Source organism: Ziziphus jujuba, chromosome 10 (assembly GCF_031755915.1).
Source record: "Ziziphus jujuba cultivar Dongzao chromosome 10, ASM3175591v1".
In the NCBI taxonomy this organism is placed as follows: Eukaryota; Viridiplantae; Streptophyta; class Magnoliopsida; order Rosales; family Rhamnaceae; genus Ziziphus; species Ziziphus jujuba.
Window position 1 is genome coordinate 2,880,352 of NC_083388.1, and position 71,493 is coordinate 2,951,844.

General features: G+C 35.1%; 8 protein-coding genes and 2 long non-coding RNA genes across 12 annotated transcripts in view; 6 read left to right on the forward strand and 4 right to left on the reverse strand.

Moving 5' to 3' along the window:
* Positions 1-2,415, reverse strand: part of LOC132799758 (uncharacterized) — a 7,372-nt gene extending 4,957 nt beyond the window's left edge. Inside the window, exons 1-3 of one of the 3 annotated variants that reach the window (XM_060812288.1) lie at positions 1,982-2,062; positions 1,717-1,750; positions 1,017-1,088 (exon numbers count right to left, since the gene is read on the reverse strand). The gene's annotated coding sequence lies outside the window, so the exon portion shown is untranslated. Of the gene's footprint in view, positions 1-1,016; positions 1,089-1,716; positions 1,751-1,981; positions 2,063-2,336 lie in introns of those variants that run through there. The other 2 variants (XM_060812289.1, XM_060812287.1) reach the window with 2 other exon arrangements.
* LOC132799774 (uncharacterized) lies at positions 44-951 on the reverse strand. Its single transcript, XR_009634658.1, has 3 exons — positions 629-951; positions 323-531; positions 44-262 (listed from the first exon to the last, which is right to left on the reverse strand). It is a non-coding gene; the product is annotated as an uncharacterized LOC132799774 (long non-coding RNA).
* Positions 2,416-5,248: 2,833 nt separating the features above from the next.
* Positions 5,249-6,576, forward strand: LOC125420886 (probable leucine-rich repeat receptor-like protein kinase At1g35710). Its single transcript, XM_048468224.2, has 3 exons — positions 5,249-5,341; positions 5,518-5,978; positions 6,024-6,576. The coding sequence occupies exons 1-3, from the start codon at positions 5,249-5,251 to the stop codon at positions 6,574-6,576; spliced, it is 1,107 nt and encodes a 368-aa protein (XP_048324181.2).
* On the forward strand, positions 6,407-7,393 carry LOC112490545 (MDIS1-interacting receptor like kinase 2-like). Its single transcript, XM_060812477.1, has 2 exons — positions 6,407-6,979; positions 7,083-7,393. The coding sequence occupies exons 1-2, from the start codon at positions 6,805-6,807 to the stop codon at positions 7,352-7,354; spliced, it is 447 nt and encodes a 148-aa protein (XP_060668460.1). The 5' UTR covers positions 6,407-6,804; the 3' UTR covers positions 7,355-7,393.
* A 1,854-nt stretch (positions 7,394-9,247) lies between these two features.
* LOC107410394 (probable leucine-rich repeat receptor-like protein kinase At1g35710) lies at positions 9,248-9,943 on the forward strand. The gene has a single exon (XM_016017821.2). It carries the CDS (start codon positions 9,248-9,250, stop codon positions 9,941-9,943), a length of 696 nt encoding a protein of 231 aa, XP_015873307.2.
* A 17,770-nt stretch (positions 9,944-27,713) lies between these two features.
* On the reverse strand, positions 27,714-29,004 carry LOC132799777 (uncharacterized). Its single transcript, XR_009634660.1, has 2 exons — positions 28,743-29,004; positions 27,714-28,172 (listed from the first exon to the last, which is right to left on the reverse strand). It is a non-coding gene; the product is annotated as an uncharacterized LOC132799777 (long non-coding RNA).
* Positions 29,005-32,306: 3,302 nt separating this feature from the next.
* LOC132799790 (uncharacterized) lies at positions 32,307-33,604 on the forward strand. Its single transcript, XM_060812455.1, has 2 exons — positions 32,307-33,175; positions 33,274-33,604. Exons 1-2 carry the CDS (start codon positions 32,311-32,313, stop codon positions 33,306-33,308), a joined length of 900 nt encoding a protein of 299 aa, XP_060668438.1. The 5' UTR covers positions 32,307-32,310; the 3' UTR covers positions 33,309-33,604.
* A 6,532-nt stretch (positions 33,605-40,136) lies between these two features.
* LOC107410396 (PRA1 family protein F3) lies at positions 40,137-40,643 on the reverse strand. The gene has a single exon (XM_016017824.1). The coding sequence runs from the start codon at positions 40,641-40,643 to the stop codon at positions 40,137-40,139; it is 507 nt and encodes a 168-aa protein (XP_015873310.1).
* A 13,522-nt stretch (positions 40,644-54,165) lies between these two features.
* Positions 54,166-55,242, forward strand: LOC107410475 (MDIS1-interacting receptor like kinase 2-like). The gene is made up of 2 exons (XM_060811912.1): positions 54,166-54,766; positions 54,854-55,242. The coding sequence occupies exons 1-2, from the start codon at positions 54,166-54,168 to the stop codon at positions 55,240-55,242; spliced, it is 990 nt and encodes a 329-aa protein (XP_060667895.1).
* Positions 55,243-65,323: 10,081 nt separating this feature from the next.
* The window catches only part of LOC112490535 (probable leucine-rich repeat receptor-like protein kinase At1g35710), a 9,277-nt gene continuing 3,107 nt past the window's right edge, over positions 65,324-71,493 (forward strand). Inside the window, exon 1 of the mRNA XM_060811913.1 lies at positions 65,324-65,570. Within this exon, the coding sequence (XP_060667896.1) occupies positions 65,324-65,570 (247 nt within the window). The remainder of the gene's footprint in view (positions 65,571-71,493) is intronic.

Here is a 71,493-nt window from a genome sequence, read left to right on the forward strand (position 1 = left end):
GTGGGAGGACTTTCTTTCTGTGGGGAGGATGCATGATGGCAAGTAGCTGCTACCTAGTTATCAAATGCTGCATTTTCTGCAGTAAATTGAAGTTTTTTTTAGTAGCTACCTAGTTATCAAATGCTACCTAGTTATCATATACTTAGTAGCTAGAATACCAACACCAGTTTATGCATATTTTCATATAGATATGTTACCACTGCTAACTAGTTATCAAATGCTGCATTTTCTGCAGTAAATTGAAGTTTTTTTTAGTAGCTACCTAGTTATCAAATGCTGCTGCATTTTCTGCAGTAAATTGAAGTTTTTTTTTAGTAGCTACCTAGTTATCAAATGCTGCATTTTCTGTAGTAAATTGAAGTTTTTTTTAGTACCTACCTAGTTATCAAATGCTACCTAGTTATCATATACTTAGTAGCTAGAACACCAACACCAGTTTATGCATATTTTCATACAGATATGTTACCACTGCTACCTAGTTATCAAATGCTGCATTTTCTGCAGTAAATTGAAGTTTTTTTTAGTAGCTACCTAGTTATCAAACGCTACCTAGTTATCATATACTTAGTAGCTAGAACACCAACACCAGTTTATATATATTTTCATACAGATATGTTACCACTGCTACCTAGTTATCAAATGCTGCATTTTCTGCAGTAAATTGAAGTTTTTTTTAGTAGCTAACTAGTTGTCAAATGCTACCTAGTTATCATATACTTAGTAACTAGAACACCAACACCAGTTTATGCATATTTTCATATAGATATGTTACCACTGCTACTAGCAATACATATTTTCAAAGTATTATCACAAACAGATTGCAGATCTAATTCTTTGCACAACGACATTAACCAAGTTAGATATAATTCTCAAACCAACATCACAAACAGAATTAGATATGCTAATTCTCAAAGTATCATCTGAAACTGACACAAGCAAGTAAAAAATGGTTTATATTAATATGGCCAACACATCATAAGCAACACATCAACAATAGGCAAAAACAAAACACTTACCTTCCAAATCGGATGCTTTAGCTCTAGTTTAAGCCTCCAAAATTAAGCCTTCTTCCTCGTGAATATCAAGCCCTAATTTTGCAGATCAACAAATGGCATGAAAACACAATATAAGCCCTAATTTTGCAGATAAAAAAATGACATGAAAACAAAATATAAGCCCTAATTTTGCAGGTAAAAAAATGACTTGAATATAGGATATCCAATCATATGGACATAAATATTCATGTATGCCTGTATCTATTCAAACTTACAATTATTATATGTTAATAGAATATGTTTTTGTTAGAAAGCTTTTTTGAATATTGTGTGTAGTGCAATTTCCTTCTTAGTACTTGATTCTAAAGAACCTCTGGAAAGTGATCATTATTACTTAAAAACTTAACAGTTACATTTGATTTAAATTTTATTTCTCGGGATTTTCTGGTGGGAATATTTAGCATAGAATAAACTTGTTAATTCAAGAATATTGAACTGTCTCTTTGGTTAGAAACCATGGACTTTCTGATAATAGTGCCATCAAATGTAAGAGCTGTTGTCCAAGGGAAAATGAAAATCTAAGAGCTATACATTTTTTTTTTCATGATATAACATGGCCTCAAATTCAGTTGATGGAGAAACCATGGAATTGTCAATTGTCCCAACTCATAGGTTTGATTATGTGCAAATGTTTAATTATTGACAGGACAAAAGAGCCAACCTGGAATGAGGACTTCACTTTCAATATCAAGCAGCTGCCAAACAAAAATCTTTAGGTCTCTATGCAACCTTGTTGAATCTATGATAGAATTTTTCTTTCACAAAGATCTAGTCTTGTCTCTCTCTACCCTATCTTTTAGCTTCTTGAAATTACAAGCTTGTGGTTTTCTTTTAGTTAAAACTTTGCTGCTTTATTATTATACATTTATTGAATGCCTCTTTTGGGAAGTGATTCTCAGTTGCTTAGGCAAAAACAGAACACTTACCTTCCAAATCGGATGCTTTAGATCTAGTTTAAGCCTCCAAAATTAAGCCTTCTTCCTCGTGAATATCAAGCCCAAATTTTGCAGATTAATAAATGACATGAAAACAAAATATAAGCCCTAATTTTGCAGATCAACAAATGACATGAAAACATAATATAAGCCCTAATTTTGCAGGTAAGAAGTAGAAGAAGAAGAAGAAGAAGAAGAAAGCAGAAGATGGAAGATCAAAGAAAAACGCAGAAGAAGGGGATGGAAGATCGAAGAAGAATAGATCGAAGACTAAGATTGAAGACTGAGAAGAAGAAGAAGAAGAAGAAGTAAAACGAATGGAATGCAGAAGAAGAATTGTACTCACCGACAGTTTCCACTCCTACGAGAGACGCGAACAGTCCGGCAAAAATGATATAGCCAGAGACACTAGCGGGAGGGAGACCCCAGCGAAAGAGACCTTCGATAAGCTTGGGACAAATATGACCCTGGGGGGGGGGGGGGACGAGTCAATTGAGTCCCCGTCATTTGGTATTAAAACACTGTTTGGGTTAATTTGTCCCAAACTTAAAATTACAAACCAAACACCACACTTGGGACACAATCCCATTAACCAAACACACCCTTATGGTTGTTATGTTTCTTATGGTTGTTGCAAATTCTCATAGCTGATGTGGCACTTCCTCGTTGGCCAAACACCAAAATAAAAATAGGAAGCATTTTGTTTTGTTTCTGCTGCTAAACATTATCCAGTTTGCATGTGAAAGCCCACGAGGCCACGGAGACTTGCGATTGGAACAGCTCAACTTGTTGGATTAATATATTATATCACAGCTCATGTCATGACCTCAATATTTGTGAAACAAAACCATTATTGATCATGAATTTTATAATGGGAAAGAAGTTTCACATGGATGCACAACCACTTAGGGATGGTTTCGGTGCAGATTGATTCGGTTTTATGGATTTTTTTAAAACCGAACCGAACCGCATGTGCAATCCTAAAACCGATTGAACCGACCATCCTTGGTCAGTTTGGGTTGGGTTTGCGGTTTGGGCCTTGTGTTGGGTCTCGGCCCAAATTGTATGTATATTTCGAATTATGTATCTTTTTGGACCAAAATTATATAAAGTTTTTTTTTAGGCTTTTTTAATCATCTATATTTTGAATTAGATATCTTTTTCAAGTTATTTTCTAAATTAAATAATTTTAACATACATCCACCTAAACAAAAGTACCAAATAAGTTAACTATTAAGCGTCAAACATATTAAATAATACAACATAAAATCATACAACTACAATACATATCTACAACTACCAACTTTTGGGCTCATAAAATGTTAATAAAAATAACTTTTAATAATTTTATTTTATAATTATATAATATATTTATATATAAAAGTAAAATAAAATATTAGTTTAATTGATGATCAGTTTGGTTTGGGTTGGGTTGGGTAAAATTTCATCTAACCCGCAACCCGAACAGACCATTTCGGTTTTTTTATATATTTAACCGAACGAAATCGATTAATAAGTTAAAACCAACCCAAACCAAACCAAATATGCTGGTTTGGTCGGTCTAATTCGGTTTTTTCCCACCCCTACAACCACTCCATCAACAACTAGGCTACTAGCTATTTACCAAAAAACAACTAGGCTATAGCTGAGTCGAATTACCCAAAAAAGGGGGAAAAAAAGTAGCTTAGTATTAAAATGTTTTAGTCCAGATTACCCAAAAAATGCTTTAGTCAAATTAATATATATATATATATATACACACGTGGACATAGTTAGACGCCTTCAAAGTCTTAGAAGTCTGATTTTCACGTTAGAAGAGAAGCACACCTTAATGGACTTTTTATGAACCACAATAATTCAGATCCATATATATACATATATATACATTTTTTTTCTTACTTCTTATGTAATATCCTATTCTAGCTTGCTCAGTAATATTATACATGCAGAAGCAATAGCATTACTTAGTAATACCTGCAGCCTTAGCTCATTATAATCAACATGGTTTCCTTTTATGCAAATTCAATGTTGTCCATTAACAAACAAGTTTTATTCTTGTCAATTCAATCTTATATATGGTTTTACTATAATACCTTTCTGGTTCAGCTTTCTTCCAAACTACATATTTTGTTGTTACAGCAGCTAGCAATGAGGAAGCAGCAGCTCTAATAAACTGGAAGCTCAGCCTTGAAAACCAAAGCCAACACCTTTTGTCTGCATGGGTAAGAGGCAGCGGCCATTGCAATTGGGTTGGAGTTGCTTGCGACGTGTCGAGAAGCATCATCATCCATTTGAACCTTTCAAGCTTTGGTTTAAACGGTACACTTCGAAATCTCACAAGCCTCACTATCATTGATTTTCAAAAAAACAACTTTATGGAGAAATTCCAAGTAGCTTCTACCATCTAACCAAACTCGCTCATCTTGACTTGGAAAACAATCATCTCTCTGGTTTTCTTTCCCCTGCTGCCGGAAATCTTTCTCATCTGTTGTATATTCGTCTATCTGGGAACCAGTTCACTGGAACGATTCCAAAAGAGATTGGCTTATTGACAAATCTTCAAACCCTTAGGTTTGGCTCTAATGGTTTTAATGGCTCTATCCCTAAAGAAATAGGAAACATGAAATCTTTAAGAAACCTTTATATAGATACTAACGACCTCACAGGTCCAATTCCTGCATCGTTAGGAAACTTGACCAATTTATTAGATTTGTACCTTTTTAAAACTAACATTTTTGGACATATTCCAAGAGAAATTGGACAACTGAGAATGTTAAACGACCTTAATCTTTTTGGCAACCAACTCTCTGGAAGTATTCCTGTAGATATTGGAAATATGAGCAACCTAGGAATGCTTGACGTTAGTGACAATAATCTCTCTGGTGAACTTCCTGCTTCCATAGGAAACTTGAGGAATATATATCATATTTTTCTTTATGGAAATAGCATTTCTGGACATATTCCGGGAGAAATTGGAAACTAGAGAAAGTTATGGAAACTTCAGCTTTTTGCAAATCAATTTTTGGGAATATTCCTACAGAAATTGGAAACTTAAGATAGCCAAAGAGTCTTATGCTTCCTAACAATAAACTTGCTGGTATTATTCCTATAGATATCGAAAAGTTGAGTAACTTAGAAGTTCTTGACTTTAATATTAATAATCTCTCTGGCCCGCTTCTTGCTTCCATAGGAAACTTGACAAATCTCATTGAACTAGCGTTACTCCAAAACAAACTCAATGCCTCTCTTCCTTCAAAAATGGATAACTTGACTAGCTTAACGAGTTTGCAATTGGATTTTAATAACTTCACTGGTCAATTGCCGCAGCAAATATGTGGTGGTGGATTACTTGTGCGTTTTTCCGCCAGTGAAAACCATTTTATAAGCCCAATCCAATAAGCTGGAAAAATTGCAACAGCTTTATTAGACTGAGGCTGCAACGCAACCAACTAACTGGAAATCTTACGGAAGCTTTTGGCATATACCCAGATTTGGATCATATTGATTTAAGTGGTAATAAATTGTAGGGTGAGGTTTCATCAAAGTGGGGGAAGTGCCAGAATTTAACAAGTCTCAACATCTCCAACAACAATCTTTCAGGCTCCATACCACCTGCACTTGGTAAGGCAACTCAGCTACAGGTTCTTGACCTGTCCTTAAATCATCTAGCAGGAAGTATTCCAGATGAACTTGGAAGTTTGAAGCTATTATTCAAACTTATGCTAAGTGGCAATAAACTATCTGGAGAGATTCCTCATGGAATCGGAATGCTAGCTGATCTATGGAATCTAGATCTAGCAGAAAACAATCTAAGTGTCTTAATCCCAAAAGAACTTGGAGGGTGCTTCAGGCTGTTACAGTTGAATTTGGAAAACAATAAATTTGAAGGCAGTGTTCCTTGGGAAATAGCTAATATGAACTCTCTTCAAAATCTTGACCTCAGTTCAACTTTGTTGGCGGGGAAGATACCACCACAGCTTGCAGAAATGTAATGTCTAGAAACTCTGAATCTCTCCCACAATAATTTTTCTAGTTCCATTCCTTCTGGTTTTGGTGAAATGAAGAGCCTGACAATGGTTGATATGTCCTTCAACCAATTGGAAGGTCCCATTTCTAATTCCAAAGCCTTCCGCAACGCTCCATATGAAGCATTCAGAAACAACAAAGGCTTATGTGGTAATGTCACTAGTTTGCAGCTTTACCCAACAAGGACTCAGGATCCTCATGGAAAAGAGAGCAAAAATGTGAGAATATTAATCATACTGATCCCTATTTTCTGCAGCCTATTTCTTCTATCCATTTTTGTAATTCTATACATTCATCATAGAAGAAGAAGAAGAGGGACAAAAACAAACACTCCAGATGACATTGAAACTCAAAATCAAGATTTGTTTGCAATATGGAGCTACAATGGGAAGATAGTGTATGAAAACATAATTGAAGCAACAGAGGAATTCAACTCCAAATATTGCATCGGAGAGGGAGGAACAGGGAGTGTTTACAAAGCAGAGTTAAGCACTGGTCAAGTTGTTGCTGTGAAGAAGCTTCATGCTAACGCAGATGGTGATGATCACGAGATGTCTTAATATCGCAAAGCTTTTACAAGTGAGATTCAAACATTAACACAAATATGACATCTTAACATAATTAAGTTATATGGGTTCTGTTCACATCCAAGACACTCTCTTTTGGTTTATGAGTTCATAGAAGGTGGAAGCTTGCGAAATGTATTGAAAAATGAAGAAGAAGCAACAGCATTTGGCTGGAGCAAAAGGATAATCGTTGTAAAAGGTGTGGCAGATGCATTATCTTATATGCACCATGACTGTTCGCCATCAATAATCCATCGAGACATATCAACCCAAAATATTCTGCTAAATGCAGAACGTGATCAAACTTATGTTTCTGATTTTAGGATCGCCAGAATTCTCAATCCGGACTCATCCAACTGGACTTCGTTTGCTGGAACTTTTAGATATGGTGCTCCAGGTCAATAATACTTTATCTTATGGAATGTTAAGTACATAATTCTAATTATTTGTTTCTTTTCAATAGTGTTACTAATTCAAATATTGCTTATCCAAATTGACAGAACTTGCTTATAGGAGGGAAGTGAATGAGAAATGCGATGTGTATAGCTTTGGAGCTGTGACGTTGGAAGTACTTGGGGGTAGGCATCTAGGAGATCTCATTTCATCTCTTTCCTCTTCGTTATCCTCATCATCATCTAAAACACCAGCTTACCATCAAGTAGCAGTAATGGATTTTTTGGACAAGCAATTATCCCCTCCATCGGATCAAGAGGCTAGGAAAGTGCTCTATCTTGCTAAGGTTGCATTTACATGCTTGAATGGCACTCCATAGTCTCGTCCAACAATGAAACATATTGCTCAGAAGCTTTCAACTCAGACTTATCATTTGTTAAAACCTTTTGCTTTACATAGTATTATCAATATTTACATTTTGAAGAAAATATTTCCTCTTGATACATGCATGTATACAGGGAAGATTTTCTCCTCATGTACTTTAGTGTCTAGAAGAAATAGATTTATCTCTTTTATCTTAAGCTGATCATCCAATCTTAATCTATGACAAACTTTCTGCCAAAACTTCCATTTACAACTTGAAAAATAAAAGAACTAGTCATGTTCAAACAAATAAATATCCAAAATTAATTTTTGTAGTTGAATCAAACCGTGGGATGGTCCAAGTTTACAATCAGTTTCTTTTTCCCTTTTCTGGAGAATCCAATATTCATGAAGAATGCCAAAAGTATATATAAGCATTAATGACCTAGCCTTCTCTATAATTTTTCTTTTTTTTTTTTTTTTGTGTGTGAAATACCTTCATTATAAATTGACCAATATAATCTAATGTGCCTCTGGATTTATCATATTGTATTATATTATATAAGCGTCTCTCCTTATTAGTCCAATTTAAAACCAAATAATACTATAATTGGAAACAAAAGGCATGGATTAGAAACAGAAACGTGCTAACTCATAAACGTACATATAGTATGCAGTATTTCTATCTTCAAAGACTTACAAGAATTAATGTATAGATCATGTGCTGTGAGAATTCCCAATTTTAGTTTGACAACTTTGTTTTGTTTGGAGAAAGTGTGCCTACTAACTTATGGTCCACCAATTGCAGGTATGACATAATAGGATCATTCTTTATTCGGACAATGATTTCCACAACTACATATTGCAGATATGAGATAAATTATCTGTGATCCCTTCCTCAGGCTTAAGGATTCTACGTGGGACCGATCTGGATGAAGTTGGAATTATATATATTAGAATATTGAAAAGATTAAATAGATAAAAACTTACTAGGAAAAAATAAGAAGAAGAAGAAGAAACCCAAAATAAATAGACAAACATAAGAGAAAATACATAGTTTATTTTTATTGATTACATGTAACATTTTAAGCCATTAGCTTAATGAACATAAACATAAGAGTAAATATTACCAATAAATAAATAAATAAATAAACATTAAGAGAAAAAATAATTTGACTTTATTCTAGTCAAGTAAACCCAAATAAGTTATCGTGTAAAGCACGTCCAATTTGTTTATGTATAAAAACCAAAGAACAATACTACCGAAAAATCAAAAAAAACTATGGATAACAATTAAAAACTTGCTTAACAACTCTTTATATATACCAGAAGTTTAAGAAAGAAATAGTTAATTGGGGTTAAGTAAAATTTTATTACAAAAAATCTTAAATGTTTCCAAAAGTAATCTATTATATTTAATAAATTACAAACTTTAGAAAGAAAAAAAAAAGATTACTAATATAAGAAATTTATATGAGTCCCTCATTCTTGTAGGCCCAAGGCATAGAACTTTGGCCGGCAATAAGACAACCCATGTTGGCACTACATTTGGCACAACCCACACAGCCCAATAAAAAAAACAAAACAAAAGAAAGGTATATTCTAAGAAAAGATTGGAAGGAAAGTGAGATGCACTAGCACTCCAAAACTAATTACCAAAATGTTTAATGAATAAGAGAAAGCTGAAAAGCATATATATATATATATATATATATATGCGTGGGTGTGTGTCTGTATGTGTGAATATTCATTAAACAAATCCAAGCTTTCAAAGTTGAAAATCCTAGAAAACTTTATCGTTTATAGCACACCTTATGGGACTTAGTTCTATAAAGGAGATCTATATATAATTTCCATTACATTCAGACATGCAATAGTGGTCTGTAATAGCGCTACATAGCTCATAACCATGGTTTCCTTGTCCAACGAAAAAGTTCTTTTGCTGTTAACCTTCTATACCATGTATCTAATTTTCCATCTTTCTGGCTCATCTTCCTTCAAAACAGCACTGTATGTATTCACAGCAGCTAACAATGATCAGAATGAGGAAGCAGAGGCTCTAATAAAATGGAAAATCAGCCTTCACAACAAAAGCCAACATGTCCTATCTTCATGGCTACTCGGCGGCAGCAGCGGCCATTGTAGTTGGCTTGGAGTTGCTTGCGATGATGAGTCAATAAGTCTCACCCATTTAAACCTTTCAAGCTCTGGTTTAAGCGATATGCTTCATAATCTCACATTTTCATCCTTTACCAATCTCATTAATATTGATTTTGAAAAAACTAACCTCCATGGAGAGATTCCTCTTGGCCTTTACAGCCTTTCCAAACTCAATCATCTTGATTTGGCAGACAATTATCTGTCTGGATTTCTTTCTCCTGCTGTAGGAAATCTTTCCCATCTTTCGTATATTCATCTATCTAGGAATTACTTGTCTGGAGCAATTCCTAAAGAGATTGGCTTGTTGAGAGATCTCCAAGAATTCAGGATTGGTGCTAATGGTTTTAGCGGCTCTATTCCGAAAGAAGTAGGAAACTTGATATCATTGAGAGTTCTTAATATAGATACTAAGAACCTCACAGGTCCTATTCCTGCCTCTATATGAAACTTGACCAATTTAATAAATTTGTACCTTTATGAAACTAACATTTTTGGACATATTCCAAAAGAAATTGGAAAATTGAAAAATTGAAAAATTTAAACAATTTTGATCTTCATGGCAACCAACTCTCTAGAAGTATTCCTATAGAAGTTGGAAATTTGAGCAACTTAGAAGCTCTTGACCTTAGTGCCAATAATCTCTCTGGTCAACTTCCAGCATCCGTGGGAAACATGAGTAGTATATCTAGTATTTTTCTGTATGAAAATAGCCTTTCTGGATATATTCCGAGAGAAATTGGAAAATTGAGAAATTTACAGAAACTTCAGCTCCTTGACAACAAATTCTTTGGAAATATTCCAAGAGAAATTGAAAACTTAGGAGAGTTAAGGAGTCTTATACTTTCTATGAATCAACTGTCTAGTATTATTCCAACAGAAATTGGAAAGTTGAGCAACTTAGAAATTTTTAACCTCAGTACCAACAATCCCTCCGGTTAACTCCCTGCTTCCATAGGAAACTTGACAAATCTCAACGAACTCATTTTGCTCCAAAACCAGCTCAATGGCTCTCTTCCTTCAACAATGAATAACGTGACTAGCTCAAAGAGTCTGCAATTAGCTTCAAATAGCTTCACTGGACAATTGCCACAACAAATATATGGTGGTGGATTGCTTGACCATTTTTCCACCGGTGAAAACCACTTTACTGGCCCTATTCCAACAAGCTTGAAAAACTACAACAGCATTATTAGTCTTAGGCTAGAAGAAAACCAACTGATAGGAAATCTTACAGAAGCTTTCGGTATACATCCAAATTTGTATCATCTTGATCTAAGTGGTAATAAATTGCATGGTGAGGTTGCACAAAAGTGGGGACAATGCCACAGTTTAACAAGCCTCACAGTCTCCCATAACAATCTTTCAGGCTCCATACCACCTGCACTTAGTAAGGCAACTCAGCTACATGTTCTCGACCTATCCTCAAATCATCTTTCAGGAAAGTATTCCAGAGGAACTGGGAACTTTGAAGTTATTGCTCAAACTTATTCTAAGAGGCAATCAACTATCTGGAGAGATTCCTCAGAAAATAGGAATGCTAAATGATCTAGGGTATCTAAATTTGGTAGCAAACAATCTAAGTGGCTTAATTCCGAAGGAGATATGAGGGTGCTTCAAGTTGTTATAGTTGAATTTGGAAAACAATAAATTTGATGGTGGAGTTCTTGGGGAGATAGCTAATATGTACTCACTCCAAAACCTTGACCTCAGTTCAAATTCGCTAACAGGTAAGATTCCACCACAACTTGCACAAATGAAACATTTAGAAGCTCTGAATCTCTCACACACTAATCTTAATGGTACCATTCCATCTTATTTTAATGAAATGGGGAGCTTGACAATGGTTGATATGTCTTTCAACCAATTGGAAGGTCCTATTCCTAATTCCAAAGCCTTTTGGGAGGCTCCATTTGATGCATTGAAGAACAACAGAGGCTTATGTGATAATGCCATTGGTTTGTAGCTTTGCCCAACCTTGACTTAAAAATCTCAAGGGAAAAAAGGAAGCAGTATGAATATATTGATCATACTGATCCTAGTTTTCTACAGCCTGTTTCTTCTCTCCATTTGTGTAATTCTATACATTCATCATAGAAGAAGAGCAAGGAAAACAAACAATCCAGATGAGCATGAAACACAAAATCAAAATCTATTTGCAATATGGAGCTACGAAGGGAAAATGGTGTATGAGAACATCATCAAAACAATAGAGGAATTTGACTCCAAATATTGTATCGCAAAGGGAGGAACAAGGAGTGTTTACAAGGCAGAGTTAAGCACTGGTCAAGTTGTTGCTATAAAGAAGCTTCGAGCAAATACTGATTGTGATGATCACCAAATGTCTCAGAATCATAAATCTTTTATAAGTGAGATTCAAACGCTAACACAAATAAGGCATCGTAATATTGTGAAGCTATATGGGTTCTATGTTAAATAAATTAATAATTATGGACTTAGCATAATCAATTATTCACTTACAGGGCCTATTTATGCCATTAATGGGACTGATTTATTTTAATATTTTGTAGTACGGCCCTTGGTCACACACTCTCTATAAGACTTCAGTTGGCCCATTGGACTGGAGGACCAACTCTCTTTATAAGCCCATTGACTTACCCATATTTTTTCTAGTATTATTATATTATTAAATTATTCAGATTTTTGTGTGTTAAAATTAATGGGTAAGTGTGACTTGCAGAGACTATAAAAGGTCTAGGACAAGCAAACAAATATAGGCCATATGGTATTTTCATATTAGGATTTTCAGAGATCTGAGAGTGGTTTAAGAGTAGTGTGTCCATAGGTACTACTTTACATTGTTTTTTATTTTGCAGGATTAAATATTTAATTTATCAATGGCTGCGTTTGGAGGTTAGTAGTTTATGATTTATAGAATTTATTATGTATGTTTAGATCCACAAATTCTAACAATTGGTATCAGAGAATGGTTAATATGCATAATAAATTTCTTTGTGACTAGTCTTCGTTGTATCCATGATGATCGGATTGAACTGTATGTGGCCATTGAATGATATGTGGGATTCAAATATATGTTCTTTATTTTTTTTTTCTTTTTCCTTGCATAGATCTGTGAAGCTCTAATCTTGATCTGCGAAGAAACATAATACATGCCCGCTTGTTATTTGTAAATTAAAAAACAATTAGAGAAACCTGTGGCCGAATGCAACCTGGTTTTGTGAATCGTTTTGGGTAATGTTTTGGCCAAAATTGATGCCCACAATGAGATGACAACAACGGGACCAATCTTGCCTAAAAAAAAAAAAAAAAGTTCTGTAATTTTCTTAGAATTACATGGGTGTTTGTTTGAGTTTTGGTCGATTATAATCTTAAGTCTGGGTGTTTATTTTAAGCTCTCCTTTAGCCAAATTGATCCTTTAAAATTTTTTCCCACACCGAAAGGAGAAGAATGGGGCCGGTATTGTAGAAAACGGTGGCCGAAATTGCATTTTACAGGCAGGTTTGTCAACCGGGTCATGTGACCCGTTAACAGGAAACCAGGTCGTCCTTGACTCGGCTGAGGGAAGAAGAAGGCTCACGTCAGCAGCCATCTTGCTGACGTCAGCAACCAAAATTAAAAAAAAAATTTAATTTGTTTTGTTTTGTTTATTTATTTGTTGATGATTTATTTATTTATCAATTGTATATTGTCAATAATTTTTTTTAAAAAAAAAAAAGAGGAGAAATTCTTATTATTTATTTATTTGTTTGTTTATTGGTAATTATTACATTTATTTATTTATTTAATTATTTTTTTCCAAATTTATTGAATTAAATTAAATATCTATGTTTGGAGAATTGGATTATGTTAGCTTTCCCTAAAAAGGCTTTGTGCCTAGTTGGTATAGTAGTGTGAAATTTTAAGTATTCACTTGTCATGAGATTTATTTTGTCTGCATTACATGTACCAATGTAATGTATGTCGGCATAGTGAATGGGATATTTTATATTTACCTATTTCATGAAATTGCCAATATGTTGTTATCTCCCACTTATTAATCAGGGTCTATACGGGTAACTAAACTACCCTATCGATGGTTTTAGTTACTTTGTATGACGCCTGGAATGGCAGTGGAAGTTGATTGAATGCCATGAATCGCAGGTTTTGAGTTACCCTATCGGTAATTCAGTTCAATGCATTTGATTGTGGTTTTTTGGTTGACTATACCTGGCCCGTGAAGGGGTATCTAAGACCTTAATGATATTGATTTATGTTTTATGATAAGGGGTTGGAAAATAGTTATTGTTTTATATATATTAAATGCTTTGTTGTGTTTACTATTTTCACAATTAGTAGCATTCCGAATATTCTGCCTATGACTGCCATGATGAAATTGGATGGGACAAACTATCAGAAGTGGAAGAAGATTTTAGTTATGAATTTGACCTTTGTGAAATTGGATTTGGCTTTGGAGATAGATCCACCAGAGATACCAACTGATGAGAGTAGTGTAGCAGATAGGAAACTTTATGAGGACTGAAGGCATCTAATAAATGCTGCATGATGATGATGGAGAATTATATGGACGAATCAATGTATGCTAGTATTCCTAAGGTTGATATTGCAAAGGAACTTCTTGAGGAGATAGGAAATAAATTTATCAAGTTTGATATGAATGAGAAACATCATTATTTGGACCTTTTGAATAATACTAAGTATGATGATGCTTATCAGATAGGAGAAATGAAAGAGTACTTCAATGGAAGGTTTGGCTACTGCAATAAAATTGGACACAAGAAGATAGAGTGTTCGAATTTAAAGGGAAACCAAGAGAAGAAATATAATATTTTAATGATTGAGACCAATATTATTGATGTGCCTATGAATTCTTGATAGTTAGATACTGGAGTAACAATTCATGTTACTAATTCATTGCAGGGGATAATAAGGCAAAGGGGCCCAACCAATCTTGAGCAGCATGTTTATATGGGAGATAGCTCAAGAGTAAAGGTGGATATCATGGGAACAATCAAGTTGAGGCTTTCCACTGGATATGTTTTAGAATTACAAGAAGTTTCCTATGTACCCTCAATTAGAAGAAACTTATTATCTATCTCACTTTTGGATAGTCAAGGGTTTAGTCTCCTGTTTGGACATAACAAAGTTAAAGTATATAAGGATGGCAAAGTTGTTGATTTGGAAACTTTATGTGACAATTTATATAGACTTGATTTATTTAATAATGGTCCAATTCTTCTGTTAATTCTGTTGTTTCCCCTATTATTGCTTCTAAACGTCCAAGAGTTAATGATAATTCCTCAATGTTATGGCATAAGAGTTTGGGACACATTTCTAGGCACATAATGGAAAGATTAATGAAGGACAGAATACTTCCCAATCTTCATTTTTCGGACTTGTCGACTTGTGTTGAATGTGTGAAAGGGAAATTAACTTCTAAGGTTAGAAAGGATAAGATAGCAAGGTGTTGAGATCTTTTGGAATTAATTCATACTGACTTTTTTGGACCTTTTACACCAACTGCTTTGGGTGGTTATAGGTATTTACCTTCATTGATGATTTTTCTCGTTATGGACATGTTGAGCTTATATGTGAGAAGCCAGATTCTTTAGGTGCTTTTAAGGAGTTTAAGGTAAAGATGGAGCTTTAAAAGAATAAGAAAACAAAGGCTGTGAGGTCTGATAGAGGTGGTGAATTTTATTGCAGATACGATGAGACTGGACGGAACCTAGGGCCATTCGCAATTTATTTACGTGAGTGTGGCATTGATGCGCAATATACAATGCCTGGTACACCTCAACAGAATGACATAGCTAAGAGGAGAAATCGCATATGGTGCAATCTATGTTGGCAAATTCTAGCTTGCCAGATTACTTGTGGGGAGAGGCTTTAAGAATGGCTGCTTATATTTTAAATCAAGTTCCAAGTAAATCCGTTTCTAAAACTTCTTTTGAGTTGTGTTCAGGAAGAAAGCCTAATTTGCATCATTTTCGAGTATGGGGTTACAAAGTTGAAGTAAGAATTTATAATCCCCAAATTAAGAAGTTGGATCCTAAAACTATAAGTGGGTATTTTGTTGACTATTGTATAGAATCTAGGGGTTCAAGATTCTTTTGTCCATCTCACAGCACCAAAATTGTAGAGTCAGACAGGGCTATTTATTTTAAAGATGTTTTTGGATTTGATGATAGTAATGCTCCAAGGGAGCCTCAATTTAGAGAAGAAAATGTATTCATTCCCAGTGTTTTAGTTCCTGATAGAGATATTATTAATCCAGTAATTAATGAACTAGTAGTTGGTCAGGATGAATTCATTATTGAGAAATAAGATATTCCAGCTATTGTAGATGCTAATGTGCCTTTGAAAAGGTCACAAAGGACTAGGAGGTCAGCTATTCCTAATGATTATGAGGTTTACTTGCAGGAGTATGATTTTGACATAAGTGATGATTCAGATCCAGTCACTTATGAGGAAGCCATAAGTAATTCGCACTCAAATTTTTGGTTGGATGCAATGGAAGATGAAATGAAATCCATGGCATCAAATGGTGTTTGGGATTTGGTTGAGTTACCATTGGGTAGCAAGCCTATAGTGTGTAAATGGGTCTTTAAGACTAAAAGAGACTCTAATGGTCAAATGGAGAGGTATAAGGCTAGACTTGTAGCCAAAGGATTTAGCCAGAAGGAAGGAATTGATTACACAGAGACATTCTCTCCTGTATCCATAAATGATTCTTTTAGAATCATTATGGTGATTGTGGCACATTATGACCTGGAGTTGCATCAGATGGATGTCAGAATTGCTTTTCTGAATGGTGACTTGTATAAGGATGTATATATGGTTCAACCAATTGGCTTCCAACAAATAGGGAATGGTAATCTGGTTTGTAAGCTTAAGAAGTCAATTTATGGTCTTAAGCAGGCTTCGAGGTAATGGTATCTTAAGTTTGATGAGGTTGTCATCCAAAATGGCTTTAAGGAGAATGTTGTTGATAGATGCATATATATAAAGGTCAGTGGGAGCAGTTTTATATTTCTGGTGTTATATGTTGATGACATACTTCTAGCTACTAATGACACTGACCTGTTGGCTGAGACAAAGCAGATGTTATGCAACCATTTTGATATGAAAGATTTTGGATAGGCTTCTTTTGTTTTGGGCATCAAGATAGGACTAATTATGTGTTGCAATAGTCTCAAAGAGCCTATATTGATAGAATCCTTAAGAGATTTGATATGCATAATTGTTCTCCTAGAAGTGTACTGGTCACAAAGGGTGAAAGATTTCTAAGGATCAATATCCCAAGAATGATAAAGAGAGGATGGCGATGAGAAATGTTTGCTATTCTTCAGCAGTGGGTAGTTTGATGTATGCTCAAGTATGTACACGGTCTGATATAGCTTTTGCTATGGGTGTGCTTGGTAGATTTATGAGCAATCCTGGTCCTATTCATTGCCAAGCAGTTAAGATGGTCTTTAGGTATCTTCAGAGTACTAAAGATCATATGTTGACATATTGACGTACCAACTCCCTAGATGCTGTTGGTTATAGTGATACAGATTATAAAGGCTGTGTGGATGATAAGAAATCTACCACTGGATATATATTTATCATGGCAGGAGGTGCTGTATCTTGGCGCAGTGCCAAATAGTCAATGAAAGCATCCTCGACTATGAAGGCAGAGTATGTGGCGTGTTATGAGGCTACTTGTCATGCAGTTTGGCTTCGGAATTTTATTCGTGGCTTGGGAGTGGTTGACTCCATTGAGAGGCCTATTATGATATATTGTGACAATACTGCAGTAGTATCTTTCTCCAATGATTTAAAAGGTACCTCTGATGCGAGGTACATTGATGTTGAGTATTTTGTGGTTAAGGAGAAAGTTGAAAAAGGCCTCATTACTGTAGTTCACACGCCTATTTATAGCATGGTGGCAGATCCACTGACCAAGGCCTTGCCTGTAGGCATATTTGAGGAGCATGTGTCCCGTATGGGATTGTTAGGCAGCTGAGACTGTTGTGGGTCAGTGGGAGTTTGTTATAATTTCTGCAATAATATCCATGTTGAGTATTATTCATTATTTTGATACATTGATGTATGTGGATCATTATTTATTTATGAGATTATTTATTACACATATTATTGCTCCTATATATACAGGCCTGTTGAGACTATTAGTCTATGTATATGTGTATGTTGATCCACAGGTACCATGGTGAGTCTCTACTACCTAGTTTGGGTATATTGATTTATCCTGTCGATACACAATGTGCTCAAATGAAATGTTATTTGTGTATTACAGGATTGCACATGGTTAGGTAAATCTACTACCTAGACTAAGTTTATGGCATGCAAAGTGCTCAGTTGAAATGATATCATGTTTTGGGAGATTTACTGAGATAATCTCTACTGCCTAGTCTAGTATATTGTTATGCCCTGTCGGTATGCTATATATTTAGATGAAATGGCATTATGGTTCGGGAGATTCTGTAGTAAGTGAGTTTGGATTATATATATGATGATGATTGCAGTCCAAGTGGGAGAATGTTAAATAAATTAATAATTGTAGACTTAGCATAATCAATTACTCACTTACAGGGCCTATTTATGCCATTAATGGGACTGGTTTATTTTAATATTTTGTAGTAGGGCCCTTGGTCACACACTCTCTATAAGACTCCAGTTGGCCCATTGAACTGGAGGACCAACTCTCTTTATAAGCCCATTGACTTACCCATATTTTGTCTAGTATTATTATATTATTAAATTATTAGTATTTTGTGTGTGTTAAAATCAATGGGTAAGTGTGACTTGCAGATATTATAAAAGGTCTAGGGCAAGCAAACAAATATAGGTCATACGGTATTTTCATATTAGGGTTTTCAGAGATCTGAGAGTGGTTTGAGAGTAGTGTGTCCATAGGCACTCCTTTACATTGTTTTCTATTTTGCAGGATTAAATATTTAATTTATCAATGGCTGCATTTGGAGGTTAGTAATTTATGATTTATAGAATTTATTATGTATGTTTAGATCCACAAATTCTAACATTCTATTCTCATCAACGATACTCTCTTTTAGTTTTTGAGTTTATAGAAGGTGGAATCTTGCGAAATGTCTTGAACAATGAGGAAGAAGCAAAAGCATTTGGTTGGAGCAAAAGGGTAAATGTTGTGAAGGTCGTTGCAAATGCGTTATCCTATATGCATCTGATTGTTCACCGCCTATAATCCATCAAGATATATCAACTCAAAATATTCTGCTAAATGCAGAACATGGTCAAGCTTATGTTTCTGATTTTGTGACAGCCAAACTTCTCAAACCAGACTCATCCAACTGGACTTCATTCGCAGGAACATTCGGATATGCTGCTCCAGCTAAATATATGTTACATTTTCCTATACTTATATATTAACTATGTCTTTAAACTGTGTTGTTAATTCAGTGAATGATAATCCCTACAAAACTTGCTTACACAATGAAAGTGAATGAGAAATGTGATGTGTATGGCTTTGGAGTGGTGATGTTGGAGATACTGATGGGAGGCATCCAGGAGATCTCATTTCATCTCTTTCATTGTCATGGTCTTTATCATTATCTGCAACACTAGCTTATGATCAAGTAGTAGTGATGGATGTTTTGGACCAGCGCTTATCCCCTCTGAATCATCAAGAAGCTGGGGAAGTGCTTTCTCTTGCAAAGATTGCATTTCATGCTTGCATGGCACTCCAAAATCTCGTCCAACGATGAAACTGGTTGCTCAGGAGCTCTCAACTAAAAGCCATTAGTTGTTAAAGCCTTTATCTTTACTTACCATAGGAGGCTGCTTGATTTTAGTGATTGGACTTTCTGAAAACATATGCATGTTTATCATGCGTTTTGTTCAGTTTTGATTTATCTATTTTTATTTTAGACCTGTTTTTGGATGTGTTACTTGTCTCCTTTACCTTTCAACTGGGGATACTTTTTCCTTTTGATACATGTATACAGCGAAAAATTTATCCAGATGTGGGTTTAAGGCGTAGAAGAAATCAATTTAACTCCTAGCACGTAAACTAACTTATTCCTGTCAATTCTTTCATGTGCAGCTTGAAAATTGAAAGAAAGGGGAAAACAAAAGTGCATAGAAAAGGCATAGATAACAAGAAACAGCAACCTGCTGGGCCATTAACCATTTTTCTCAATGATCATACAAATGCCTCCGAAATCTTGGATTTCAGGAAAGCTACTCATTATGGATACCAGCTAAATTTACTAATGCCAGGCCGTTGATAGCTATTATATACACTGGATCAATTCCTACACTTCACAGCTGGTTTGATTCTATCATTAAGCTTTCTTGAATTCCAATCAATAAAACATATTACAAAGAAAACAAAATTTTTTGAAGCAATCAAACAGAGAAAAGGTGAAAATGGAATGAGATTAGAAGCAAATCATAGGATAAACTCCTTTGACGAAAGCAATTGAAGTGATTTCCACCTCCAAGAACTCCACCAAAATCCGTGCTGCCCCGTCTGAAGCACTTCCATTATTAGTTTAACAGAAAATGCAAACAGATAGAGAATTGATAAAAAAAAAAAAAAAAAAAAACAAAACAAAACAAAACGAAACAAAACAGAAAAACCTTGGGAAGATTGATCATTACATTTTTGGTATAATATTTCCTTCTGATACATGCATACAGGAAAGTTTTTTTCTAATGTGTGTTTAAAATTAAATGTGTCAAAGAAATAATTTACCTCTTTTGGCTGTCATTCAATCTTAATCTAGCACAAATTTTATTTATTTATTTATTTCTTTTTGCCAAAACTTACCTTTAAAATATTTTTTATTTTTATTTTTTAATCTCTGTTGAGATGGGATATTCGAATTCGGATCCTCAACTAGGTAAACCGTAAATTTTAATGTTAGACTATTCTCCATGAACAACTTACATTTAAAACTTGAATAATAAAGGTATGGGAAATCCTTGATCAGGTTCAAAGCCATCAAAACTAAAAATAATTAATATTGAATATAAAGGGGGAAAAAGAGTTTTAAAGATAAAATAGATGAAATTTATTAGGGAAAAATAAAAGAAAGAAAAATGAAACTGATGTAAATAAAGAAAGAAAAATGAAACTGATGTAAATAAAGACTAAATATTTTATTTTTGATAATAACAGATATAATTTAGCATTTTAAGCCATTTATTTCAAAAAAATAAAAATAAAAAAAATAAAGACACGTTTTAAGCCATTAGCTTCATGAGCATAACCGTGAGAGTAAAAATGATTTGCCTTTACCATAATCAAAACACACCCAAGATAAGTTACTATGTAAACTGTAAAGCACGTCCAACTAGTTCACGTGTAAAGTCCAAAGAATAAATACTACGTATGTATAAAATAAAAAAATTAAAAAACAAAGCCTATCCATAGCAATCAACAACTTGTTTTACAACTCCTAATATACAAAAAATTAAAATAATAGTAGTAATAATAATAATAATAATAATAATTGGGATTAATGCAGAATTTGAACAAAACAAAACTTAATAAGATTCCAAAATTAATCTTTTAATTTAATAAATTATAAATTTTTCTTAAAAATAAATATTAATATAGGAAATTTTTATGAAGGCCCTCATTTTTTTGTGGGCCCAAGGGATAGACCTTAGGACGGCCTTAAGACGGCCCAGGTTTAATTCTGCAAAAGACCACCCAACACAGCCCAAAGAAAGAGACAAACGAAAGTGAGATACACTAGAACTGGAAAAGAATCTACCAAAAATGTTTAATAAGAGACATTTGAAAAATAGACATATATATATATATATATATATTCATTAAACAAATCCAAGCTTTTTCAACTTTCAAAGTCGTAGAAAGCTTGATTATTGCACACCTTACATGACTTCGTTTTGTAAAGGAGATCTATATATATGTATAACATATGGTAGTAGTTTGTAATAGCTCTACATAGCTTAGAACCATGGTTTCCTTGTCCCACAAACAAGTTTTCTTTTTGTTAACCTTTTATATCATATGTTTAATGTTCTATCTTTCTGGCTCATCTTTCTTCAAAACAGCACCGTCTTTAGTCACAGCAGCTGACAATCAGAATGAGGAAGCAGCAGCTCTAATAAGATGGAAACTCAGCCTTGATAACCAAACCCAACATGTCCTGTCTTCTTGGCTACTCGTAGGCAGCAACAGCCATTGCAGTTGGGTTGGAGTTGGTTGCGATGATGAATCTAACGGTATCACCCATTTGAACCTTTCAAGCTCTGGTTTAAGCGGTACACTTCAAAATCTCACATTTTCATCCTTTACCAATCTCATTCGTATTGATTTTGCCAAAAAAAGTATGGATGGGAACCCCCAGTGACCATCGACCTGATTTTGCGGAATGAAAACAGAAACTACAAGAAAACGAGCAAAAAGTACATAAAAGAAAAAGAAACGAAATACAAACTAAGAAATAAAACCAATCCGCGACGTTTGAAGCGGTAGTAGTGGTGGTGGTGGGATTCCCAACGTCAACGACATCGACCCTTTGACGATCTTGATGAGGTTCTTGGTCGGCGTCTGAAGCAGTAGGAGTAGTGGTGTTGGGATTATTCCCAACGTCAACGACCTCGACCAGCTCGCGATCTTGATGAGGCTCCTGATCGCTGCGATCGGAATGCAGATCCTCTGTTCCCCTAAACAAGGCATGTAACCCAGCGAGCGCAGAACCAATCAAGATCGAAACCAAGACATTCAACCAGACGTGGGTTAGAAGAAGTAGAGCCTAAATGGTGAAGACCCCAAGAACAGCCAACATCGCGATGCTATCGAGAGTGCAGCAGTTAGAGAGCACCATTGGGTTTGGGTCTGGGTCGTACGGGTAAACAAGAAAGCAGCCGAACACGAAGTTGATCAGGATGACCATTGTCCATTGAGAATGAGTGTCCAAATAGGCTGAGGAAGAAGATAAAGAGGAATAAGACGGCGTAACTGGTGCGGTAGTGGCATAGATTCTGCTTCATACTCCTTCCGGGTTCCACCAAGCTGTTTGGGATCTCAACGCTATATTGCTCACTGATCAGTGATTGGATTTTAAGTTGAAGTCTTGAAGATAAAATGTGGCCCAAAATTGCTTGAAGACCAAGAAACCGACTATTTCAACCAAAAGAGAGAGAGAGAGAGAGAGAGAAGAGAGCTTTCTGTAAGTTAGTTATGATATAGGTTTCTAGTTATGGCATAGTCTGAAACTTATAGGACTAAAGAAAAGAGCGCGATTTTTTGACAGAAAGGTCACGACGTTGTTTTTGGAATTTAATCGACATTGTTTACATGCTGGCCTTTCAAAAATTTTTACTATTCTAAACTTATTTAATAATGATAAGCAGTTACACTGGCTCTTTGTTAGTACTTCCTAGCCCTGCACATATTTTTCGGGTTTTGTATTCTAATGTCCCTAATTTTTTCTTCGACAGATTAAATCTTAACAAGCATATATATACTCAAACCCCAAAATAGGTAATCAAACCTAAAGTTTCTTACTTCAATTGGAAAACCTGTTGTTAAAATTCGTTAGGGAGAAATGTGTAGTCGGTTAACCATTCGACCTACTTACAAGCTTTAGCTTCGATTAGTCCACAATGAGATAATAACTCCCTTAAATTTTTACCTTTTTTTTTCTTATTTATTGTAATTCCCTCTAATTTAAGAAACAATTTGCAGTAGGTTGAGAGTTTTAACTCAAGATTTATAAAATAATATAACATAAGATAATTACCATTCTACTTCTGAGTACCAGAGGGGTAAAAAGGAAAAGCGTAGCTATAATTTGAGAAAAATATATATATCTTTGGGTATTTATTTATCAGCTAACACATATCAAGAATTATATTGCCTTTTTACCCAAAAAAAAAAAAAGGAACAAAGAAAAAATAATTTGATTATATTGCCGGAGAGTCTTCTCCTTGAGTAACTGAGTTAGTGTTATATATATATCCCGATGACAAAACGATTTATTATTATATGATTATGAATGCGAAAATAGCATCAATTTACAAAAAAAATAAAAAGTATGAAAAAGTAACCACCATCTTAATTTAAAGCTTTATTTTTGCCAGTCCAAATTCCGCCCAATTACTAATAATAGAGGTGTTGCTAGACCAAATCTGGGCCAATCCTCCAAAGGCCCAATAGCTCTGAAAATTTTTTAAAGGGTTTTTTCCATAAATAACCACCTTACAACTCCATTTTAGAAAAATAGCAAAATTTTTTTTTTTTTTAAAAACTAGCCATCTTGGGACAAAAATACCCTTGATAAAATTGAAAATTACACAAAAGCTTTCCTTTCTTCTACACAGCCGTTCGTTCGTGGGGGTAGGGTTTATACAAAACTGTTCGTGGGGTTTCTCTAAACTCTTTGCATCTCATCGCCTCTCACTCTCAATTTTTTGTATTTTCTCAGATCTCAAACTAAAATCAGGTAAAAATTTTATCTTTTTTCTTATTAGATGAAAGTAAGGAAATATGTATTTTTTTTGTTTTTTCTCTTTCTATTTTTTCTTGTAAGTTTTATTAGTTTAGGGTTTTTTAAGCTTTTTATTTGATATGGGTATGCAAGAAATTGATTTATGAGATGTTCTATGTGATTTTAAAGATACTTTAGGTGGCATATGGTTTGAAAATGGGAGAAATTTTGTGTAAAACTGAAAAATCGCGAAAAACAGTAAAAACGGAGGAAATTTGGCGAAAAAGATGAATTTCCGCCAATTTCCTCCAGTTTGTCAGTTTTCGCAAATTTCCGCCAATTTTCCGCCAGTTTTCCGCCAGTTTTCCGCCATTTTTCCGCCAGTTTTCCGTCAGTTTTCCGCCAGTTTTCCGCCAATTTTCCGCCAATTTTCCGCCAGTTTTCCGCCAGTAGGAAAAAGCTATATTTGGCCCGAAAAAAAAAAACAGAATCAACTTTTTTAATACAGTTAATATGTTTGTTTAATATTATTCAAATTTTATATATTTATTGATTTAGTTTAACGTTATTCATTTAATTTTGTAGTCAAATGGAAGATGATGACATTGTAATTGCGGTTATATACAATGGAACATTGGTACAAAATGATAGTGGTGATTGGGAATATCGAAATGGTAAAAATGTAATGGTTTCCGTTGGCAAGAGATGTACAAAATCAGAGTTAGAGGATGAGATTTTCAATTCTATTGAGATAGATCGAAATGAATATTTGCTAAAGCTAAAATGGATATATGGACGATGTGCAAAAAAGTTGGATCCTACAGAAATACGATGTGATAGGGATGTGAAATGCTTTCTTCAAGAAGTGAGGAATGGAGGGATGACAATGATGCGGCCTCCATTGTATGTTGAGGTGATTTCAAAAGTTGAACATGTATGTAGAAATGTTCATCAAACAGCATTTGCTTCGGATAGTGGGAGTAATCTTCATTCTTTTTCTTGTCCTCCAATTGGCGGTCGTCTACCACAAGCTTCCGGTACTGAACCAATTCAGGCTACATCTCAGGAAATTATGGTTCAAGAAACTCAGTTTAGAGATCAAGTTGATGTTCGTGGGGGGGCCTGGACATCATTTAACATTCACGAAGGAGTTGATGTTGGAGGTGACTATGCTGAACGGTTTCCTAACGACGAGGAGTATGAGCAGTTGCATCATATTGATCATGATGAGAATTACAATGCAGCAGGGGATGATGTTGTTCATAATGATGTAGATTTTGATCATGAGTTGCTGGATAATGATAATGATATGCATCCTGAAATGAACAATGAAGGAGTTGATGATGTTAGGGTTCATCGTGCTACAAGTGACCACATATCATCGAGCAACAGAAGTGGTTCTATGGCCATATTTTCGTCAAAGTTCACTGGCTGTGAGAGCATAGTAGTTGGACAATTATTTCGCAACAAACGTGACCTACAGAATAAACTGAGTATCTATTGCATGCGAGAAAATAAGGAGTTCAAGGTGACACGATCAACTACACAACGGTATGAGGTTGTATGCTTGGAAAATACTTGTAAATGGCGACTACGTGCAACCACATTTAAAAATGGAGAAATATTTGTTGTGAGAATTTTTGATAATGTACACAGTTGCTCGTTAGATATCGTGCATCGAGAACACAAGCAAGCCAGTAGCCGGGTTATCGGGCAATGTATCAAATCTAAATATGAAGGTATTGCACGTGTTTACAAACCCAAAGAAATTCAACATGATTTTTTGCAGAAATATGGGGTGAATATAAGCTACAACAAAGCATGGAGAGGTAAAGAGTATGCGCTTAATAATGTTAGGGGATCTCCAGAGGAGAATTTTGCTAAGTTACCTGCCTACTGTTTTGAGTTAGTGTCGAAGAACCCTGGGACTGTTACACGTATCAAAACAGACGATAATAACAATTTTGTATATTTCTTTATGGCGATTGGAGCAAGCATTAGGGGATTTAAATCCCACATAAGATCCGTATTGGCTGTTGATGCAACTACATTAAAAGGGAAATACAAAGGGTACATGTATATTGCATCGGGCATGGATGGCAATAAGCAAATATATCCTTTGGCTTTCGGCATTGGAGAAGGAGAGAACGAGCAAGCATATACATGGTTTTTCCAAAACCTGAAGGATGCCATCGGAGATTTTCCAGATTTGGTGTTTGTGAGTGATAGACACCCCGCTATTGAAAGGGCATTACGCAAAGTTTTTCCCAATGCATACCATGCGTTGTGCACGTACCATATAAGCAGAAATATTAAAGCAAATGGACATGCGAAAGATGAATCAATAATACAATGTTTCATGCTCGCAGCTAGTGCATATTTGGTTGAAGATTTTGAGTTTTATATGGGGCAAATTGAGGCAAAAAACATTAGGGCTGCCCAGTACATTCGATCATGTGACCCTACAAGGTGGGCACGTTCTCTTTATCCATGTAGAAGGTACACTATCATGACCACCAATATTGCAGAAAGCTTGAATGGCATTCTGCTAGATGCTAGAGAGATGCCAATAGTAGCATTAATAGAGCACATACGGGATTTACTGCAAAGGTGGTTTTATGAGCGACGTACTGCAGGTGCAAAATTGACAAAGCCTGTGACTGACCATATGGAAGAGCAACTCAAACTACGAAATTTGGAGTCCATCGGACTACGTGTGAAAGCCATTAATATGCATGAATTTCTTGTGGAAGGTGGGAGTTTGAGGGGTACAGTTAATCTCCAATCAAAAACATGCTCATGCAAAGTCTTCGATCTTGATCAATATCCTTGTGATCATTGTATTGCCGCTTGCAGAGACCGAAAAATTGCTCCTTATGGCATGTGTTCTCATTACTACACCGCGGATGCATATCGTGCAGCTTATGCTGAGTCCATTTATCCTTTGTTAGATGAAAAACAGTGGCATGTCCCGGATGACGTGGCAAGTCGCATTGTTCTTCCACCAAGATGGACACGTAGGCGAGCCGGTAGACCAAGGATGCAACGCATACCATCCGAAGGTGAAGATGTTATTGGACGTAGATGTAGCCGATGCGGTGGTGTTGGACATTATAGGCAGAGATGTACGAATCCATTGTCTTATGCTTCGAATTAGAAAGTTTTAATTTAGTGTTATGGTTTAATATGTTTTGATAATTATTTCATATCTTTTTTTTTTTTGAATTTAATCCTAAATGAAAAGATGCTTTTTGGAATTGATTTTCAATCTTTAGTTTACATATCATTTTATGAAATGTCCAAATGATTTTGAAAATAAAAACAAACATATATCAATTTTATTTTTATTTAAAATGGTTATTGATTTTAAATGTCACTACATTTTTTGTTAATTCCATCTTCATCTTATATAATATTTGTCTCCACTCCCAATTTTTTTTATCCTACTATTAACTTATATAATCTATTAGAAATTGATTTTCTAAGTGGAGGAAATTAGTTTCTAATAGGAGTAAAAATTATTCAACAATTTCAGCTTGGAGGAAATGTTTTCCAACAGGAGGAAAACTATTTCCGCTTGGAGGAAAATTTTTCCACCTGGCGGAAATTTATCAAGAGGCTTCAATTTTTCTTCATATGGGATTTCCGACTGGAGGAACGTTTTTCCTCCATTTTTCCTCCAGTAGGAAAATTTTTCGGCTTATAGGAAATATTTCCGACAAGCGGAAAATTTTTTAAAATTTGCAATTGAGCTCTTAAGGCATTTGTGCATAACGGAATTCTAATAAATAAACATGGCACATTTCCTATAAGGTCAATTACTTATCATTACATCAATACCACATTGTTATCTTTGTTAAATGAACATTATAAGCCACCATTATATTTACAATTAAAAGTCAAATATAATAAATAATATGCATCTATAAACATGAAAAAAGGAAAGAAAAAAGCATCACCACGCAGCTCATATGCTAAGTTCTTTGTTGTAAACCTCATATGCATACTTCTTCCTAAAGAACTCCATGTTATCTTGTGTGAATGTCAATGGTAATCTAGCATGTAAGAATTTGATGGTCTTGAGTGTAAATATGCCACAGTCCTCTAACTCTGATTTTGTGCATCTCTTGCCGATGGAAACCATTACATTTTTACCATTTCGATATTCCCAATCACCACTATCATTTTGTACCAATGTTCCATTGTATAAAACCGCAATTACAATGTCATCATCTTCCATTTGACTACAAAATTAAATGAATAACGTTAAACTAAATCAATAAATATATAAAATTTTGAATAATATTAAACAAACATATTAACTGTATTAAAAAAGTTGATTATGTTTTTTTTTTTCAGGCCAAATATAGCTTTTTCCTACTGGCGGAAAACCGGCGGAAAATTGGCGGAAAACTGGCGGAAAACTGATGGAAAACTGGCGGAAAAATGGCGGAAAACTGGCGGAAAACTGGCAGAAAATTGGCGGAAAATTGGCGGAAATTTGCGAAAACTGACAAACTGGAGGAAATTGGCGGAAATTCATCTTTTTCGCCAAATTTCCTCCGTTTTTACTGTTTTTCGCGATTTTTCAGTTTTACACAAAATTTCTCCCATTTTCAAACCATATGCCACCTAAAGTATCTTTAAAATCACATAGAACATCTCATAAATCAATTTCTTGCATACCCATATCAAATAAAAAGCTTAAAAAATCATAAACTAATAAAACTTACAAGAAAAAATAGAAAGAGAAAAAACAAAAAAATACATATTTCCTTACTTTCATCTAATAAGAAAAAAGATAAAATTTTTACCTGATTTTAGTTTGAGATCTGAGAAAATACAAAAAAATGAGAGTGAGAGGCGATGAGATGCAAAGAGTTTAGAGAAACCCCACGAACAGTTTTGTATAAACCCCACCCCCACGAACGAACGGCTGTGTAGAAGAAAGGAAAGCTTTTGTAGATAAGGGTACTTTAGTCCAAACGGGTAAAATATTGGTTAGTTTTTAAAAAAATAAAAAAATTTGCTATTTTTCTAAAATGCAATTGTAAAGTGGCTAGTTATCGAAAAAAACCTTTTTTAAAATTCGAACTATCCAATCGGCCTTAGTTCGATGACCAACGGCATATTGCAAAATTTAAACCTTTTTAACTCTAATATAAATAGATCACTTGCTCTTCTCCAGATACATCTACTTTTTTTTTTTTTTTTCCCTTTCTTTTTCAATTTTGAAGGCGATCGTCCTCTCTTCTCCAAATGAGTTTTTCTTTTTTTGTCAGTTTTCTGAAGAGATCCAGTTTGTGTTTCAGCGATTCTTCTCTTGATTCTGTTTCATTTTTATTGCTTCTGCCGATTATCTTTTTCTGGAAGGAAGTGGAAGTAGAATATAATTCTTTTCTATCAAGCAGGTAAAGAACTTTTTCTTTTGAATCTGGTTTCTAGGAAAAATAGAATCTGAGTTTTAGTCCGTTTAATTTTCTTTTTACGTGGAAGAATGTATATAAATATAGATTAAAATAATTCGTTCTGTTGTGTTTTTGAAAATCTTTCTTCAAGGAAAGAAGATTGGACAGTTTTATTATGTGGAATAATTGTTTTCTAAATGGCTCAGTAAGTTTGAATTCATTGTTTGATCTGATTCTCCAATTTGTTTACTTTTTTTAGTTTGAAAATTGTAATATAATCTTTTTCCAAAAAAAGAAAAAAAAGTTATACAGATTATTTGTGCTTTTTTTTTTCTTTTAAAAAAAAAAAAAGGATGTAAAACAGATGTTTTATGACCATTTAAAATTCCATCCCAACGGCTAGTTTGATGCAACTAAAAAGAATTTATTAATTAAGTTAAATAACGGCTAGTTTGATTCGACTAAAAAGAATTTATTAAGTTAAATTCCAACCCAACGGCTAGTTTGATGCAACGGTTATATTTTCAAATAAGAATATCTACTTTTCCAATCATCTTCTCTCCTCTATCTCTGTGTTTTCTCTGTTTTTTGTTTTTTGCTTACACACAGAAACTGATTGGTTCCTTTCTGATATTATATACCCACTAAACAAGGTTTCTTATCTGTTGTATTGTTCAAGGAATTCGTCCACACCCAGATGACAAAAAGCAAAGGCTGAAGAAACTGGATCTCAATCCACAGCAGGTCTAAGTTCTGGTTCCAAATCTGATGAATCCAGATGAAGGTGCGTATGTTTAGCATTCCATTCCCCTATTGATCTTCCTTTTTCACTGTTTGATTGCAAGCCTGAAAAAATTGAGATCCCTAACTAATAAAATGTTAATCTAGAAAGAATCGCATTTACTTTATTTTTTTGCTCAAAACTGCTTATATCTTATTTAATTAATAGTCTCTGAATTATTTTTATATATAGTTGATTCTCAGGTGGCAATATGATGCATATATATAGCAGAAAACGAGACCTTGAAAAATGAGACGTACGGAATTTGTGGTCAATTTGTTGAATTAAATTAATATTTGTGGACTTGGCATAATCAATTACTTACTTACAGGACCTATTTATGTCATTAATGGGACTGACTTATTTTATTATTTTGTAGTAGGGTCCTTGGTCACACACTCTCTATAAGACTCCAGTTGGCCCATTGGACTGGAGGACCAACTCTCTTTATAAACCCAATGACTTATCCATATTTTTCCTAGTATAATTATCTTATCAAATTATTATTATTTTATGTGTGTCAAAATTAATGGATAAGTTTGACTTACAAAGACTATTTAAAGGTCTAGGGCAAGCAAACAAACATATGCCATACGGTATTTTGATATTTGGGTTTTCAGAGATCTGAGAGTGGTTGGAGAGTAGTGTGTCCATAGGCACTACTTTACATTGTTTTCTATTTTGCAGGATTAAAGATCTAATTTATCAATGGCTGCATTTGGAGGTTAGTAATTTATGATCTATGGAATTTATTATGCATATTTAGATCCATAAAATCTAACAATTGGTATCAGAGCACATGGTTAATATGCATAGTAAATTTCTTTGTAGTTTATTGCAGTTAGCATGTGAATATTGATCTGTGTTTTTGCCATTATTATCAGTGTTCTAGATATATATATATATATATATGTTGCTTTACATTAATTTTTCTTTTCTTTTCTTTTCTTGAATTGTGTACGTATGTAAATTATGAGATTCAAGATTATGTATTCTATTAAACATATTTACGTATATATATATATATACTCATGGTCGTTTTTGTTTGTTCTTAATAAAAAAAAAAAAAAAAACTGGGTTTTTCGGCCATGAATTTCACATGCTAATTTTCTGGGTTTTGGACCAAATTGATTTGAGGAACAGTTTCCCAAGAATACACGAAACAAACGGAACCAATTTTGCCTAAAAATTGCTGGAATTTCTTGTGTTTCTATGGCTGTTTTGTTTGTGTTTTGGCCGAATAAAACCTTGCTTGGATGTTTATTTTGAGTTGATTTTGAATCAAATTTGTTTGTGGGAAACGTTGTCCAAGGGAAGACGAAACTAACGGCACCGGTATCGTCGGAAACGGTGGCCGGAACGGTGAGATTTGGCCGGGTAAGAATAGCGGGTCGCGTGACCCGTTTGGACTGGAACCGGGTCACCCGTGACCCGGTTGGGTGAAGAAGATGAGAGAAACGACACGTCGTTTGCTGACATCAGCAGATGACGTCAGCAGGCCAAAAAAAAAAAAACTTATTTATTTTTATTGATTTATTTGTTGTTTATTTATTAATTAATTTAGTGATTCAATTGTTCAATTTATTTATTTATTGTTTGTTTATTTGTTTAATTATCACATTCCAATTTTATTAAATTAAATTAAATATTTATGATTGGAAAATTGGATTGTGTGAGCTTACCCAAAGAGGCTTTGTGCCTAGTTGGTATAGTAGTGTGGAATTTTAGGTACTCACCTGTCGTGAGACTTATTTTATCTGCATTATGTGTACCAATGTAATGTATATTGGCATAGTGGATGGGATGTTTTATATTTGCCTATTTCATGAAATTGCCAATATGTTATTTTTCTCCCATTTATTAACCAGGGTCTATGCGGGTAATTAAGCTACCCTGTCGGTAGTTTTAGTTGCTTTGTATGACGCCTGGAATGGCAGTGGAAGTTAATTAAATGCCATGTATTGTAGGTTCTGAGTTGCCCTGTCGGTGATTCAGTTTAATGCATTTGATTGTGGTTATTTGGTTGACTGTCCCTGGCCCGATTAAGGGTATCTTTAGTGCTACAAAGACCCTAAGCGATATTTATGTTTGTGTTTTTGTGTTGAGGGGTTGGAAGATAGTAATTGAATTGTCTTAAATTTTTTAAATGTCTTGTTGTTTACTATTTTTACAGCTAGTAGCATCCCAAATCTTATGCCTATGACTGCCATGATGAAATTGGATGGGACAAATTATCAGAAATGGAAGAAAACCTTAGTTATGAATTTGACCTTCATGAAATTGGATTTGGCTTTGGAGATAGATCCACCAGAGATTCCGACTGATGAGAGTACTGTAGCAGCTAAGAAACTTTATGAGGATTGGAAACACTCTAATAAATGCTGTATGATGATGATGGAGAATTACATGGATGAGGCCATATATGCTAGTATTCCTAAAGTGGATACTGCAAAGGGACTTCTTGAGGAGATAGGAAAGAAGTTTATCAAGTTTGATATGAATGAGAAGCATCATTATTTGGACCTATTGAACAATACCAAGTATGATGGTATTAAAGGAGTAAGGGACCATATTATGCTACTTTCTTCCTATTATAATAAGCTGAAGGATCTTAAGATGGACATTGGAGAGGAGTTCTTGACCTATTCTATAATGAGGAATCTTCCATCACAGTTTGATAATATAAGGTCGAGTTTGAATACTAAGAAAGAAGGTTGTAGTTTAGAGGAATTGACTACTATCCTTGTCAAGGAAGAGGATGATATTAAATTAAGTAAGTCTAGGTCTGTTGCTATGGTTTCACATCAGGTAGATAAGTCCAAGAAATTTTTCCAAAAGAAGGGACAAGGATTCAAGCCAGGACAAGGTTTCAAGCCTGGGCAGGGTTTTAACCCCAATAGGAAGAAGTTTTCTGGTATGAAGCCTAAAGGGTCGAGGGATGGTGGTTTTCAGATTAGAAAAAGGAAAGAGTACTTCAATGGAAGGTGTGGATACTGCAATAAAGTTGAGCACAAGAAGATAGACTGTTGGACCTTAAAGGGAAAGCAAGAGAAGAAAGGTAATATTTTAATGATTGAGACCAATATTATCGATGTGCCTATGAATTCTTGGTGGTTAGATACTGGAGCAACAATTCATGTTACTAATTCATTGCAGGGGATGATAAGCCGAAGGGGCCCAACCAATATTGAGCAGCATGTTTATATGGGAGATAGCTCAAGAGTGAAGGTGGACATTGTGGGAACAATCAAGTTGAAGCTTGCCACTGGATATGTTTTGGAGTTGCAAGAAGTTTCTTATGTACCTTCAATAAGAAGAAACTTGTTATCTATTTCTGTTTTGGATAGTCAAGGTTATAGTTTTTTGTTTGGAAATAACAAAGTTGAATTATTTAAGGATGGTAAAGTTGTTGGTTTTGGAACTTTATGTGGCAATTTATATAAGCTTGATTTATTTAATAATGGTCTCAATTTCTTTGTTAATTCTATTGTTGCTTCCAAACGTCCAAGAGTTAATGACAATTTCTCAATGTTATGGCATAAATGTTTGGGACATATTTCTAGGCACAGAATGGAAAGGTTAGTGAAGGATGGGATACTTCCTAATCTTGATTTCTCTGATCTGTTGACTTGTGTTGAATGTGTGAAATGGAAGTTAACTGCCAAGGTAAGAAAGGATAAGTTAGCTAGGTGTGAAGATGTTTTGGAATTAATCCACACTGATATATGTGGATCTTTTACACCAACTGCTTTGGGTGGTTATAGATATTTTATTACTTTCATTGACGATTACTCTCGTTATGGACATGTTGAGCTTATTCGTGAGAAGTCAGATTCTTTAGTTGCCTTTAAAGAGTTTAAGGTAAAGATGGAGCTTCAAAAGAATAAGAAAATAAAAGCTGTAAGGTCTGATAGAGGTGGTGAGTTTTATGGTAGGTATGATGAGACTGGAAGGAACCCAGGGCCTTTTGCTATTTATTTGCGTGAGTGTGGCATTTATGCGCAATATACGATGCCTAGTACACCTCAGCAAAATGGCATAGCTGAGAGAAGGAATAGAACTTTGTTGGATATGGTGCGGTCTATGTTGGCAAATTCTAGGTTGCCAGATTATTTGTGGGGAGAGGCTTTAAGGACGGCGGCTTATATTTTGAATCAAGTTCCAAGTAAGTCCGTTCCTAAGACACCTTTTGAGTTGTGGTCAGGAAGAAAACCTAATTTGCATCATTTTCGAATATGGGGTTGCAAAGCTGAAATAAGGATTTATAATCCCCAAATTAAGAAGTTGGAACCTAAAACCGTTAGTGGATATTTTGTTGGCTATTGTATAGGATCTAGGGGTTCAAGATTCTTTTGTCCTTCTCACACCACTAGGATCGTGGAATCAGACAGGGCCATTTATTTTGAAGATGATTTTGGGTGTGCTTGGTAGATTTATGAGCAATCCTGGTCCTATTCATTACCAAGCAGTTAAGAAGGTCTTCAGGTATCTTCAGGGTACTAAAGATCATATGTTGACATATCGTCGCACCAACTCTCTTGAAGTAGTGGGTTATAGTGATGCAGACTATAAAGGTTGTGTGGATGATAAGAAATCTACCCCTGGTTATATATTTATCATGGCAGGAGGTGCTGTGTCTTGGCGAAGTGCAAAGCAGTCAGTGACAGCATCCTCGACTATGGAGGCAGAGTATGTGGCGTGTTATGAGGCTACTCGTCATGCAGTTTGGCTACGGAATTTTATCCGTGATTTAGGAGTAATTGACTCCATTGAGAGGCCTATTATGATGTATTGTGATAATACCGCAGCGGTGTCTTTCTCCAATAATTTAAAAGGTACTCCTGGTGCGAAGTACATTGATGTGAAATATTTTGTGGTAAAGGAGAAAGTTGAAGAGGGCCTCATTACTGTTGTTCACACGTTGACTTATAGCATGGTGGCAGATCCACTGACCAAGGCTTTACCGGTAGGCATATTTGAGGAGCATGTGTCCCGTATGGGATTGTTAGGCAGTTGAGACTGCTGTGGGTCAGTGGGAGTTTGTTATGTTTTCTGTAGTAATATCCATGTTGAGAATTATTTATTTCTTTGAATATTTTAATACATTGATGTATGTGGATCATTATTTATTTATGAGATGATTTATTACACATATTATTGCTCCTTATATTTACAGGCCTGTTGAGACTATTAGTCTATGTATATGTGTATGTTGATCCACAGGTGCCATGGTGAATCCCTACTACCTAGTTTGGGTATATTGTTGTATCCTGTCGATACGCAATGTACTTGAATGAAATGGTTTTGTGTGTTGGGGGATTGCACATGGTTAGGTAAATCTCTACTACCTAGACTGAGTTTATGGCATGCAAAGTGCTCAGTTGAAATGGTAGCATGTTTTGGGAGATTTACTGAGAGAATCTCTACTGCCTAGTCTAGTATATTGTTGTGCCCTGTCGGTATACTATATATTTGGATGAAATGGCATTATGGTTCGGGAGATTCTATAGTAAGTGAGTTTGGATTATATGATGATGATTATGCAGTCCAAGTGGGAGAACGTTGAATTAAATTAATATTTGTGGACTTGGCATAATCAATTATTTACTTACAGGGCCTATTTATGCCATTAATGGGACCGGCTTATTTTATTATTTTGTAGTAGGGTCCTTGGTCACACACTCTCTATAAGACTCCAGTTGGCCCATTGGACTGGAGGACCAACTCTCTTTATAAACCCAATGACTTATCCATATTTTTCCTAGTATAATTATATTATCAAATTATTATTATTTTATGTGTGTCAAAATTAATGGATAAGTCTGACTTGCAGAGACTATTTAAAAGTCTAGGGCAAGCAAACAAATATATGCCATACGGTATTTTGATATTAGGGTTTTCAGAGATCTGAGAGTGGTTGGAGAGTAGTGTGTCCATAGGCACTACTTTACATTGTTTTCTATTTTGCAGGATTAAAGATCTAATTTATCAATGGCTGCGTTTGGAGGTTAGTAATTTATGATCTATGGAATTTATTATGCATATTTAGATCCATAAAATCTAACACAATTTTCTTTTTACATGGAAGATTGAATATAGATTTAAATTATTTGTTTCTTGTGTTTTTGACGATCTTTTCTCTAGGGAAAGAATAGTTTTATCCACAAGAATCTGAAAATAGTCTATGTTTTGTGGATGGAAGAGAAATACTTCTTTTTCGGCCAAGAAAATTAAAGTTTTTACTTTTTTACTTTTTTTTTTCTCCTTTGTTTTCTGGGAATAGAAATCCGTGGTTTTGGTCCATTTTCTTGTTTATAGATTCCGATAATTCATTTCTTCTGTTTTGAAAATCTTTCTAGAAGGAAATCTTTTGAAGAATCTGAAAATAGTCTATGAAGAGAAGTCAAGACGTCAATGCTGATTCTCCAATTGTTTCTGAGTTTGATTATGTGTCTGGATTGATGTGACATAATTGTTTTCTACCAAGGAGGTATATTGATCAAACGGTTCTTAGCAAATTTTGTTTGCCATTTTAAAATTATGATTCTGGTTTTTATTCAGCTTTTGAATATCACTTTGCACTTGCTCTTTCCTTTTTTTGCAGTGCCATCTGCTACAAAATGCAAATGGAGAATTGAAAAACTGCAGAGAGAGCCTTATAGAGTGTTAATTTGATTGCATTGTGTACAATTGTAGAATATTTTTTTTTGTTTTTTTGTTTTATTTTGGTAGAAACAATTGTAGAATAATTGTAAATATAAAGGATTATATAGATTTTGTGGGTTTGGGAGGAAGAAGACCGCTGGGATTACCAGGTCACTTCCTCTCTCTCTTCTGTGGGGGTGTGATGTGGTTTGTGTCCCCTCTCTTTCTCTCTTTCACTTCTCCAATCTTTCATTTCCTTCTGTCTTTGCTTTCTCTTTTTTTCTTTCTCTATCACCCGTCCTGACTTTTTATCTGTTTTCTCTCTGCCTTTTATTTCTCTGCTTTCTCTTTTATTCATCTCTTTTACTTTCTCTCTTCACTTTTTTTCCTCCTTTTCTCTGTCTGTTTATTTCTACTGGTCTTTGTTTTAGTTATCTTCTCTGATTTCTGTACTCTTTATCCTTTCACTTTTCTTCTTATTACAATTCTTTTCTATTTTCCCAAATTAATTTCTATTTGCATTTTCTTGTTGCAATTCTAAGTTGAGAACAAAAATCTAATTCAAGTAATTACATCATTTTATTTTGTGTTATTATTATAAAAGAAAAGTTTTAGTTTTACAAAATTTCTCGCATAGAATTTTTAGAAAACTTTTTGAGAATTTACAAAATATATATCTATATACGTATATATATCAAAATTTCAATTTTTTTTTTTAAACCTATATCAAAATTATAGTTTTACAAAGTTAGGATAGTTTTGGATATAAATTAAATGGATAAGCATTTAAACTTTTTTATAACTAAGGATAAGGACATAAATTGAAATTTTATAAAATTAGAGTTGATAATTTGTCGATCAAACTATTTTACCTTATGACAATAATGTCAATGGGAAGGCAATTAGAATTTTGTAACTAGGGATTAAAAAGAGAAATTTGTAAGAGAATGTAATAGAGAAAGTATAGAAAGAGAAGAGAGTATAAAGAAAGTGGAGGGAGAGAAGCTAAAGCTAAGAGAGTAGAGAAAGAAAACAGAGGAAAGTGAGAATGTAAGTTGAGGAGAGAAAGTAAAAAGTGAATGTAGAGAGATGGGGATAGGAAAGTAGAAGAAAATAGAAAGAGATAGGGAGGGAAGTTGAGGAAGTGAAGGGAGGATGTGGAGAGAGAATAGAATGTTGGAGAGGGGAAGTAGGCAAATAAGAGAGAAAAAGAAAAATGGGGGATAGAGAGATGGAGTATTCTAGGGTAGGGGGAATTTTTTTTTTTTTTTAATTTTTTCCAAGAGTATGGTTATCATGTAATCTTTTAATATAATTTTGACAATAAACTAGTTCTGTTTTCATTTTAATTCAGTTCAAATTTCATTTCATTTGATTCTCATTTCACTTCCAATAATAAACTCAAAACTGCTTAAACAATATATTCATAATTTTATCTATATTCATAATTTTATCTTGCAACCTTAATAAAATTTGGCCAAGCTGAATGGTCTAGTTGAGTGCCACAGCCTAAAAGTGATTTCTAATTTGCCATCCATTATCTAATTTCGTGTAAAAGATCTAATTTGAATTGAAAATCATATTTTTCAGATTATGTATTAATTTTATTTTTTTACTCTGTCTCAATTTGTATCATAAATCCTAGGTACTTAAAAGTTACAATCTTTCTCCGAACTAGTCTACAATTTATGGTCATACTTCCCCATACAAAAACAAAAAACAAAGATGAAAAAAGATGAAATGAAAAGTTAACAAAGACTAGCGGTTTATTACACATAAAGCATTAAAATTTTAGCGATTTATTACATATTGTACAAGAAATTACAACCTAGTTCTATACAACTAAGTTACAGAACAAACAAGTTTTTTATTTCCTTTTATTCTTATAAAGATTGATTTAACCAAAAATAAACTTTTGGAACTTATAGTAAACTTTAAAAAGATTCCCACCAGCTTGCAGACAATGTTACTTAGTTTGGAGTTTACATCAGCAGATAATTTACCCAACTAAATATGTTGTTGCTTGTTAAATATTTAATCGAGCTGCCGAAAAATCAATATCAAATATGTTGCTTTTACTTCGAAGGACTTGATAATCCAAGAATATGTTGTTTTAGTCAATGGAATTTTTTTATTCTTGATGGGTGATTAACCAAATAGAACAGAGAAAATAGAGGAAACAAATAGAATTCTTTGTTTATTTATTTAATTATTTATTTTTTTGTGGGTGGTTTAAAAATAGAATTATTGACAAGTAGTCCTAAACTAAATCAAACTTGGCTACTAGTCCTATCATTCTTGAGTGTTTAATTTAAAACTAAAGATATAAAGAAGTAGAATATGCAGCTTTGAACTAAACTGAAACTCATGATCCAATTAGACCTGAAACCCAAAGTAAAACTCGTCTATAAAAATGAACTCCCAAATACAGAAAACAAAATTTAAAAAAAAAAAAAAGGCAAAAAGAAAACAAAAACATTCAACAAAATATTGAATCAGCAAAAGCTAGTCGTTACAGTGTTTCTCCATTATAAGCTTCAAGAAGATATGTACTCAATTTGGAAAAGCTTGAAGAGATTCAAACGGATCAACCTGTAAACGACCCCATATCAAGCTTAATCTGCTAAGGTTTGAGAACTGAAATATTATCAGGGAGAAAGGGAAAAAGGCAATTGGCGAATTTGATAATTTTATAAATGAAAGAGGAAAACGAAACGACGCTGTTCATAGAGATTCAATGGGGTCGACGTCGTTTTGGAGTAGGATATCTCGAATGTCTACTCTAATTAATTACGTGCATTGTTTCCATAAGGATAAGCCATTTATGTAATACCGATATTATTATTATTATTATTATTATTATTATTATTATTGTTTTGTCCATAATACGGATATTATTGAGCACTGTGTTTGTTAGTGTTAGTTTCTCTTTGGTCCAATACTGGTTTTTTTTTTTTTTTTTTTTTTTTAAATTAATTTGGCATGACCAATTTCAAGGTCCTAATTAAGTCAACATGAAAAGCAATATTCCAAGAACTATAATAGAAATTCATCCAACCACACTTAAAAACGACATCGTAATAGGCTTCAAACCAGGTAATTCATTCAGTTTTATTAAGCAAAGAAAGCTCCACTTTATATTTACATAACATTTTGTGCTGCGAAAAAACAAAGAAACTACAACAAATCGAAAAAGACGAAGTAAAACAATAAAGCAAAGGATAAAACCCAAGGCTGAAACATTAATGCAATATGAACAAAATGTATCATGAAATGCTAACACTAGCTACTACCAAAAGGAGATTACAATTTCCATATGCCTTTGACGATCAAGAACAAGAATTACCAAAATCAAACCCATGTCTGATTCTGTATCAGCAATGATGTGACGCCCCATCGACCCTCTGGATGATTATGGACTCTCGCTGTATCAGTTCCACATAATACAGATCGTCCGTTCTCCTAAACAAGGCGTGGATTCCAACAAGCGCAGAACCAATCAAGATCGAAACCAAGACATTGAGCCAGAAACCGGTAGAGATCAGAGCAAAAAGTGTGAGGACCCAAAAAACAGCCAAGAACCCGCGGCAATCGACATTGCAGTTTATGAGCTCAATTGGATCGTCGTTACAGCAGTAACCGACCAACCAGCCAAAGAAGAAGATGGTGAAGACGACGATGGCGAGGGGGTTCCATAAGAGGCTGGTGAAGAGGATAAAGAGGATGACGATGGAGTAACTGAAGCGGAAGTAGTAAAGGTTGTGCTTCACACGCATTATGGCTTTGCCAAAGGTGCTGGGACAGTTGAAGAACTCCAGCAAATGCGCGTCTTGATCTTGCGCCAGAGACAACGCCATGGCATTCCAGCTGGTCGAAGCCATTTAGTTGATGATGAAATGTAACAAAAAACCTAGAGAGAGAGAGAGAGAGAGAGAGAGAGAGAGAGCTTTTTGTTTTTTATGTGTCAGTGCTGGCATATTCTGAAATTTATAGGACTATAGGAGGGAAGGAGAAAAGAAGTACGCGATTAAAAGAGGTCGATGATGCCGTTTTGTTTTTCAATAAATCTGAGGTCGTTTCAATGATGGCTTTTTCCCCAAACTTTTTCAGAGTATCTTTGACAGTGTGACAAACTTTTATTTTTATTTTTATTTTTTCAGTTATTTACTCTAAAGCTTTATAAATAATAACCCTTTAAACTGTAAAATTTTACATATTATTAGAGTGCATCAGAGAGCAAAGGATCCAGGTGAGCATTTTAGTTAAAACAAGTTGCATGTATCGTTTTGTTAATCAGTTGCTGAATGCTGATGCGTAAAATTAGTTACAGAAGTGTAAGTTTCTGTTAGGCTCCACTGAGCTGTGCACTTGTATAGGTAGATGAGTAGTTGTATAATCTTCGCAATTTGGACAAAGTATCATAATTATTTACCAAGGCAAATTTGTACTTAATTACAAAAAAGTAATTTGCAGAAATCCATAATAATTCAACAATATTTTAATTACTATATACTTGTAATAATATTCCTCTTCTTTCTTTTAATTTTACGAGGTACTAACATTATAAACTAACTTTTACGTATTTTAATCTTTAATTTTATAAATAATCCTTTAAATTGTTAAAAATTATATATGTGTATGTATATATATATATATGATAGAATAAAAATTAGATGGATTCGAAACTTCATGATTCTAGATACAAAAATATATCACATCAAATAGATTTCACTATAAACTCCATATTTTTTTATGTTTGGAGACCACATAATTTTGAGACCATCTGATTTTTTGCTTATATGATGAGATTGTATCAAATAGTTAAGCATCAACGTCGGCATCTTACTACAACAAGTTGTATATATGTTTGTTAATCAGTTGCTTATATGTACAGTTCGTTAGAGAAGATATAACTGTATTACTTATAGTGCTTGTGCTGTATAAGTAACTGCTCAGAGTATTTGGTAATCTTTACTTCTTTACATTTTGGACGAAATTTCAAATATCACCAAGAATTATTTACGAAGTCAAAACTGTCCTTAAAAATTGAGTGCATCTTTCACAAGCGGAACACCAGTCAATATCGATACCAAAGAATTGAGCCAGAGACCAATGACGACGCCGTTTATTGATTGATTCATTAATGTAGAGTCGACATCGTTCCAATATATATTCGAGCACTGTACGTGTTAAGAGTATTTTTGTCAGGACCCGTCCAGAATTCCTTCCCCGGAACCCTAGACAGCCCTGATCCCAGGGAAACCCTACCGGACCCTCCAAAGGAAAATCCGACAGTGCCTCCCCTAAGGGATTTACTCACCACAAATTACCTGCACTGAAAACACACTTCTAAAAACATCCCCTTATTCCTCCCACAAACTACAAACTGATTCCACAAATTCCAGCACTTCTCAAAGCAACAACAGTCCAGTGCATAAATAAAACAGAAGTATTCCAATAGTATACAGAGCTTTAAGAAGTGCTAAACAACAGAAATACAACAAGGCTGAAAAGAAATAATACACTGAAATGAAAGAGTACAAAGAAACTTCTCGAAACACAACAGCAGCGGAAAACTTGGCTCGCTCCGGAAGAACGTCTACCACCACTTGCACCTAAGGGAACGGAATTTAAGAGTGTGAGATGCTAATCATCTCCGTGAGTAACCCGAACTACTGAACACCTTTTGATAATAATAATAAAATAATAACAATTAAGGAGTGGAACAAATACCAACAATTAATAATAAATAATAATAACCTTTGGAAAATAATGATTTCCCTCAAAACTCTCACCAATCGCTCCGTTTGAAATGTTCCCTTTTTAAAACCTTTTCGCAAAACCCAATGTGCATACCTCCCAAAAACCAAGGGATTAAATAATTTAACAACAACAATTAAATAAATACATACCCCAAATATATAATAAAAATATAATAAATTATAATAAATAAATTTTGAACACCTTTGGGGTTTAAACCATTATTTGCAATTACACCGACAATTACACCTGACGCACCACACCATATACCGGTGATGCCCTCCGATACCCAGCGTCCCGAGCACCGACTGGCGGGAGGTTAAAGAGAGAAACCTGCAGTGGTCACTTCGGCGTCCCGACAGTACCGACTGCTAAAAACCATCACCCGGCCAAGGAGGGGGGCGGTTGTGCGCAACAATAACCTTGCCTGCCCACGGTCCAATGGCAACTCACGGGTGAAGTAATAACCGCACGCTAAACCATATAATAACCGCGTGCTAAACCACGTGTCCATACACCATACACCAGAACACCAATACTGTATGAGTGCGTCTAAAAATAAACATAAACAACCAACCGTACCGTTTTTCCAAAAACCACCGTGGGAAGTATACCAAAATTTCACAAAACACCATCCCACATATTTTATCCAATCACCCGGTACGAAACAGCGATAACAACAAACCACAATTTTCTCGAAATACAAAATGCAACCATAAAAATACCGCGGGCATAATTTATAAAATTTAACCAAATATTTTCACAAAATATTTAACCCAATTATGCCCGAGAAATCACATTTGAAACCACGTAAAATTAATACCGAAACATACCTTGCTCATGCATAACAAATAAATTAAATTAAACCGCATTAAAACCATAATTAAACCACACCACATGAGCGTAATTAAATACTAAATTAAATACCAATTAAATTTAATTAATTGCCCAAAATAATTTTTGAAGGTGGGTCACTCACCTGGAGAGCGCAAATCAACTAAGATCCTCCTCGGGATCCACTCCACTACTCGCGCGTGCACCTAAACAACCACAGTGCACAAACCAAAAATATTAATATTTTATTCGGGTAATTCCCAAATGGATACCCGGGGAGCGAACACCAAGCGACATCTAAGGGTTACGAGTTATATACCGAATCGAAGCTCGCGTGATGAGGATCACGGATTCGGTCTTACTTTCCGGTGATCGAACCCGACGGGGTCGGAATCTCGCCGGAAAGCTTTTCGAGTTTCGACTCCGCAATTCTCCCAAACCGTCGCGAATTGGCAGAAACGGAAGTCGGATTTGGATTCAGGAGGTCGAACACTGCGGACTGGAGCTGGCCGGAATTTTCGGGTACTCGCCGGAACAGTAATTTCCGGCGGGCCGCCACGTCACCGGCAACCGTCACCGGAACAGTATTTTCCGGCGGTGGCCGTTGGCTGTGAAATTTTGCAGATTTGTAGATCGTGAGGAGAGCAATCCAACGGGACCGACGGTGAGCAAAACGGAGGTCGGACAGCGGAGAAATCACCGTTTGAAGATTTTCGACCCCTCGCCGGAAAACGCTCCGATCCCGGCGCGTCGGTGGTCCGATGGCCGTGATTTTGGGTGGGTAGGCCGGACTTGAGGAGAGGATCAAGGCTGTCAGGCGCGTGTGGCCGGAAAGTGGCCGGAACAGTGCCGATTCGCGGTGGCCGGCGGTGGAGGGGAAAAATCGCCGCCAAACTTCGGACGTCCGATCCGGGCGCGTCCGGCGGCCGTTCACCGTGAAACTTGGAGGTTTTGCCGGAAATGAGGTGGGCAAGCTTTCTGTCCGGTGCGTGTACAGTAACTCAGCCGGAACAGTGGAAAACTCCGGTGGCCGGCGGTGGCTCTCTCTCTCTCTTTCTCTCTCCTCTCTCTCTTCTCTCTCTCTCTCTCTCTTCCCCGAGAATTTTAACAAATAAAAACCCTTGTGTGACACTGTTCATGCCACGTGGACCAATCAGAAGTTGACACGTGGCATTTCACTGTTCACCGACCAAAAAACATTAAAATAATACGGTATCCGGTAAACTTCAAACGTCCATAACTTTTTAACCGGATGTCCGTTTTGAGCGTGCCGCTAGTCTGTGAACTCGTATCGACGAACACTTCACAACCATGCATGAGTCAAAGCTCAATTCCCCATAAACAAAAAGTCAACTCTGGCACCCCTTGGACAGTTTGGACCACAACTTGTTTCGTCCATAACTTTCAAACCGTAGCTCCGTTTTCGACGTGCTACCAGTCTACGAACTCGTGGCATCGTGCACTTCGCCACGGTATCCTGGTCAACTCGAAATTCCCACCGAGTCAAAAAGTCAACTTTTGACCCCTTTGGTCAACGGTCAACAGTCAACCTCGGTCAACGTGCACGGATTCCGGTGCGATTTGGGACGGGGTGTTACAATTTTTGGTTCTTAGCACAGTGTTAATCAAGCGTGGCACCATAATTTGGTAAGTTTGTTAGCTTCAATTTAAGGTCCTAATTGACATACACAGAAAAATGAGGAAAACAAAGGAAAAAAAGAAAAAGAAAAGGCATTTCCAGGAAATATATAATATAATAAATGATCAACCACATTTATAAACGATATCACATTATAATTGGCTTTAAAGCCCCAGCTGGTTTCATTCATTTGTTATATATGTAATGTGGCCAAGGAAGCCTAACTATACATTTGCAGAACATTTTGTGGAACGAAAAGAGAAATAACTAGCTACAAGATTTAAACGAACAAAAAATCTTAAAAGCAATTAAAGAACAAAACCCAAGAAATGAATCAATGCCATGCTAGCTGTACAACCAAATGTATGGAATCAACAAAGAACCAATCAAGATCAAACCGCGGCGTTTGAAGCAGCAGGCGCGGTTGGAGCCTCCGTCTCCCACAGGAGGGCGTGCAATCCAGCAAGCGCAGAGGTAATCCAGAACGAAACCCAGAGATTCAAACAGATATCGAAAACAAAGATCATAGCCCAAATGGTGAAGGCCCCAAGAAAAGCCAAGATATCAATGATATCGTCTTTGCAGTTAAAGAGCACCATTGGGTGTTGGTAGTTCAACTAAACGAGAAAGCAAACAAAGACGACGTTGATCAGAATGAACATGCAGGAGGAGTTCCCAAAGATGCTCACGAAGAAGATATAGAAGATAAGGATGGCGTAATGGGTGGCAAAGTTGCGGAAATTGTACTCCACATGCCTTGTCGCTTCGACCAAGCTGTTTGGGATGCTCAACGCCATATTGCTCACCGATCTCAATGATGAGCGTGAAGATGAAGTAACCCAAAACCCTTCAAGACCAAGAAACCGACCTCAACCCACAGAGAAAACAAAATAGAAAGAGAGAGAGAGAGAGAGAGAGAGAGAGAGAGAGAGAAGAGAGCTTTTTGTGAGTTCTGGACCCTTTTTGCTGAAATTTCTCGAAACCAGACTAAAGAAAAGGAGGAGAAAAGAACGCAATTTTGATATTAAAAACAAATATTAATGACATCGTTTTTGTGGTTAAACAGACATTGTTTCCTTGCTGGCCATTTAAAAAAATCCATAATTGTTTTGACTTATATAATACTGATAATATTGTAAATTGCAATAACACTTGCTCTTTGTTAGCATCAGAGAAACAAAAGTCGACGAAACCGTTGAGACATTGCCGACACTTTCGGTTGCCGGCTGTCTTCGACACCGATAGGGGGGGAAGAAGTTTCTGTCCTGGGTGCCGGAAAGAAGTTTTGGTTTTTAGGTGGATACACTGGAAATGATGTGGAGAAACCGACGAATTGTCAGTGGTTGTCGGTGGAAATTTCCGGGAGATCTCAACCGGACTGGGTGTGTGTGTGTTTGTGGTCTGAGAGAAAGAGAGAGAAGAGTGTAGTAGAGGAGCCGAACAGGTGAAGAAGAAGCAGAAAAAAAGAAAAAGAAAAAGAAAAAGAAAGAGAATGAGTGGGAGAGAGATGCCATAAGAGAGAGAGAGAAAGAGAGAGAGAGAGAGAGAGAAGAGAGAGAAAAAGAGGGAGGAAAAAGACGAAGGAAGAGAAGAAGAAGAAAAAAGGAGAAGAAAAAAATATTTTTTCCCACATGGGGGAAAAAGGAAAAAGAAAGAAAAAAAGAAAAAAAGAATATAAAATAATAATATGCTAATATTATATTGGACATTTTTATAGGTTCTCTATATACTCAAATATCCAACTTATTAATTGGACCAGCTAAGTTGTAGTTAACAGATTTTTTTAGAAAATTTAAAGTTTTTAAAAATTGCAGGATTGTAGTATCTCAATACACATCCCTCCTATTTATCTTTTTGTCCACTCTTTTAGTGTTTAATTTGATTTTATCTATTAAAAATAATAAATAAATAAATAACATTATTAGTTTTTCTGTTGTATAATATATAGGATTTTAATATATATGCCTAATTAGATAAATATTTTATTATCATTGTATTCTAATTATTATATTTTTTTATTATTTTACTATACTAATGGTCTCATATATAAAAATTTATATTCTAAATTAAGTATTTACAGTTTCCATAATTTTATCGACATTATCGATATTTCTGTCGATATCGATATTTTCATCACTGGTTAGTACTTAGTATCCCTGCATATTTTGTTTGATTTTGTATTCTAAGGTCCCTAATTTTTTTTCCAACGGCCATGCACATTAACAAGCATACAGATACTTAATTAAACCTGAATTTTCTTATTTGAATGGGAAAACCTGTTGTTAAAATTCGTTAAGGAGCAATATCTTATGGGTGGGGGGAAGAGGGAGGTGTATGTAATAGGAGCAATATCTAGTTGGTTAACCATTATTGGACACAATAAGATAATAGATCCCCTTAAATGTTTCACTTTTTTTTCTTCCTTATTTGTAACTGCCTCTAATTGAAGAAACATTTTGTAGTGTGTTAAGGGTTTTAATTGAAGATTATTAAGATAAATAATCTAAAACTCTTATAGTACTGCATCTAAGTGCCAAGTAAGGAAAGGGGTGAAAAATACACAAAATAGTAAAGAAAAAAGTGACCAATCTTTGTTATTTACTTTGACAAAACAAAAGAAAACCTTCGGGTATTTATCAACAAAATTTAGCAAGAATTATATTGCCTGAGAGCTTCTCCTTGATATTTGATAATTTCATAAATAAAGAGAAAAACGATGCCCATTACGGAGATTCAACTGGGCCTACATCGTTTTGATGCAATGTAATTACGTGCATTGCAGCTTGTAAGCTATCCCAATATATAGTTGTTGAGCTATGTTAGTTTTGTTGAAATATAAACTTGATTTTTTGGGTTATTATTTTGTGGGCCTTGGTTACTTAGGGTCCAAGTTTTCTTAGAGTCCAAGTTTTAGAAATTTCTTTCAGGGTAATTTTATGATGTTTTATATAGGTAGGGTTAAGTATTAGTATAAATATTGTTATGTTTTTTCCTTGGGTGTGCTGTAAGCCATAAAAGCTGAGAATCATTCAATAAACCAGCAGCTGCAGTTTTCTTTCCTTCCTTCGAGTTTTGCTTTCTGTTTTACTGTTCTGTTTTGTTTTGTTTTGTTTTGCTTCTAGTTTTTGTTTCCATTCAACAAAGTGCTATCAGAGCTTGGTTGAAGAGTTTCGTGAACAGTAGCAACGTAAACAGTAGCGGCGTGAACACTCAACAAGAATAACTATGACAACGCGTAAACAGTAACGTGAACAGTACCGTGATAAAAAAATGGCCAATAATGGTATGGTCCCTTTCCAAGTTCCAACACTCAACAAGAATAACTATGACAACTGGAGTATCAAGATCAAGGCTCTCCTTGGCGCCCAAGACGTATGGGAGATAGTGGAGAAAGGCTACGTCAAAACAGAGAATGAAGTTAGTTTATCTCAAAATCAAAGAGATAGTTTGAGAGACTCAAGAAAGAGAGACAAGAAAGCTCTCTATCTAATCTATCAAGGATTAGATGATGATACATTTGAGAAGATCTCGGAAGCCAAGTAGGCTAAAGAAGCATGGGAGAAGCTTCAAATCTATTACAAGGGAGCCGATCCAGTCAAGAAGGTACGACTTCAAACCTTAAGGGTCGAGTTTGAAACGCTGCGTATGAAGGAAGGAGAACTCATATGTGATTATTTTTCTATAGTTTTGATGGTGACCAATCAATTAAAAAGGAATGGTGAAAAATTAGATGACGTTAAGATCATGGAGAAAATTCTTAGATCATTAGATTCAAAGTTTGATCATATTGTTGCCATTATCGAAGAAACAAAAGATTTGGAAGCTATGTCATTGGAGCAGCTATTGGGTTCATTGCAAGCTTATGAAGAAAAGAAAAAGAAGAAGGAAAGAATAGTGGAACAGTTGTTCAAGACCCGAATTGATGCAACTAAAGAGGAAACCAGCAGCGGTCACAATGATCGAAGCCAATAAGGACGAGGTCGTGTGCGAGGATGTGGCCGCTAGCAAGGACCTGGACGGGGCTGAAAGTTTGGTGATGATCATAACAGCAACTTTCAAAGAGGAAGAGGATCAACAAGAGGCCGTGGGAGAGGCTTTTCAGCACCAAGGTATGATAATAAGTCCCATGTAAAGTGTTACAAATGTGGGAAACTCGGTCATTATGCTTCCGAATGTAGAACCCCTGGCTACAATAAAGTTGAAGAGAAGGCAACTATGTCGAAGAAAGAAGTCAAGAAGATGGTACCTTGTTGTTGGCTTGCAAAGATAATGAAAGAAGTGAAGACCATGCATGATACTTGGATACCGGTGCAAGCAATCACATGTGTGGAAGGAGAGGCATGTTTGTGGAGCTTGATGAATCCGTGAGAGGCAATGTATCTTTTAGGGATGAATCCAAGGTAGCAGTAAAAGGAAAATGCAGCATCCTCATTCGGTTAAGGAGCGGAAAGCACCAGTTCATATCAAATGTATATTATGTGCCGAGTATGAAGAGCAACATCTTGAGTCTTGGACAACTTTTGGAGAAAGGTTATGATATTCATCTAAGAGACAACCATCTTTGTATAAGGGACAATGCAAGCAACTTAATAGCCAAGGTGCCGATGTCAAGAAATAGAATGTTCATGTTCAACATTCAAAATGATGCTGCCAAGTGTCTCAAGGCATGCTACAAAGATGGGTCTTGGCTTTGGCATCTTAGATTTGGGCATTTAAATTTTGGAGGTCTAAAGTTGCTGTCCAAAAGGGAGATGGTGAGAGGATTACCTTGCATTCGTAATTCGGATCAAGTTTGTGAAGGGTGCTTACTTGGAAAGCAATTTAAAAAAGGTTTTCCCAAAGAGACAACTTCAAGAGCTCGAAAGTCGTTGGAACTTATACATGCTGATGTGTGTGGTCTGATGAAGCCTAGTTCACTTGGTAAGAGTTACTATTTCCTTCTTTTCATTGATGATTTTTCGAGAAAGACGTGGGTATATTTTTTGAAAGAAAAATCAGAGGTATTTGAGAATTTTAAGAAGTTTAAGGCTCTTGTTGAGAAAGAAAGTGGCTGTTTGGTTAAAGCTATGAGATCTAATCGAGGAGGAGAGTTCACATCAAATGAATTCCAGAAATATTGTGAAGAACATGCAATTCGAAGGTTTTTAATAGTACTAAGATCCCCCCAACAGAACGATGTGGTAGAAAGGAAGAATAGAACAATCCTAGATATGGCGAGAAGCATGCTTAAAAGCAAGAGATTGCTGAAGGAGTTTTGGGCAGAGGCGGTTGCATATGCTATCTACCTATCTAACCGATCTCCAACAAGAAGTGTGTGGGGAAAAACACCTCAAGAAGCTTGGAGTGGAAGGAAGCCTGATATTTCACACCTAAGAGTGTTTGGAAGCATAGCTCATGCACATGTACCTGATGAGAAAAGAAGTAAATTGGATGACAAAAGTGAGAAGTATGTCTTCATTGGCTATGACATAAACTCCAAAGGGTACAAACTCTACAATCCTAAGAGTAGGAAAACAATAATCAGCCGGGATGTTATATTTAATGAAGAAGAAGAGTGGAATTGGGAATCACATGATGAAAGCTACAATTTTCTCCTATATCTTGAAGAGGAAGAAGCGGAACAGCCAGGTATGGAGCTAGTAAGAGAGGAGCCGATCACCCCACCAGCTTCACCAACAGCAGGTCTTCAAGAAGGCGGAAATTCAAGTGAAAGGGCCCCATGGTTTAGGAGTTTACAAGAGGTATATGAGGTAATCAAAAACCAGGATGATCTCACTTTGTTTTGTTTATTTGCTGATTGTGAACCCGTGAACTTCCAAGAGGCAATGAAAGACGAAAATTGGAAGAATGCCATGGATGAGGAGATAAAAGCAATCAAGAAGAACAAAACTTGGGAACCAGGGCTTTACTTCCACAAAAATCCAAGGCTATTGGTGTGAAGTGGGTGTATAAAGCCAAAAAGAATGCTAAAGGTGAGGTTGAAAGGTATAAGGCAAGGTTGGTAGCGAAAGGCTATAGTCAAAGGGCTGGTATAGACTATGATGAAGTTTTTGCACCTATTGCACGACTAGAAACGGTAAGGTTAATCATCTCATTAGCAGCTCAACACAATTGGAGAATACATCAAATGGATGTGAAGTCTGGGTTCTTAAATGGAGTTCTTGAAGAAGAAGTTTACATCGAACAACCACAAGGATATGAAATCAAGGGACAAGAAGACAAAGTCTTAAGGTTGAAGAAAGCACTTTATGGGTTGAAACAAGCACCAAGAGCTTGGAATGCTAGAATTGACAAATATCTACAAGAAAGGAATTTTATCAAGTGTCCATATGAGCATGCACTTTACATTAAAATTAAAAGAGATGATATATTGATTGTGTGGTTGTATGTAGATAACATAATTTTCACGGGCAGCAATCCAAGTATGTTTGAAGAGATGATGAGGGAGTTTGAGATGACCGATATTGGGCTCATGTCTTACTATCTCGGCATTGAAGTAAAGCAAAGAGGTGAAAGCATATTAATTACTCAAGAAGGGTATGCTAAGGAGGTACTTGAGAAGTTTAAAATGGATTATACAAATCCGGTTGGTACACCAATGGAATGTGGAGTCAAGTTATCAAAGCATGAGGAAGGAGAAAAGGTGGATCCAACATTTTTTAAGAGCTTGGTTGGAAGTTTAAGATACTTGACATGTACAAGGCCGGATATTCTCTATGCTATAGGAGTTATAAGTCGATACATGGAGAATCCAACAACAACTCACTTGAAGGCAGCAAGAAGGATTCTTCGTTATCTAAAAGGTACAATAAGTTTTGGTTTGTATTATTCAACTTTCGATGATTACAAGCTTGTTGGATATAGTGATAGTGATTGGGGTGGAGATATAGATGATCATAAAAGCACAAGTGGCTTTGTATTTTATTTGGGAAATATGGCATTTACATGGATGTCAAAGAAGCAGCAAATTGTTACTCTTTCAACATGTGAAGCGGAGTATGTAGCTGTCACCTCATGTGTTTGTCATGCAATTTGGCTTCGAAACTTGTTAAGGAGGTTGGGCTGTCCACAAGAAGAACCAATCAAGATTTACGTGAATAACAAATCAGCAATAGCCCTTGCCAAGAATTCTGTTTTTCATGATTGAAGCAAACATATTGATACGCGTTATCATTATATTAGAGAATGTGTTATCAAAGGAGATGTACAGCTAGAGTATGTGAAGACTCATGATCAAGTAGCCAATATTTTTACCAAGCCTCTCAAGCATGAAGTCTTTGTTAAATTGAGAAGTCTAATAGGAATAACTAATCAAGTTTAAAAGGGAGTGTTGAAATATAAACTTGATTTTTTGGGTTATTATTTTGTGGGCCTTGGTTACTTAGGGTCCAAGTTTTCTTAGAGTCCAAGTTTTAGAAACTTCTTTTAGGGTAATTTTATGATGTTTTATGTAGGTAGGGTTAAGTATTAGTATAAATATTGTTATGTTTTTTTCCTTGGGTGTGCTGTAAGCCACAAAAGCTGAGAATCATTCAATAAACCAGCAGCTGCAGTTTTCTTTCCTTCCTTCGGGTTTTGCTCTCTATTTTGTTGTTCTGTTTTGTTTTGTTTTGCTTCTGGTTTTTGTTTCCATTCAACAAGTTTCTCCATGGTTCAATACTATTTTTTTTGCTAATTTGGTAATCATATTTTTAAGGTCCTAATAACTGACTTAGAAAAAGAATTCCAAGAATTATAATACGACTTCATGATCAAACCGCACTTTAAACAACAACATAATTGGCTTTAAATCTAGGTCTTCATTCATTTTCATGCAGCAAAAACAAAGTCACCGTACATTTTACAAACATTTGCGCAACGAAGAATAGGCAACTACAAGAGATCAAAAAACCAAGTAAAGCAAAGGATAAAACCCAAAATGAAACATTAATGCAATATAACCAAACTCAAAATGTGTAACTATGAAATACTAACGTACGCTTAACAAAGGAGCTTAATTTTCCTGCCTTATCAAGAACAAAGATTACCAAATCATCATATATCTAACAATCAAAGCCCATCTGATTCAGTACCACTACGCATGGGACTCCCAACGACCTTCAACTTATGGCAGCTCCACACGCTGATCATCCGTGCTTCTAAACACGGCGTGAATTCCAACAACCACACAACCAATCGAGATTGAGACCCAAAGAACAGTCAAGAACCTTTTTAAGAGCTCAGTCAAATCTTGGTTACAGCAGTAATCTAATAACATGCCAAAGAAGAAGATGGGGAAGATGACGATGGAAAGAGGGTGTCATAACACGCTGATCAAGAGGATAAAGAGGGTGATCATGGAGTAACTGATGTGGTAGTAGTACAAATTATGCTTCATGCGAGTTATGGCTTCGCCGAAGGTGCTGGGACGGTTGAAGAACTCCAGCAAATAGGTTCCTATATGATCTTGCGCCATGGATGGCACATGCTGATCGAAGGCATTGAATTGATGATATGAAATGCAACCCAAAACAGAGTGAGAGACAGAGAAAAGAAGAGAGCTTTTTTTGTGAGTTGGTGGTTGTAGGGTCTGAAATTTATAGGAAATTTGGAGGGAAGGAGAAAGAAGTGCGCGATTATAAGAGGTCGACGATGCCGTTTTGTGCTTCAATGGGTCCAACCTCATTTCAATGCTGGCCTTTCTCTTCCAAGTAATGGTTACTGTCACTGACTCAAAATTATGTGCGACATTGAACACCCTCCTTTTTTTAAAAAAAAAAAAAAAAGTTGTTTACCCTTAAACTTTATAAATGAATTAACCCAGGAACTTAAACAGTTAAAATTTACATATGATTAGAGTATATCAGATCGTAAAAAGATCCACATTAGCATTTTCGTTACAACAAGTTGAATGTGTGGTTTGTCAATCAGTTGCTGATGTGTACAAGTTGGTTACAGAAGTTATAACTGTATTAGTTTCTGTTAAGGAATTTACTTATGCACTTGCGCTATATAAATAACAGCTATGATAATTCCAACTTATTTAATATTAAAACAACATTTTAATTACTTAAGAGAACTAACAACACTCTTTTTAAGTACTTAACCCTGCATATTTTGTTGGATTTTGTATTCTGAAGTCCTTGAAATTGAACGCCTATTTCTCAGAAGGTAAAACGAAACAATCTAAAATGCTTGCTATATTTATATTTCTGAATGTGGAAAGCGGATTTAAAAACAAGCGACTTGAGAATGTTAAAACATGTTTGATCTTAATGACAACCAACTCTCGGGTGGTATTCCCTAGAGAAATTGGAAATTTAAGCAACTTAGCAGTGCTCAACCTTAGCACAAATGATCTTTCTGGTGCACTTCCCCCTTCCATTGGAAACTTGAGCAATATATTTCATATTTTTCTTTATCGAAATAGCCTTTCTGGACATATTCCAAGAGAAATTGGAAACTTGGGAAATTTAAGCAACTTAGAAATGCTTGACCTTAGTTTCAATAATCTCTTCGGTACACTGTCGGCTTCCATAGGAAACTTGACTAGCATAAAAAGTCTGCAATTGGCTTTGAATAGCTTCACTGGCCAATTGCCACAGCTAATATGTGGTGGTGGATCACTTCAGAATTTTAGTGCCAGTTCAAACAATTTTACCAGCCCAATCCCAAAAAGCTTGAAAAACTGCACTGGCCTTATTAGACTTAAGCTAAATCAAAACCAACTAACAGGAAACGTAACAGAAGCTTTTGGTATATACCCAAACTTGAATCATATTGATCTAAGTGGTAATAAATTGCACGTTGAGATTTCACCAAGGTGGGGGTAGTGCTACAATTTGAGAAGCCTCAACTTCCCCAACAACAAAATTTCAGGCTCCATACCACCTGTGCTTGGTAAGGCAACTAAGCTACGTGTACTTGACCTTTCCTCAAATCATCTCTCAGGAAATATTCCAGAGGAATTTGGAACCTTGAAGTTATTGCACAAACTTATGCTACATGGCAATCGACTATCTGGAGATATTCAGTACAAAATCAAAATGCTAGCTAATCTAGAAAGTTTACACTTGGCAGCAAACAATCTAAGTGGCTCAATTCCAAAAGAGCTCGGAGGGTGCTACAAGCTTTTACAGTTGAGTTTGGAAAATAATGAATTTGAAGGCAGTGTTCCTTCGAAGATAACAAATATCTACTCCCTTAAAATCCTTGATCTCAGTTCAAATTTGCTCAAGGGAGAGATACCCCATAAATTGCAAAAATGAACCATTTGGACACTCTGAATCTTTCACACAATAATTTTTCTGGTTCCATTCCACCTGATTTTGGTGAAACGAAGAGCTTGACAATGGTTTATATGTCCTTTAACCAATTGGAGGGTCCTATCCCTAATTCCAAAGCCTTTCAAGAGGCTCCATTTGAAGCATTCAGAAACAACAAGGGCTTGTGTGGTAATGCCACTGGTTTGCAGCTTTGCCCAACAATGACTCAGAATTCTCATGGAAAAAAGGGAAACAAAGTCAGCTTATTGTTTGTTATGATCCTTGTTTTTTGCAGCCTATTTCTTCTATCCGTTTTATTAATTTTATACATTCACCGTAGGAGAAAGGTGGGTAAAACATACAACCCAGATGAGCATGAAAGAAAAAATCTGAATTTATTTGCAATATGGAGCTACGATGGGAAAATGGTGTATGAGAACATCATCTCAGCAACTAAGGGATTTGACTCCAAACATTGCATCGAAGAGGGAGGAAGTGGGAGCATTTACAAGGCAGAGTTAAGCACTGGTCAAGTTGTGGCTGTGAAGAAGCTTCATGCAAATACAAATTGTGATGATCACCAGATGTCTCAATATCCCAAAGCTTTTGTAAGTGAGATTTGTACATTAACACAAATAAGGCATCATAACATTGTGAAGCTATATGGGTTCTGTTCACATCGACAATGCTCTCTTTTGGTTTATGAGTTTATAGAAGGTGGAAGCTTGCGAAATGTACTAAGCAATGAGGAAGGAGCAAAAGCTTTTGGTTGGAGCAAAAGGGTAACATTCTAAATGTTAGGAAATTGAGGTATAAAACTCACAATTGTAGCTAAAGTGAAAATGAGAAAATGAGAAGTTTGTGCATAAAATAAGCAAATAAAATACACATAAATAATTGGCAATTGTAGAAGGATTTAATTAAAGCAAAAGAATAAAATAATTTCTCTCTCAAATAAGGAGAGCACAAATAACAATACCCTCTCTCTTATAATAGGAGAAAACCCACATACTCTCTTACAAAGAAAAGACACGAATATTTAGGAAAAAAACATTTCTAAATTTTCTCTCTAATACTCTCCTGCTCTCTCTTTGTTTCTATGTGTATTTCTCACACCAAAATGGAATCACTTTTTACAAGGAAGAGAGACATATATATAGAGGAATATGGCGGTAGAGGTTATCAAATTCAAATTGGCCTCCTTTGCTAGTTGTAGCCGTGCCACCTATATGTGCAAGTTGTCCACATAGATAGAAATCTCTACATTCTTCTTCCACCTCCTTTGACTAAGTCAAAATCTTAATTAAGAAGCAATCTTCCACCTCCTTTGACCGGTCAATTTACTTAATTGATAAGCAAATGTGGCTTTACTTGCCGCCACAGATCTCCCACTTAAAGCCACTTTTGCTATAACCCTTCTATACTTTTTACTTTTCCATTTCAAATCTATGCTTGCTTATGTCTCTGCTAGGCCAATAGAGGATTTACACCACACAAACTTGTCAGTGTTAATTGGCTTTGTCAGAAAATCTGCCAAGTTGTCTCTAGTATGGATTTTCTGTAGATCCACACTTGCTTCCTTTACCTTCTCACGAACAAAGTGAAATGGAACTTGTAGATGTTTTGTTTTTGAGTGGTATGCTAGATTCTTTGTTAAATGCATAGCGCTCTGACTATCACGAAACAGAGTTATCTTCTCTTATGTATATCCAAGCTCCTTCAGTACCATTTGCAACGAAATTGCCTTTTTGTTGGCTTACAAAGCTACGATATATTCTACTTTCGTTGTAGAAGTAGCCACAACATTCTGTAGTTTTGAAACCCAGCTTACAGCTCCTCCAGCAAGACTAAACACATATCCTGTGGTGGACTTGCTTTTGTCAAGATCACCTGCATAATCTAAATCAACATAGCCTCTGACAGTAAAGTTTGATCCTCCATAACATAATGCAGCATTTGAGGTACCCTTCACATATTTTAGGATCCTCTTTACAGTATTCCAATACTCTCTACCAAGATTCGCCATGTACCGACTAACCGCTCCCACTACTTGTGCAATGTCTAGTCTTGTGCATACCATGGCGAACATTAAACTACCCACTACTGATGCATACGGTATTCAAGACATTTCCATCCTCTATTTCTCGTTGCTAGGATTCATACTTGAGGATAACTTGAAATTAATAGGAAGAGGGGTAAGAATAGGCTTACAATTTTTCATGTTGAAACACTGCAAAATTTTCTTCACGAAATTTTTCTGAGAAAGCCATAACTTCCTATTATTTCTGTCTCGGTAGATTTGCATCCCTAGAATCTTGTTTGCCGGTCCTAAGTCCTTCATTTCAAACTCCCTAGCTAGCATTGCCTTCAAATCTTTAATGCGATCTTTGTTGGGGCCTGGTACCAACATGTCGTCAACATACAACAGCAAAATAATAAAATCACCATCATCAAATCTCTTGTAATAAGCACAAGGATTTGAACTAAGTCTGTTGTATCTAAGGCTCATGATGAAGGAATCAAATCTCTTATACCTACATCTCGGCGCCTGTTTGAGACCATATAGAGATTTGTTTAACCTACAAACCAAGTTCTCTTTTCCTTTTTCTTCAAAACCTTCTGGTTGGAGCATATATATCTCTTCTTCAAGTTTTTCATGAAGAAATGCAGTTTTCACATCCAACTGCTCTAAATACAAGTCAAATCAAATGTAGCACACATTGCCAAGACCACACGAACTGTTGTGAGTCAAACAACAGGAGAAAATATCTCATTGAAATCAATACCTTCTTTCTAAGCAAATCCTTTCACCACCAATCTAGCATGATAACGCTCCACTTGGTCATTGCTATCTTGTTTGAGCTTATAGACCCATTTGTTGCCGATAGCCTTCCTTCCCTGTGGTAGTGGAACAAGATCCCATGTCTTGTTTTTATGGAGAGCTTCAATTTCTTCTTGCATTGCTGCCATCCACAGAGAAGCTTATGGGCTTTTTTTAGCCTCCTGGAAAGTTGATGGCTCTACATCCTCTGTTAGAAGGCAGTATGCAACATTACCCTCCATAATATATTTTGAGTGCCAACCTAGTTCTCTTCTCTCCGTAGTTGACCGTCGAATTTGTGGAGTTACAAACTTAGCTTGCTCTTGTTCATCGTGCTCTAGTGCTGCTTCAAAAGAATTTAGAACATTTTGTTCTCGCCTCTCTTTGACTCGAACCATAGTAGTCTCTGGTTTTTCTTTAGAAGTGCTATCATTTTCATTTTCTTGTATTTTATCTTCAGTAAATATCACATCTCTGCTGATTATAATCTTGTGGGCAGTGGGATCCCACAGGCGGTACCCCTTAACTCCATCAGCATACCCTAAGAAAATACATTTTCTGGATTTTGGATCCAGCTTTGATGTTTCTTAGGCATTTTACATAACATAAACAGGACTTCCAAATATATATAAGTGAGAATAATTAGATGGCTTACCAGTCCACATCTCCATCAGCGTTTTCAAATCTATTGCGGTTGATGGGGACCGATTGATCACATAGCAGGCGGTCTTAACCGCTTCTGCCCAAAATGACTTCGCCATCCCTGCAATTCTCAACATTGCTCTTGTCCGTTCCAACAAGGTTCTGTTCATCCGCTTTGCTACTCCATTTTGTTGTGGAGTGTACACCACCGTGAACTACCTCTTGATACCTTCTTATTGATAGAAGCTATCAAATTCTGCACCAGTATATTCTCCTCCATTGTCCATCCTCAAACACTTGATCTTTTTCTTAGATTCAAGTTCCACCCGCGCTTTGAATATTTTGAAAACTGGAAATACATCCTCTTTCCTTTTGATTGGATACACCCAACATCTCCTGGAGTAATCATCAATAAAAGATACAAAGTATCTTGCACCTCTTAGGGATAGAACTAGTGCTTGCCAAACATCAGAGTGGATAAACTCTAAGATAGCTTTGCTTCTAGCATTAGAACTGCTAAACTTTAATCTATGCTGCTTACTAATAGCACAATGCTCACAAAATGGTAATGAAACCTTTTTGAGTCCTGGAAGAAGCTTTTGTTCAGTAAGAATCTTCAAACCTCGTTCCGACATGTGGCCAAGCTTATAGTGCCACATCATCGTTGATTCTTCTGGAGATCTTGCCAATACTGTAGATGCTTCTCCTTCTTGTAGTGTTTCCCCTTTAAGCATGTACAGATTTGCAGCTATCTTTTCCACTTTCATCACCACAAGCGAGCCTTTAACTATTTTCATGATTCCATCTTGAATATGGGTTTTGCACCCACTATTGTCTAATTGTCCCATAGACAATAGATTTTTCTTTAGGCCTTTCACATACTGTACATTCTTGATAGTGCGAACCATACCATCATACATCTTTAATTTGATGGTACCAATACTAGCGATCTCCAAGGCATGATCGTCTCCCATGAACACAGATCCTCCTGAAATAGGTTCATATTGGTGGAACCATTCTCTACGGGGGGTCATATGCCATGTTGCTCCTGATTCCATAAGCCAGACATCAGCGAACTTTCTTCTGCCTTCAGTAACAATTGTTGCTTCACTGTATAAAATTTCACCATCATCCGAGGTACTCGCGACACAACCTTGAACTTTTGATGACTCAACACCTTTTCTTTTAGCTTTTTCATTCTTCTTAAGATACCAACACTCTCTTTTGTAGTGCCCTTTCTTGCCACAGTAATGACACTTGACATTCTTCTTGCTTCTAGATTTTGGTCTACTCTAATTTTGAGTCCCACTGGGGCCACGTTCCGTTGATCTCCATCTTGTCATCGCCAAAGCTTCAACTTGTTGTGAGCTTCCCAATCTGTCTTCTTTGCTTTTGCGCTGACTTTCTTCTTCAAGAACCGCGACTGCAATATCATCGAAGACTAAAATTTCTACGTTGTTGGTTATGTTGATAATACGAATGAGGTAGACTTTGAAGCAGAATTTCAGCACATTCACCTGTATCGATGTTATGCCCCATTGCTGTGAGCTGTGAAAATAAAGTATTGAGGGTGTTGATGTGGTCTATCACAATCGTTGACTCCATCATCCGAAGAGTGTAAAGCCTTCTCTTTAAGAAAATTTTGTTATGTAGTGATTTGGCCTCGTACAATTTGGTGAGAGTGTCCCAAATTTCTTTTGCCATCTTTTTCTCGGCCACGCTTGACAATACTCCATTGGCTAGTGCTAGATGCAGATTAGCAATGGCATTGCCATCCATCTCGTTCCACTTATCATCATCAAGGAACTCCGCGGGCCTTTTGCCAATTGCCTCCAAGCAGTTATCTTTTCTTAAAACTGCTTTTATTCTCATTTTCCACAATGAGAAATTATTCCCATTGAATTTTTCTATTTCGTACTTCGCCGCCATTGTTGCAAATGCCTATAAACCTGGAGCTTTGATACCACTTGTTAGGAAATTGAGGTATAAAACTCACAATTACAGCTGAAGTGGAAATGAGAAAATAAGAAGTTTGTGCGTAAAATAAGCAAATAAAATACACATAAATAATTGGCAATTGTACAAGGATTTAATTAAAGTAAAAGAATAAAATAATTTCTCTCTAAAATAAGGAGAGCACAAATAACAATACTCTCTCCCTTCTAATAAGAGAAAATCCACACACTCTCTTACAAAGGAAAGACACGAATATTTAGGAAAAAAACATTTCTAAATTTTCTCTCTAATACTCTCCTTCTCTCTCTTTGTTTCTATGTGTATTTCTCAGCCCAAAATGGAATCACTTTTTACAAGGAAGAGAGACATATATATAGAGGAATATGGTGGGAGAGGTTGTCAAATTCAAATTGGCCTCCTTTGCTAGTTGTAGCCATGCCACCTATATGTGCAAGTTGTCCACATAGGTAGAAATCTCTACATTCTTCTTCCACCTCCTTTGACTAAGTCAAAATCTTAATTAAGAAGCAATCTTCCATCTCCTCTACATTCTTCCACCTCCTTTGACAGGTCAATTTACTTAATTGATAAGCAAATGTGGCTTTACTTGCCACCACACTAAAAGGTTGGTAATGCACTATCCTATATGCACCATGACTGTTTACCACCTATAATCCATCTAGATATATCAACCCAAAATGTTCTGTTAAATGCATAACATGGTCAAGCTTATGCTTCTGATTTTGGGACAGCCAGACTTCTCAAACCAGACTCATCCAATTGGACATCATTCGCGGGAACATTTGGATATGCTGCTCCAGGTAAATATATATTACATTTTCCAATACTTATATATTAACTATGTCTTTAAATTGTGTTGTTAATCCAATGAATGATAATCCCTCCAGAACTTGCTTACACGATGGAAGTGAATGAGAAATGTGATGTGTACAGCTTTGGAGTGGTGATGTTGGAGATATTGATGGGGAGGCATTCAGAAGATCTCATTTCATCTCTTCCATCGTCATTGTCCTTATCATCTTCTGTAACATCAGCTTTTGATTAACTAACAGTGATGGATGTTTTGGACCAGCGATTACCCCCTTCGACATAGCCAGAAGCTGGGGAAGTTCTTTTTCTTGCCGAGATAGCCTCTGCATGCTTGCATGGCACTCCACAATCTTGTCTAGCAATGCAATAGGTTGCTCAGGAGCTTTCAACTCAAAGCCATCATTTCAATGAATCTACTTCCTTAAACATATGCATTGTTTCATCTCTATGCCTTTTGTTCTGTTTTGAATTTTTTGTTTGTTGTAGACTTCAATGTGGATGTGCTACTAGTTTCTTTTAAATAATACTTTTAGAGATAATACTTCCTTTTGATACATGTGTATATACTGTGGATAATTTATTCTGATGTGAGTTTAAGGTGTAGAACAAACAAATTTAACTCCTTTAGCTGTTCATCCCATCATAATCTAGCACATAATATAACTTCCCTTCAAAGCTTGAAAAATAAAAGAAATGAAAAACACAAGTAGGAACAAAAATGCAAAGACAATAAACTGACTAATTTTTCTAATGAACATATAGATGGCTGCAATCTATTGGATTTCAGCAAAACTATGGCCTAAACTACACTTAACAGCTGGTTTGGTTCCATCATCATAGTTTACCATCCTACATAAAGTACAATGTTGCCATTCACTTCCTATGCAAAAACCAATCTTAAAAGCTCAAACCATTTCTTATAGAGTTGGAATTTGATTATGAGTTTTTTAATACAAATGTGACTTACTTCATCTAGATAGATCCCACTCAAAATCCTAAATTTTCTGCTTATGTCATGTTTGGATGGTCCTAAACCCACATTACATCCACTTTTGGAGAAGATTAGTACAGTAGTGACCAAAATTTTGTTCCCCAGATTCCCATTGCAGCATAAACAATACTAAAAGGGGAGAGGAGCGTGGTGGAGAACAGGAAGAAATCCAGAAAGAAATTCCAAATTTTTGGATCTTCCAAATTGATAGAACCGCATAGAGAGGCTCATGAGACTCTGTTTGGTGTCGGTTGGGATCCGTACATTTTAATTGTATTGCATAAAAGAGAACATTAAGACCATCAAATATTCTCATTTACGCTAATTATTTAACTCACTCTTCCTCAAACATTAAAGTGTAGTATAGAGAAACTTTTTCTTTTTTCTGGAACGTGAAAGTTTATTGTCTTTCTGGAACATATTTAAAAGAATCATGGATATAATGGATGGAAAGTAACACGTAATAGCAATCAAAAAGGGAAAGTTTGAATAGTTTTTTTAAGTGATAGCAATCAGAAAGGTCTATATATCACTTAAACCAACGAAAACCATAATTAAAAATCAAAGGCATACACAAGAAATAGCAGCTGCTGATTCATAAACAAAAATATAATTATGGTACTTTATAGTATAATTACTTTTCACTAAGAATTTTACCATAAAAAAAATGTAAAATAATAATGTACGGGTTCCCCCTCTTGTTTTAAGTTTTTGTACAAGTAACGTGGCACCTGGTTTCCACAATGCTAGAAAAAAAAAATACAAAATACAAAAAAAAAAAAAATAATAATAATAATAATAATAATAAATAAAAAGAAAGAAAAAGGTATTCTAAAGAATTGAGAGGATATAGAAAGTGACATTCTTGCAATAGCACTCGAAAAAGGGAAAGTTGATTGTTTATTTTCTTGGTAAGGTAGGAAATTAAAGTCGAAAAATTTTGAAGGCATTTTGAATGGAGCTTTCAAATCATATACATTATACATCTATAATAAATGCAGTAGTAGTAGTTTGTTATAGCTATAGCTGTATAGCTCATGGCCATGGTTTCCTTGTTTTCCAGGGAAAATAATAATAATAATTATTTCCTTGTCTGCAAATCCATTGACCAAAAAACAAGCTTCCTCTTCTTGTTAATGTTGTAGATGTGTTTATTCCATCTTTCTTGAAAACTGCACCTTCTATTATTAATGCGGCTAACAATATTAATAAGAATGAAGAAGCAGCAGAACTGTTAAAATGGAAACACAGCCTTGACAACCAAAGCCAACATGTCCTGTCTTCATGGCTACTCAGAGGCAGCAGTAGCCATCTTGTTACGAAAAGTAAAACAAAAACAATAGCAATAAAATAAAACAAAATACACATAGATTTACGTGGAAAACCTTTGACGGAAAAAAAATCACGGGCAAAGAGAAGCAAAGCTTTTTACTTATGAAGATTGGTACAAAAGGTGAACAAATAGAGCTGCAAAACTACTACCTCCGAAAAAAACCCCCAAAAAATATTCGGGCCTATCGGCCTTTGACCTCCGCTACCACCACAGAGCCCCATTTTTTTCCCTCAAAATAAATTCACCAAACGGGCCGCACTGCGAGCTTTTCAATTCGAGTCAACAAGAATTCGGGTTATCAACTCTTAACACATCTCTCTAGGTTTTTCACTCCTGCAGCTGCAAATCTTTCCAGTCTCTCCTTTCTTCATTTGGATCAGGATAATATCTCCAGAACAATTCCGAGAGCTATTGGGTCAATAACACACTAACAACCTCACTGGTCTTGTTCCTGCTTCCTTAGGAAACTTGACCAATTTAGTAGAAGTCTACCTTTAAGACATATTCCACAAGAAATTGATCTCATTTCATCTCTTTTATCTTGGTTGTCCTTATCATCATCAGCAACATTAGCTTATCATCTAATAGCTGTAATGGAGGTTTTGGACACCCACTTATCCCCTCCAATGAAATAAGATAGAGGGAAAGTGCTCTGTCTTGCTAAGATAGCATTTGCATGCTTGCATGGCACTCCACAATCTTGTTCTACGATGAAACAGGTTGCTCAAGAGCTCTCAAGTGCAATTCATACCCATCATTGAAGTCTGTAGCTTTAGTTACCTTAGAAGAGCTACTTGATTTCAGTGATTCTGCTTCCTGAAAACATGCCATATTTATCATTAGGCGTTTTGTTTTTGATATCTTTTGTTTTGTTAAAGACCTGAACGTCATTCTTGTGTTTTTCTTTTTGTTTTATTTTTCTTATTGAAGACCTAAATGTGGATGTACTAGTGGTTTCGTTTACATTTTGCTTTTTGGGTATAATTTTTCCTTTCGATGCATGTATTATGTCTACAGGGTAGAATTTCTCCTGATGTTATTTTAAGGTGCAGATGAAATAAATTTACCTGTTTTCGCTGTCATACAACCTTAATCTAGCACATAGACTTTCTGTCAAATCTTTCATATGCAGGTTGAAAAGTAAAAGAAATAGGAAAAGCAAAATGAGTACAAAAGGCATAGAAAAGAAACAGCAACTTGCTGTGTCATACAAAATTTGTTCCATTGAACAAACAGATGCCTCCAATATATTGGGTTTCAGGAAAAATATACTCTACTGATACTTGATTCATCAACCCCATGCCATTGGTGGCTATTTAGACACTGAATTAATAACTACACTTGAAAGCTGGTTTGATTCTATCATCATGGTGTACCATCCTCCATAAATTACAATGTCCTTATCCACTTCTGCTATAATCCTAGTCCAATTGTCTTTTTCAAATAAGCTTTCTACCTTTGTGCTCTCTTTTGTCTAGACAGAGCAAATTAAATTTTTTAAAAAGAAAATATGGGACAGTTTTATGTAAACAATGTCATCCGGGATTGCCTACAGATCAAAAATTTCAAACAGGTAGGGAAGGGGTGGAAAACAGGAAGAAATCCAGAGAGGAATTTCAAAGTTTTCTTCAAAAGGCTTAAACCTGTACCATACAGAGTTCTTACCACTGTTAAAGCTTTGGTTCATCAGAAGTTGGATTTTCGAAGTATAACTGCACACTCAGAGGCTCACTGCATAACTGGGGTGATTAATGGAGGTTGCTGCAACTGTTTTGTACCTGTTGGGATCCGTAACCCTGCATCCTTACTCGTGCCTGCCTCATGAAGGGATCGAAAATAAGCCGTTATCACCCACCTGCAATCTGTAGGAAGGAATGCTCACAAACATCATTTCAATCTCTATACATTAATAATATCAAATCCAAAGCATATTTCACAACTCCAGCAAATACTTCAACATCAGATCAATATTTGACCAAGTAAACCAAAAGTCTTTGATATATGCATGTTAAGATGACTTACAAAAGGGGAAAACAAATATTTATGCTTTAAAGATGCAGAGTTCAAAAAACTTAAGCATAATTCCATGAGATAAAGCACTTTTAAGGGGTTCTGAGACTGAAAGCTTACCAGAATTAATGACAAGTATCTATATTCGTAAACATGGCACAGGCTAGTTTTAAAGGATTCATTTTACCAATCCCAAATTCAATCAAGCCAAATGCTCGTAAATTGTTCATTATCAATATTAAGCCTCCCGATCAAGTTATAAATTGAGGGCTCAAATTTCAAATATCGCTTTTAGAGAATTGAAAACAAGCTTTACTACATTTATCAACTCAAACCCTGTATTTCATCTTGTAAAACTCAATATATACAAACAGTATCCACTTTGGCTTTTCCATCCACTTCATGCTCGTTTCCCCGGCATCATTGCATTTCCCAAGGAGAAGAAGTAAAAATTGGGAAACTATGTAATGTACGTAATATTTATATACGAATTGCCTGCAAATTAATTACAGCCTAAAATTTAAAAGTTGGATGTTCTGCTGTTAAAATTTTGGTTTGTGGAAAGTTTGGATGTTCAAATATACCTGCATACTGTGCACACACAAGCTCACTGCTGATCTTAAACTGAAGACCATAACTTAGTATCCAATTCAGAATACAAGAATAACTAATCGATATTGGACTCATGAAAAAAGCTATAGAGGGATTAGTAATTCCATTGTCTAGTATCAACACCATTTGAAAGATATAGTTTTCTTTTAAAACATTTCTATACATACATGCAGTAGTGCTGATTTTATAATAGCTATATCTATATATATATATATGTATGAATAGCTCGTAACCGTAGTGTCCTTGTTGCTAATCCACTGTCCACTAGACAAGCTTCCTTCTTTCTGTTGACTTTTGTATATGTGTTTATTACATCTTTCTTCAAAACAACTAACGATGAGGAAGCAGAGGCTCTGATAAAATGGAAACTCAGTCTTGACCACAAAAGCCAACATGTCCTGTCTTCATGGGCACTATGAGGCAGCCACTGTAGCAGGGTTGGGGTTGCTTCCACTGTGGAAGCATTCTCATCAAGCCAGAAAATGACTTGGACAAATAAATCATTAGATAAAGATAGAGACTAATCAGAGGGAGATAATCTAGTTGTGGCAGAAGATCATATGGCAGTGACTACTGATGAGGTAACCTCTATAGAGTACAAAGATCCTTGAACTGGATACAGATATTAATAGCTTGGGAAAGTGACAAAAGAACTAATCAAGAAAAGACTAGGGAAAGAACTCATAGATAAACTCAAGGAACCTGAGGAGAGCCAGGCAAAGGCTGATGGTATACTAACTGAAGCAAATTTTTTTACAAGAAGTAAAACTTAAGTTGTGAAACTTGAGGAGAGGCACATAAATGCAGAGCTTGTGTTAAATCGGCATAAGCAAGGTTTTATATGAACTAACTAACAAGCTAAGGCAATAAGCTTCAATCCAAAGTTAAGCAAATTACGTCTCCTTAGTACCATGTTCATGTTTGGTATTGTAATTTGCATTAATTCATTTTACTCAATTTGGTTAGGAATTCTGCATCTCATGCGTCTATATGTGTTGTGCCGTACTAACAAGAAGAAATTGGGAATTTACGTCAAGACATTTTACAAAAGCAGTAGGTAGATATCATTATTTCATACTAGTTAACATGGGGATGTCAATTAATTTTCCTATAATTCTATACAACCAGTTCGGAAGTCCTGCAACTCTGTTTCAGTTCCAACCCTTGCAGCGAAATTCTGGAGTATGTACATCCTTGGCAGCTAAAACACAATCGGCAATACATGCAACTCATACATTCTTTTCCTTGGCAGCTAAAATAAAAACGACAATACACGCAACTCAAACATTCTTTATTCACCCAAAAAAACAAAATAAAATAAAATTATCATTCTATTCAGTTCCTGAACCATACTTTTTAACAACTTGTGATGTGTATGTGATCAACAACATACAGGGAATTAAACCATTTGCACATTAATGATCTAATCTGTGGAAATAAGCTTAAAAAACAGGACATACAAAAGTAATAACAATGCATATTCGCAAAAACAGGGCATGCAAAAGCAAATAGCTTGAAAAATTGAAAGTTATCATATCACATTCTTCAACCTTTGTATCATTATTCAACATATACTCCATAAGCGTTCATTATTGAATTACGAATAAGAACATAAATGAGAATTTTGATACGTTAATAGTGAAAAGAAAGGAAATGGATTATCATTTCCATCTTTTACTTGGAAATGCAAATGGCTTGAACTTCTTTTATTTTTTGCATTATTTTCAAAAAGCAACAGAGCCACACAACAAAATTACTTTACCTAGGAGGAGAGATTTTGTGCAAGTAGAAAACCCACTTTGATACATTGCAAAGAAATTTATATAGTAGTCATTGTTCAAGCAACAAATACATTATCTGTGGCAAACACTAATGAAAGTGATGTTTCATGTTAGTCCACTTTCTTTAACTCGATGATTCATACATTCATAAACATGGTGACAATAAACACCTGACCTCTATAGAAAATGCACATCAAACATATATATAGAATCTCAACCAAATACTATTTCCTCCACCATATCAGTTGTCTCCATCTCTTCTTCCTGGCCAATTGCAAAACTACATGGACATCAGAAAAAGAAGGATCATTAATTTTCATATCAATACGTTTTTCCATCTAGGAAAAGTAATATAAACAGACAAAAACGGTCTCTTACAATAATAGCAACTCCATAGTTCCTTCAATATCCTGTGGAAAGGTATACATAATAAGATGTTTATCTCCCACCTGTAATCTATAAACCATAACTTCGTAGCCCACTTTTTACAATGAGTAGGAATAACTAATCAATGAACTTGGTTTTTACACAACCTCATACCAATATATATGCCGCGTATTGTATGGACACATGATTGTTAATATATAATTTTTAAAGATAATATATAATTTTTTAAATATAAATAATAAGTTTACATTCTCTTATTAAATGTCGGGTCCCTGTGCATCAAAATTGCAAGTTTCTTTATCTTAAGTAGAGAGTACTAAGAGTAAATTAACAATTAAATAGTACGGCTTCCTTTTTTTTTTTGGGGGAATTATGCAAAACAAATATATAAGATAGATGTAAGATGAATGTTGAATGTTGTATAAAAATTGGCAAACTGTAAGAGAGCATCAACATTTTTTTGACAGTTTATTTATCGACAGTTAATATGGCCAATAAATGATTGAAATAATAATAAAATTAAATATGAAAAAGTTTTTTTTTCCCCCCTTTTTTTGAGAAATAAATAAGTAAATTTTTAATTGGACAAATGAAGTTCAATACAAATTAACAAAATATTGTCTCACTTATTTGTCATTTCAATTGGTAAACCAGTTGGTATATATGTACCTCTAGCATTATTATGGATATTGTTACTGTTTAAAATAATACAAACATATGAAAAGGGTAATTTCACAAACTTAGTTAATTATATATACATATATATATATACACAATCAAGATTTCCAAATTGATATTTTCATTGACATTTGAATTTTTTAAGGGGTGAAGAAAAAAAAAACGTCTTAAATAGAAACGGATAAAATTTTCATATTATCAATTGAAATTTTCTAAATTTTTATAGAATATTCCATCAAAATATTTGCATCAAATCCTTAACAATTTGTTAAAAAAATTCATAATTTTCATAAATATCTATGAAATTTATTTTTTTAATTTTTTATTAGAAAATCATAAATATTATTGATGTTTAATAAAAAAATTTACCAAATTAATTTTATTGATAATTATTTTTTATCTTTTAATTGTTCTTTAAATATTTAATTAATAAAATAAATTGAATTGAATTAAATAATTTTGAAAAATTCTATTTATGGATAATATATATATGTAGTGCTGCACATTATATATTGAAAGAATTTATTAAAATTTTATAATTATAAGTTATTAGTTGACTATATAAAAATAAAAAATAATAATAGAAAAATACAAGAAGGATAAGTATACTAGTGGGGTGTTCCAAATTCTAAAAATCTTAAACCCAAATTGCATCCCACATTCAGAGGAGATTAGTATACTTGTGACAAACAGCAAGAAATCCAGAAAGGCGCTTCAAAGTTTTCTTAATAGTGGAAAATCCAGTAATACAGAGTTCCTCTGCTCTTAAGGCTCAAGATATGACCGCACCACGTTGAGGCTCGTGTGCGTCTGTTTTGTGGCTTATGAAAGATGGAAAAATGGTAGATCCGTTTTTTTCTTTTTTCTTTTTTTAAATTGTCTGTCACAATTACTTTTATCATCTTCTCCTTCTTTTTCTTTTATCCATTAATAATTATTTAATTGATTTCCAACCTTTTTTGTTTTTTTGGTCGAAAATTGATTTCCAATTTTTGAAAGCTACAAATATTCATTTATTAAATGGGTATTATCGAATTGAAATTCTTATAATTGATGTGGCACTCACTGGTTGGCCAAACACAAACAATGGACAGCAAACCGTGGACAGCATTCTTTGCTTCTTGCCGTATCAGTTGTGAATGCTTTCTGAAACAAAAGTAAAAGTTGCTTATTGCCGTCAACATTGCGTTCGGTGCAAAGTCTCCCAGAATGCAAATTAAACAATAATAATAATAATAAGTAGTCATTCTAAAGGGGCAAAAGAAAAAAAATAAAGTATTTGTAATTAATTTTCAGGATTATTGTCTGTGCGAGTCATTTTTTATTTAAAGAATCATGGACAATGGATACGCGTTAATAGCATTAAGAGAGCAAAAGGGGATGATTTTTTCAAGCATTGTGTTTGTGCCCCTCCCATTATACATGATTGATTGATTTATTTATTTTTTTATTTTTTTATTTTTTTGAAAAATGAAATCTTTACATATACATATATATATATATATATATATATATGAAAAATCTCTATTTAAGATCACTATTATTTAATAGAATAATGCTATATGTATCAAATTTTTTATCAAATTTTAATGATCAATTATATGATAATTTTTTAATAATATTAAATTGATATTACCTTATATATATAAATAGATAAACTATTTAATAATTACCAAATTATAGATATCAGAATTTTGATAAAAAAATTTAATCATTCTAGATTTATTCTATCCAATAATTATGTTGCCGTATATCTTAAAAATGATAGCCAAATGAACTTTAGGCCAAAGCTCAAGTTTTAAAAGTCAAAAAGAAGTTTTAAAAGTCAAAAACGAAATTTAAATGCAAAACCTTAAAAACAACTTTGAAAATAGTGAAAGATATTGACAACGAGGTATTTTGCGCCGCAATGAATGAAGGAAATGGATGTTACTTTCTATTGTTTATTCCTTTAAGATATATATTTATATAACAGCTCCTAGGCCAGAATAAACATTGTACGCTAAAGATATATTTTTTTGCTCGCTAAAGATATAATGAGATTAGAAAGTGATGTGCAATATATTTTCGTAATATAATATGCATAGCACTAGAAAAATAAAAAAGCTGAATTCAAATAACATATATATTATCATATTTTCAAAATAATAATAATAATAATAATATATTATACATGCGATTCATGCATTAGCAGATCGTAATATATAGCTAG

What these genes read in the sequence shown, in the direction of transcription:
- LOC125420886 (XM_048468224.2), top strand. Translation starts at nt 5,249, where the DNA reads ATGGATAACTTGACTAGCTTAACGAGTTTGCAATTGGATTTTAATAAC. An exon ending in TATGTGGTGGTGGATTACTT is followed by an intron (nt 5,342 to 5,517) that starts GTGCGTTTTTCC and finishes AATAAATTGTAG; the next exon opens with GGTGAGGTTTCATCAAAGTG. An exon ending in CCACCACAGCTTGCAGAAAT is followed by an intron (nt 5,979 to 6,023) that starts GTAATGTCTAGA and finishes TAATTTTTCTAG; the next exon opens with TTCCATTCCTTCTGGTTTTG.
- LOC112490545 (XM_060812477.1), top strand. Translation starts at nt 6,805, where the DNA reads ATGCACCATGACTGTTCGCCATCAATAATCCATCGAGACATATCAACC. An exon ending in TTTTAGATATGGTGCTCCAG is followed by an intron (nt 6,980 to 7,082) that starts GTCAATAATACT and finishes CCAAATTGACAG; the next exon opens with AACTTGCTTATAGGAGGGAA.
- LOC107410394 (XM_016017821.2), top strand. Translation starts at nt 9,248, where the DNA reads ATGGTTTCCTTGTCCAACGAAAAAGTTCTTTTGCTGTTAACCTTCTAT.
- LOC132799790 (XM_060812455.1), top strand. Translation starts at nt 32,311, where the DNA reads ATGCCTATGACTGCCATGATGAAATTGGATGGGACAAATTATCAGAAA. An exon ending in GGGAAAGCAAGAGAAGAAAG is followed by an intron (nt 33,176 to 33,273) that starts GTAATATTTTAA and finishes AATTCATTGCAG; the next exon opens with GGGATGATAAGCCGAAGGGG.
- LOC107410396 (XM_016017824.1), bottom strand. Translation starts at nt 40,643, where the DNA reads ATGGCTTCGACCAGCTGGAATGCCATGGCGTTGTCTCTGGCGCAAGAT.
- LOC107410475 (XM_060811912.1), top strand. Translation starts at nt 54,166, where the DNA reads ATGCTTGCTATATTTATATTTCTGAATGTGGAAAGCGGATTTAAAAAC. An exon ending in GAATCATATTGATCTAAGTG is followed by an intron (nt 54,767 to 54,853) that starts GTAATAAATTGC and finishes ACAAAATTTCAG; the next exon opens with GCTCCATACCACCTGTGCTT.